We start from the raw sequence: 72,089 nt of genomic DNA, 5'->3' as shown, positions 1-72,089 counted from the left end.
TGAAACTAACATAACATTGTAAATCAACTATACTCCAATAAAAGTTTTTAAAAATAATTTAAAAATTTTAAAGTTTAAAAAATTTTTTAAGTACCATAGCATGTTAAAAGATTTTTCAGGGTGAGCGACACAGATGGAACGATTTATCATGGTCCTCATTCTAACGTCCATATACACAAATACATCTGTGCAACGGAGCCATTTGTGTATCAGCCCCACGTTGATAGATTCTGCTTCACCAGCTGTCCCTATTTCTAAGAAAATAGGTCAATTCGACTTGCAGACATCCCAGCCAGGCTCTATACCCACGCCTGCACACACAAGTGCTACACTTCTATTCACCAGATTGACAGATGATTAAGTGATCATTATCCGGTTATGAAAAATTAAACTAGAAAGATAAGAGGCAAAACTTGACTATTTTGTTCTACCTTTGAATTGTATTGCTTTGGGCCAACCATTGTTGCAACACAGACTTGGTTAGTATATTCCTTCCTTTCCCTTCCTTTCCCTGCTGTTTAACGGTGAAAAGGCAGGCCAAAGCAAGGAAGAAAGGAGGGAAGCTGCAGGAGAGGGAAAATCCAGAAGCTGAGTCCAAGCCCCTAATTAATTAACTTGGCTACAGAAGCTCCACTGTCTCTCTCTCGTCTTCTGCCTTCTAAGTGACAATCCTATTCTTTGTCACAAATTTCCTTCTGTCTTGACTTCGGGCTTTACAGATGACTGGCGCTTTTCAATTGTGAGAATGGTTTACCATTCTGGCTGAGCAGCCTCTCAAAAATCATTTTATTAGGGGAAAAATAAAGCAGGGCGAGCAGCTTAGTGAGTTCTCTCTTGGCAGCGCACCTTTTTATTTCTGAATTTCATTGTGACTTGCTTGCCTTGTCCCTCTGCCACTGTCTAGTCTAACATCCTAATAACAGCCTGTAACTTGTAATTTGGGTTTTCAAATCTGTATTTTTCAGGCATCTTCTTTCTGTCCAAATCAAAGACACCATTTCAATGTCAGACGGAGGGACAATGAGAGAAAACCTGTGCAGGCACATGTGCGTGTCCACACACACACGTGCACAGGCACGCACACGTGCACAGGCACGCACACACAGGCACGTTATCAGGTCAAAGTCTTGCCTGAATTCTAGCTCAAATATTTTCTGTTTTTCTCTTTCCTCTGTTTCGGAGCACCTAGCTTCCTGGGCTATAACGGAAGTTCGGAGTTTGGGTTATATTTTTACTATTATTCGGTGACCTTAAATAGAGTTCGAACTATTATATTTTCCAAACAATATTGAACAGTCTTCTGCAGATGTAGAGAATGGACTTGAGGACACGGGGAGAGGGAAGGGTAAGCTGGGACGAAGTGAGAGAGTGGCATGGACATATATACACTACCAAATGTAAAATAGCTAGCTGGAAGCAGCCGCATAGCACAGGGAGATCAGCTCGGTGCTTTGTGACCACCTAGAGGGGTGGGATAGGGAGGGTGGGAGGGAGATGCAAGAGGGAGGAGATATGGGGATATATATATATGTACAGCTGATTCACTTTGTTATAAAGCAGAAACTAACACACCATTGTAAAGCAATTATACTCCAATAAAGATGTTAAAAAATATATATTGAACAGTCTTCTACCAAAGATACAGAGATCTTTGCAAATAAAAGCATTCTGACCGTCAAGAGCACTTAATTTAGGCACACACGCATCTTGTATTATTGCTTGAGTCTTCATATTTTCAACTTTATTCATCTGTTCTATGCTCCATGCCAATAGTGATCAAATTAGTAACACTTACTGTGCTCGGAGTGTCTTCCAACATGAGGAAGAATTTTTTACATATCTCCACCCAGTTACTGCTTCCCACAAACCTTACCACCTCGTAAATAGAAATAGTTTACAAACACCTCCAAGGGAAAGTCAGTGTATCTTTTCAGCTGTTGAAATTCTAGAGCTGTGACTAAAAATAATGAGGCCAACGCTTCATTTTCAATACAAATAATAATTTGTAAAAACAATAAACTAGCATTATTAGCAAACACATGCCACAGTATAAATTATTTTATCCCTTAAGTTTGTGACTCTGCTCAAATTTAGATAATTAGAGGAGGCAATAGAACGACAAGATTCCTACCAAGCATGGAGTTGCACTATTTTTAATATATGAGGCTTATGTGCCAAGAAATGACCATTAGCAAATTAAACAATTGTGCTGTTATAAGAATTAAATTCCCTAATTTAGCTCTTCTATTAAGTTTTACCTTAATTTCCAACTGTTGCTAGTGATTAGAAAGTAAAATTATTTGGCTATCACAAATATGCTTAAATTTACATCCCACACGTTTCACACACCATAAATTATATTATATAGGTGAATATATGTACACATTTTTATCTTACCTTGATCCAGAAAGGACTTCAAGCCATTTACAAATGTTCCTGTAAAGTAACAATATAAAGGCCCATTAAAAGTAAAAAACATATGAGCCAAAAGGTAACTAATCACAGGAAACTAACAGGAAGCCATTAATAAGGTTGGAACACAATGGCATTCATGCCAGAGGTAGACCGATACTTTTGGCTCTGAGCTTGCCAACTGCCAATAGGAATATGGATGCAATTTCAAGTTTCATAGAATGTACAAGGAAAAAAAGAAAGCATTTGCTCACAAAAAGCACTACTGCTGAGACCAGAGGACTAAATATCCCTCAATTCTGTCTCAGAAAGATCAGAGATTAATTCTACTGATAAAAATATCCATATGGGCAGATGCAAACTATTATATACAGGATGGATGAACAACAAGGTCGTACTGCATAGCACAGGGAACTATATTCAATATCCTGTGATAAACCACAATGGAAAAGAATATGATAAAGAATATATATATGTATTACTGAATCACTTTGCTGTATAGCAGAAATTAACACATTGTAAATCAACTATACTTCAATAAAATTTAAAATATATATATCCAGTGAAAAGTTTTGTAGAGCTATGATGTTTTTTAAAAAAAATGAATACTAGCTAGGATTCTATTGAGTTGCCTGTATAATTGATTCGGGTACTCGGTTCTCTGGGTTGTCAATTAGTGTACTTTAGATTTTCTAGCAATGGTACCTAGCCAGGGGTGGTATGGCTTTGGAACCATGGGTGGGCAACTGTTAATTGTTAAAATGATGGGAGGTGGGCACCACTTGCTGAAGAAGGTCTGGGGATTTTAACATACTACAGTGCATAGGAAAGTCACACACAGTAAAGAATTCTTATGTCCCAAATGACGATTGCAGCCCCATTGAGAATTACTGAGAGAAATGAATGGATTCCATGTCTTTCAAATAATCCTTCTACAGAAACTGTTGCTCTTGGACAAGCTATTAAAAGGTACTGTACGGCACTGAACTCAAAATTATACTCCCTGGCAAGTACTCAAGACATTTTTAAAGCTAATACTTCTGACCATGGCATAAAGCCTTACTTAAATAACAATTTTCCTATGGATGGAAATTTATCCATAAAGACGCAAGACAATAAAATAGATTTGCTTATCTTTCCTCCTACTGTAGCCAGAAGTCAGTGACTGAGAAGAGCCATCATGTTGTCCATCTGTAGTATGTGCATACTGTATATATATCATTGCATTTGCACATGTGGTCCACGCATAAGTAACAGTTCTTTCTGATTCTTGGATCAACCCAGAATTTTCATACATGGCTTTCTCCCTTAGTCTAACACCAGGACCTGGTATAACGACTCTGGCCTTACCGTTCAACCCATCCAAAGTTTCATTCACAAAACGTCTCTTCATTTCAAAATCCTCAACACCAGGGCACTCTCATTTGTTCTATAGTTTTATTATTATTACTGGCTTTAAGAAATGTTATTACTACATTATGAAAATATTTCTTCTGTCTTCAATCTGCAGTCCATATCACAATAGGGTAATTTTTTCTTTTTTCTTCTTTTTTCTTTTTTTTGCGGTACGCGGGCCTCTCACTGTTGCGGCCTCTCCCGTTGTGGAGCACAGGCTCCGGACGCGCAGGCTCAGCAGCCACGGCCCACGGGCCCAGCCGCTCCGCGGCATGTGGGATCTTCCCGGACCGGGGCACAAACCCGTGTCCCCTGCGTCGGCAGGCGGACTCTCAACCACTGCGCCACCAGGGAAGCCCCCAATAGGGTAATATTTTGATGAAAAAACCAAACCAATAGGTCGTTCATTCTAAGAAATTGCTTTATTTATTTTTTTACTTAATCATCACTCCCTACCCCTCCACCCAATAAAAATATACCATGGCCACTGAGGCTTTGGGGAGATCGAACACAGTCAAATGCAGGGAATTCAGCCACATTTTTGGTTTTGAAACTCATGACAGAGACATTGTCTTGAAATTCAAAATGTTTGATAAGCAAGAGCTTGGAATTTTGGAATTCAGAAGGCTAACCTTGTGCCAAGGGAGATGGGGGGAGGGAAGGACTGGGAGTGTGGGCTTAGCGGATGTAAACTATTATATGCAGGATGGATAAAAAAACAAGGCCCTACTGTACAGCACAGGGAACTAAATTCAATATCCTGTGATAAACCATAATGGAAAAGAATATGAAAACAAATGCCTATATGTGTATAATTGAGTCACTGCTGTACAGAGATCGGTACAACATTGTAAATCAACTATACTACAATAAAAAAATTTAAAAGTCAAAAGGCAAACCTTGAAGAAACAAAACATCAAGTTTATGCCTTAGTCAATAGAGAATGCAGAAGAGGCCAGATTGTTCATTCTGAAGATAAGACAAGGGCTGCCCAGGCAAAGGAGAAAAAGAGGGAAACATTACCCAGGCTGGTTGGGAAAGGGGTGAGAGGACTGGACTCTTCAAGTCACTGCAAAGAAAGGAGCTGAGCCAGCACTGGAGAAATATCACGGCCTCTGGTCAAGCAAGAACCACCCATTGCCAGAACAAGGGAGCCATAAGGAAGCTAAGCCAGCCCCCAAAACTCTCCAACAAGGTACAGGAGAACCCCCCACTTCACCCCTACACCAAGGAGCTAATAATCATTATCCTGCTTTTTGCCAAGCAGCAAGGACCTCCCATGAGCAGCAGCCTGCACGTCATTCATTGATGACCTAGCCAGGAGTGCATAATGCCTGTATCCCAAGAATTTTTTTGGACCCATCCATGTGGACAATTGCCCTGTCAAGAGCTTAGTTTAATTATCAGACCCTCCCAGCAGAGAGCAGGGCTTTGGACAACTGGAGGGAAAACAGTGATGTGAAAATGAGAAACCGCAACGCTTCTGTTTGCTAGGACTTCAATCCAGCCTGAAATCTCTTTGTCGGGCCTCGCTTTACAATAGCCCCCAGCTCTTCTGCTACCGTCTGTCTTACACACAACTTGCCTGAGTGCATATTACCTTAATACTATTACGTACAAGATCAGAATAATTCAACATTTTTAAAAATACAGTTTAAGACATATAAAAATGGAATTGTTCTGTTGAAGCAAGGCCAGGGGCTTCAGAGCCCTTGCTGTTTGGCCTCTTACTATGCCCACCCTCACTGCTAGCAGCTCAGCTGACCCCTGTTATCTTTCTGTGAAAACACAATTTGCAAACTATTCTTCTAGAATTTTCTGGTAAGGATTTGGTTTTGTCTCTTAATGTGCAATGACAATTTCTAAATATAAGGCTGTATTCCCACTGCATCAGAATCACCTGGAAAGTATTTATGTCTTTATTGTCCCTACTCTGGAGGCTGTGACCCATTGATCTGAGATAGGGCCCAAAAATCTGTTTTTAACAAGCTTCCCAGGTGACACAGATGTTCAGGCAGGTTTCCAACCTGCTGAGATAAAGCTTACAGGTGGTGCTATTAAAATCCCTCAAAGACCCTCAAACAGCACCAAAGCTTCATTGACCTTCTCTGGAGACGCTGACTTAATGCTCCATCTCATCAACTCCCACGTGACTCTTCAGCCTTCTTGTGATTTATTTGGAAGCCAAGTTTTACCCTGAGGAGCAGACGTGATTCCACGTCATCCCCCACCTATATTTTCCAAGTGACTCTCAGGGTATGTTTTCTCTCTCCTTTTTCATTTTATTCTGCAGGCAGGATATATGTATCTTGAACTGAAATAAAAGGCTTTTTCCTATTTAAGTCCCTATATCATCAGTAGCCACTGACGTTTTAGAGTGAAGATTAGTACAAGAAAGTTTTGTAAATGAAATGCTGACGAGCTGCTCTGAAGCTTCTTTTCAATTTTTTTTTTTTCAAAGAGGTTATGGTCTGAAGCAGGCTTTGAAGTAAATGAACCCATTAATCAGGCACTAAAACGCTGCTACAGCAGTTTAAAACTATATCAATGAAAGTGTATTCTGGAAACCTTTTGCCAAAACTGTCCAGCTTGATTGATTGTTTTGTATATACATATATCTTTTGTTCCCCTAGTGCTGCTGTGTTCCTGACTACAGGCAATATTTATAGGGCACAAGAGGGAAAAATAACACAACCACAGATACCCAGTCAATGTGAATGGTCATATGGTAAACTAAGCATTCTACAATGAAAGGAGATGCATTTAGGCTGCACACACCTCAACCACAATAACAAAGCAAGTCAATATTGTCTTTGGCCACTACTTTAGGTTCTCCTATTACCCCATCAATCTTTTCCTGGCCAGTGGTTCAGAACTACCCCTCCCAACGAAGGCAATCTCCTGAGCTCAACATCCTCACCTTCTAGAAGCTTTCTCCAGCGTCAGCACGGTAGCACTGTCTATTCTGACAACCTGTTCTATTTTCTTCATAACAGTTATCATCTTTTGTTTATCATTGCTCTCCTCCACTAGAATGGAAAATTCGAGAGCAGGACCCTGTCTGTCCTGTCCTCACAGGATAACCAGAGCCAAGGTCAGCACATCATAGGCACTCGAGAAATATTTGTGGAGCTTAACAGAAGGAGCCCAATGCACTGAAAATCAATTGGCCAAATATCTGCTCTCCAAAAGTCCAAATACAACTTGATCTGCTACTTGAAAATTGGATGGAAAAAAAAAATCCTAAAAATGCTAGAAGAGGGTTGAAAGAGAAAATGGCATACCAGAGGATCCAAGGAATTCGATAGAAACTGAGAGAAAACGTCCCACTTGAACTTCTGAAATGCTGTATAATGAAAAGTACTTTTCTGATTATTAACTATATTTGTAAAAATATCAAACCATTGTATCAGTCTTAGTTTGCAACAAATTGACTATTCTTTAAAATGCTGCTACAAAGACAAAATGAGAACTAGTCAAGTAAAAAAACTCACAGAAATCTCCCAAAGCTGTTAGGACCATCCATTCAGTATTAAATGCAGTGAGCTTTATAAAGATTTAATACAGGGACATAAGTTTTAGGTAAGTGGATGAATTTAGTAGGTTAGGCTAATTGGTCACTTGAAAAACACTGTTATTTAACGTATCAGTTATTCAGCCTATAGATTTTAGCTATTTAGCTAGAATCTTATTTTGGACCTAGAACTTTACCATTCCCACCTGAGGTCCACTAGCTTGCCCACGGATACCTCGGCAGTAGGCGGGAAAGCTGGCCTTCAGCTTGGAGTCTTTCAAAATCTGGAGTCTGAGCCTTCAACACCAAGTGGTACTGCCTACCCAGAAGACCCTCTGCAGTCTAGGATTTAGTATCGAAGGTTTCGACACTTCTAGAATGCTTCTGCAGGACCGAGATAATACGTAGTAACATAATTTGTAGAAGGCAGGAATTTGAAATCAAGGCTACTTACTGAGCAAGTACCGGTAGGCTGCGGAGGTATGTGAATGCTTATGGAGCTGTTATTTTCTGCTCAAGATGGCTCAAGCAGTCACTCTCATGAGGAGTCCGAATTTTCCTAGGAAAAGTGCGTGCTATAGATGAGAGGTATTTACAAACCTGGGATGTGTGAAAATCTTACCAGGTTATGTCCAGCATCTAGTGAAAGTCAACTTCAAGGTCCTTGCAGATAGAAAGAGAATATAGCGTACAACGGCAGCCTTGGGTAACCATGAATTTTCTGCACTGGCCTCTTTATTTTTCTGAGCAATACAGTAAGCAGGGCCATTGGCTAAGATAAAGAGCTGGTGAGGACCGTGCCGCTGCAGGAGGTAAATCTGAGACAGTCAAAAGATTATTCCTCCACATTTGTCACAAACTAGACATGTCTTTGCACCAAACTTTTTAAACATTCAGCTATCTCCCGGGATTCTTAATCCTCACATAGGTTATTTTTGTTTGTTTTCTTGCTCTCTCAAAAAGATAGGAATTCAGTTTTCTCTTCATAGATTTAAACTAAAGCCCAAAAGTTTTAAATGATTTTCTCAGCGTCACTGAGCGCATCACTGGTGGAGTATGGATGTGAAACAGAGTCTTAATTTTCCCAGGCCAGAGTTCTCTCTGTTATCAATGGTTTTCAAGCATTTTTAAACAATGGAACCGTTTTTCCTCTGAACGAAATCTTATGTAACCTCAATATATGTAACTGATAAAGGCTGCATTAGTATAAGATTATTTATGGGTATTTTGTGCCACATTTACTTATAACATCAATCAAAGACAAAAATGAGATTTTTGAAAATTCTGAAACTGGGGATTATGGATGCCAACAAATCGGTCTCGGCATCCAATTTTTCTTTATTTTATTACACGGTATAGTACTGACAAAATCCTGACTCAGAAAAGTAATTGCAAGTGGTTAACAGTTTTTAATAACTTCCCCTGCAACCTCAGACCGCTCTTGAATCCAATTTTGCCCTCAAACCAAACTCTTGAAAAGGCCTTGGAAAACTATGCCTGGAACATAGTTCGGAAACCTCTGCAATTAAACTCTGTTCCTTTTCCATCTTTGACACATCCCTGCCAATTACTTTATTCAGTTCAATACCAGAAGTCATCAACAGACTAAATGTTGACTGAAGACGATTTAAAAAAAAAGGAGCCTGTTGGAAGATGGAAAAAGGAAAGGGGAAAGCAAAACGAAGAGTGCGGTTTTCACTCTAGCGCAATTCATTGAAAACTGGTTCAGCAAATGAGCAGTTTGCCAAATGACTGATTAATCAAATGTATTGATTTATACAAAATGTGTTTCTTATGACTATATATAGTTCAGGGCATTTTGTACTGAATGTGATGCTTTTAATAGCCTTTTGAAGGCTTCTGCTAAATTTCAGTGGAATGGTTTTCATTTTGCTTTCAGAGCAGCGTTCTAAGGAAAGTACAGTTGACTTCGCTCCATCAACCAGTAACTCTCAAGAGCACGGAGGGAGACCTCCAGCCTGCAAAAAGCACTCCTGGGCTGCCCACCCCAGAGAGGGGGTTACTAATGGGCAGAGAATGAAGAGACTAAGGGGCAGATGGAGAAAAGAGGGGCAGAGAACCTGAAGAGCATGAGGCCTACGTGGCAGAGTGAGGGAAGAGCTAACGTGAGAGGCGGGGAGAACTCAAGAGTGAGGGCTGGGATGGGCAGAAGCCAAAGGCCGCAGAGTGCAGCCAAGTTCTGGCTCTTGAGAGCCCTCCTTGCTAGTTCCTCGAGTGGGTGTAAACTTGGTAAGAAATCAGGTTTTGGAAATGGGTAAAATTGCTGACTATAAGACGTGCATTCCTAAAACACTTGGAGGAAAATTAGGGTATTATCAAATCCTCCTCCCCACCCAAATATATATAAATACACACAGAAAGCATACACCCCAGAAGTGCGGAGGTTAGGCCTGGAATGAGAAAGCAACTTTCCCACAAGTCCAACTAGAGGCAAACCTTGGATTAAAACCAGACCTGATCCTTAGACTAATGCCTTTCTTATTGCTTTTTACGGTGAATATGCCTGTCTAAACATTTGCCTTCAGTGCCTCTTAGAGATTTCTCCCCCAAATAATACCAAAGTAAAACAAAATTACATTATCCAAGCGAAGTGTCCTTTTTAAATGACTAAATAAATGGGCTAGAGCTTAAATCAGTCCAAAAGATATAACCCTCCTAAAAATGAAGTCCTTCTTAAACCTAAATTTAGTCATCAGGTTTTTAGACACTTCTGTTTAAACATGCCTAATTTTTAGAGGTTTAGAGGTGGTTATGCTTTTTCCCATTCTTTGAAGACTTCCTGCAAATGAGACATGCAGCCATTTTATAAAAATGATAAATTGGCCTGTTACAAGTAGCCCAGGATCCTATTCCTCATGTCTCTTTCTCCTCTCACACTGTATCACTTCCTGGAAGTATTAATAGTTGCATTTCATTTTCCTGTATAAATATTTAAGGACTGTAATTCTGCCCAGTTGACGCTCGCAGTGCCTATGCACGGTGATGTTTCATTATCTGCTCCTCGTATCAACATAATCTTGTCAAACTTTGTTTCCAATAAATAGGGCAGGCTGTATTTGGAATATTTTAATAACGGAGCCCAGTCATATCACTTTCAATCATGGCCTGCTTACAAATCCCCAGCCAAGAGGTGAAGTTACATGGAACAATAACCCGTGAGCAGCGTGCCAATATATTTTCATTAGTCAATGACACCCAGCTGCAGAGAGAAATTAGGCTGTGTCCTTTAAAACCCATCGTTCCCTTGTGGCAGGACCACAGCCGGCCGGATTGGCTCCACCAAACCTTCCTGCCATTGTTCAGTGAATGCTCCAGCTGGGTTGTGTTCATCATAAACCTTAAGTCTGCAATTTTTCAATTCCATATTAGGCTCGGATTCAAAGCCTATTGTTCTGACATTACTGGTGGGGCAGACAAGGAGAATGTCATTGAGTAGCTATTGTTTCAAGTACTTCTTCTCACCCTATCATCCTGGGTCCTTTGGAAAAATAATTTCTGTATGGGAACTCTGGAAACAATGATTGCTCTGGCATTACTTTGCACTTTTCCCCTAGTCTTCTAATTCTTTAACAATACTCAGAGAAAGAAGTCGTTTTTCAGACTTTCCAGATTCAAGTAGCCCAAATGGGGTCACTGGAAAGGAAACACTTCAAATGGAAGCACCTTTTTTTTTTTTTTTTTTTCTTGGCTGCATGGCAGGTGGGATTTTAGTTCCCCAACCAGGGGTCGAACCTGGGTCCCCAGCACTGGAAGCTCAGTCCTAACCACTGGACCCCCAGGGAATTCCCGGAAGCATCTTCTTAAGTTATGTTTTCATCTTTGCTTTACCACCAGGTTGTTTTTGCACTTTCATCAATCATCTTAAAAGCTAAGATACTGAAACCACATTTTTCCATAATAGGCAGATTGTCATTTAGATCAGTAAAACACAACAACCCCACCTCTCCCTTCCCTTATTCAGCTCACCACTCCATTTAGGCCTCTTCCCACCCTCATTCCACCCTACATACTTGCCTAAGCGAGGGAGACAGCAGTGGCTGAGTGACCCATGCTGGAAGCATCTAATGAATGCCACCAGGTGTGATGGAAACCCCAGACAGATGGGCAGCTTCTGAGGAGGGAGGCTGTTCTTACACATGGTTTTTAGTGACTCCATAGAGACTGAACAGCAGCCACAAATAACTCCCCAGACCTTCTGAGGATTTCTCTAGGCTGATGATGCCAGTCCTTGCGGCTGGATTCACAGCTTCTACGGCAGTGTTTCTCAACCCTGGATGCAAATTAGAACATCTGATTTTTAAAAAACTACTAATGCTTGGGCCTCTCCTCCAGAGATTCTGATCTAACTGCTCTGGGGTGAAACTTGGAAGGAGGTATTTTTTTTTCAATGCTCCCCAGATGACTCTAATGGGTAGCCAGGGTGGAGCGACACCGCTCAGAGGCATTTGTGTGAAAACCATCACTAAACACAGCAAAGTCCTGCTCCCTTAATCTGCCTGTCTAGTTTTAGGCAATACTTTGACCAAGTGTACCTGACTACCGAAGTCCCAGCAAAAAGAAATGAGAAACTGAGCTGCACACCCGTAAAGGGTTCACATCAAACTGAAGTTTCACCACTGCCATGTTTTCCAGCTTGTCATCCCAGGCCAATCGAACTCAAATAGCTACAAGGACTGGGAAAATCATGTGGGAAGTGTTCGGGGTATGAAGAACAGCCCAGAATGGTGAGGGGTCATGAACTAGAACGCGAACTGCCACTCTAACGGGGCAGATGCTGCTCAGATCCAGCTGAGGGCTGCCCTGTAAGAATGCCAGCCCAAAGTGGCCAAATAACTTGAGTTTGTTTGTTTTTTAAGAGAGACTAGAAATGTAAATTTTTACACGAGATCTTGCAATTTGAGAAAACTGGCGCACATTAAAAAATATTTTGGGGGGATACACCTCCTAGAGAAAGGGAAATAAAAACAAAAATAAACAAATGGGACCTAATGAAACTTCAAAGGAAACCATAAATAAGACAAAATGACAACCCTCAGAATGGGAGAAAATATTTGCAAATGAAGCAACTGACAAAGGATTAATCTCCAAAATTTACAGGCAGCTCATGCAGCTCAATATCAAAAAAACAAACAACCCAATCCAAAAATGGGCAGAAGACCTAAACAGACATTTCTCCAAAGAAGATATACAGATTGCCAACAAACACATGAAAGGATGCTCAACATCATTAATCACTAGAGAAATGCAAATCAAAACTACAATGAGCTATCACCTCACACCAGTCAGAATGGCCATCATCAAAAAGTCTACAAACAATAAATGCTGGACAGGGTGTGGAGAAAAGGGAACCCTCTTGCACTGTTGGTGGGAATGTAAATTGATACAGTCACTATGTAGAACAGTATGGAGGTTCCTTAAAAAACTAAAAATAGAACTCCCATACGACCCAGCAATCCCACTACTGGGCATATACCCTGAGAAAACCATAATTCAAAAAGAGTCATGTACCACAATGTTCATTGCATCTCTATTTACAATAGCCAGGACATGGAAGCAACCTAAGTGTCCATCAACAGATGAATGGATAAAGAAGATGTGGCACATATATACAACGGAATATTACTCAGCCATAAAAAGAAACGAAATTGAGTTATTTCTAGTGAGGTGGATGGACCTAGAGTCTGTCATACAGAGTGAAGTAAGTCAGAAAGAGAAAAACACATACCGTATGCTAACACATATATATGGAATCTACCAAAAAAAATGGTTCTGAAGAACTTAGGGGCAGGAGAGGAATAAAGATGCAGACGTAGAGAATGGACTTGAGGACATGGGGAGGGGGAAGGGTAAGCTGGGACGAAGTGAGAGAATGGCATGGACATATATACACTACCAAACGTAAAACAGATAGCTAGTGGGAAGCAGCCGCATAGCACAGGGAGATCAGCTTGGTGCTTTGTGACCACCTAGAGGGGTGGGATAGGGAGGGTGGGAGGGAGGGAGACACAAGAGGGAGGAGATACGGGGATATATGTATACGTATAGCTCATTCACTTCATTATACAGCAGAAACTAACACACCATTATAAAGCAATTATACTCCAATAAAGATGTTTAAAAATATATTTTTGGTGGGATAAACAAAGCATGTCAACACTGGCTTCAGGTCCTGGCCAGTGAGTAGCTACCTTACAACTTGCTAAGACAAAATACAAATATATGAACGGAACCGTCATATTCTAACTACTACATCATTAATAGAAGCATCAACTGTGAAAGCTAAAAGAAAACTAAAAGAAATCATTCAATCTAGTTATTTTAAAATAATGAAAATAGGGAGAAAAAGTAAAGAAACTTAAGCCTTCAGAGGTTTCATGAACTAGTTCATGATGCCGCAATAGATGCCAGGATTCCAAACTCCTCATTCTGGGTCTGTGTTGACATCAAAGTGAACCAGCCTTGACTCTGTAACTCAGGACATTTCTACACTGAGATGCCAAACGCCACCATTTGGATAACAAAAGCCATGACAGGTAAACCGAAAAGGCCATATCATTTGTATGGTGAGACTTCGACGCCCATAATATTTTAAAATATTAGGGGAAATACTTTCAGACTGAGATTTGTGCTGCATGTTCAGGAAGGAACCTCTCTGGGATATAAAAAGCAAACTCCTGCTACGACCCACTTGCTGGGCAAAGAGCTGTGGGGGAAAAGAGACATAGGTCCCCTAGTTTACAGGCCAAAGAAACAAAACCTCATCAGATCTGTCACTCCCTGCTTAAAATCCTTCAGTGGTTTCCCCCAGCTTTAGAATAAAAGCCAAGTACATACAAATTTACTGAGAGAAGTTAGGTAAACAAAGACAAGTTGGTGGTGGGGCGTGGGTTAGGATTGTGGTAACAGACATTCCTCACCTAATGGAAGAGATGTTCCCCTGAAATATATACCTTTCAAGCAAACTATGTATTACATTAAAGCATACAAAATTATCAATACTTGATCACTTTTTAACTACAAAAATAGCAATTTCACATGACTCAATCTAATACATAGCTTAACAGTATTATCATTTAGTCCTCTCTGGGGAATTCCATGCTGTTAGCCCCTTCTCCTCCTTCCTGAAATACTCTTGTTTACTTCCATGATGCCTTGTTTTTCTGATTTTGCCTCTTCATTCATTGGACTCTGCTCTTCTAGCTCCTTTGCTGGCCCTTCCTTTCTACCAGAACTCTAAAGGTCAATTTCCTAAGGCCTAGGTTCAGCTTCTTTTCTAACTATTTGCCTATAGTTTATTTAAAAGAACAAAATGTGGTACCTATATACAATGGAATATTATTCAGCTATAAAAAAAGAACGAAATAATGCCATTTGCAGCAACATGGATGGACCTAGAGATTGTCATACTGAGTAAGTCAAAGAAGGACAAAATAGTGTATGATATCACTTGTATGTGGAATCTAAAAATATGGTACAAATGAACTTATTTACAAAACAGAGTTACAGATGTAGAAATCGATCTTATGGTTACCAGGGGGAAAGGGATAAATTGGAAGATTGGGATTGACATATACACACTACTGTATATAAAGTAGATAACTAATAAGAACCTACTGTATAGCACAGGGAACTCTACTCAATACTCTGTAATGACCTATATGGGAAAAGAGTCTAAAAAACAATGAATATATGTATATGTATAACTGATTCACTGTGCTGTTCACCTGAAACACAACATTGTAAATCAACTATACTCCAATAAACATTTTAAAAAAATAGAATAAGGTAAAAAACTAAAATATCTACTTGCAGACAATGTCCAAATTTACATCTCTAGCCAAAATCTTCTTTCTAACCACCAGTCTAATACATCCAGTTGATAACCGTATACTTCAACTTGGATATCTTCTCCCTGGCATCCCAGATGTATGTATCATGTTCAAGATCAAGCCCTTGGTCCTTTCTGAAATCTACCCCACCTTTCTTCCCCATTTCAGTAAATGCTACTTCTGGCCACCCCCTTGCCTAAGCTAGAAAACTTGGACTCCTGCTCAGCACCTCCCGCACTCTGACCAAGTCCTGATGGTTCTAAGCACAGGATATCCAACGTATCTGCTTCTTTCCATCCCCAATGCATCCACCACAGACTGACACACCTCTGGCTGGAATACTACCAAACCACCGTAACAGCCCCTCCCGTGCTTCTGTCTCTTCTGCACATTACAAATACACTTATTATTCCATTCTTTTATTCATTCCTCCAAGTTTTGAGGGCCTACTATGTGCCAGACAGTGTTGTATGTACTAGAGATTAAATATTGGACCTAAAGCCCCGATGAAGCTTAGATGTAGCAAATCCCACATCGTGACACTTTCCTACGTGAAACCTTTCAATGGCTTCTCATCTCTTTTGAAAAAGACCCAAACAAATTAACATGACCAAACGGTCATGTCTGACGTGGCTCCTGGCCACCTCTCCGGCCCCATCTCTCAGTCTATCCTCCTCACTCTCCGTACTCACGTTGGTTTTCTGCTAGTTCTTCAAATAAGCCAATAAGTCTTTCCTAATTTCAGGCCTCTTTTCATGACAGTTTCTCTGCCTGGAAAGTTCTTCCCCATCAATCACCCCGTCACCTCTATCACCCCATTTAGATGAAATGGGTTAAATTCACTCAGTTTCTGTCAGAGTGAAGTATTAGAAATAAGCCCTGAAACCCTGGACCTCAAGTCAAGAAATCTGAGTACATGTCCTGGGTCTGTGGAAGGTTTGTCAACAGTTGTCTCATTGGTAAAGAAAGGGATGAACTGCATGCTCTACGAGGGCTCAGCTGTAAGACTATCTATTGCAGATTTCTGTCTTACTGATGAGGAAACCAAGGCCCAGAATAGTTAAATTAATTTACCGTAGTACAATAAACAGCTCTTTCGTTGGGCAAACCCTTTTTCTAACATTATGTGGATGCTACTGGCCTTTGGGACCGAACAGATTATTTTGTACTAAGGGAAGAAATAAAACAGGCATATTCAGCTAAGATAGTAATTCAAAATGTATGCATTAGTATGGAAATAGGAAGTAACAGTAAATGAAGAAACTGAGATGCTTAATTAAATGTACTTTTTTAAAAGATGGTTTATAACGATGTGAACATTCAGTACAGATGGGCACACTGTTTGTAAAATCATTTCCCTGATCTATAAATTCTAAACCTGATGTCACAGCACTTTCATTAGTAAACTAGTTCAATGACCAATAGAAGTTGGAACACAAATGTCTATCTTCCTAGGAGGCAGTGAAGCAGATGTTGCATGTAGGACGTAGACATTCTCCTGACACAAATACCTCTAATCAAAGAATCTCTTTTCTAATTCAAATCAAGTTTATTAAACTTAAATAAGGGAGGAAAACACATTAGGGGGAAAAACCCCAGCTGGCTGAAGCTGGTGGCTAAGATACAGACTAAATGAATCATTTCCCCAGAGACCTTAACAATTAAAAATTGGCAAGTCCGGGAACAGAGGGATAATATGACAAGTGGCTCAGTTGACATGTTCATTTAATTTCTGGGGCAAAAGTGTATTCCCCAGATGTCTCAAAAGGTAGTAGGGAAGAGAGCCAAATGTTTATTTTATCAACACACCCTGTGTGACACCTTCACCATAAGTACACAGAGAGCTAGTTAGTGAAAAAAAATTAAAAGAAATGAAGTCAACAACAGAAACCGCAGGAAACATTCATTTACATAGTTTAATTGGCACCAACTTACGAAAATTTAAATTTCATCCTCTTTCATAATTAAGCTATGTAGAACCCATCAGATGCCATAAATATGGGCCACCTTTTCAGAACACAAGGGATAAAATTGAACAGAAATATTTTACATAGACATCTGAGGGAGGTTGAAAAAGATTTAATTGTTATAAAGTCTTGTTTATGGTATATTTGAAATCTACATGAGACAGCATATAACAATTCTCCCATCTTTGAGAAAATCATGGAGAATACAAAATTATCTTTGAAGAAAAAGATTCATCTGGATACAAAAGAGTCACTTTTAAGAGTTTTTTAAAATGCAATTCTTCTCATCTGTAAGGTCCAATTGTCTATTCCCGGCCCACCTAAATCTCTCTTGTCTTTCAAGGTCCAATCCATCCCCCACCCATAAAAATATGGAAAACACTCAACTTTATTGAATTATAAGCTAAAGAAAGATTTTTAAAATTTTTCAAATTACCAAAAGTTTAAAAAAAATAATGCCGAAGCTTGTGAGGGTTCAATGAAGCAGAACTCTCATGCAGTGCTGGGAAGAATGGTGGGAATTTGGCAATATATCAAAAAGCTTAAAAGAACTCATGTTCTTTGACTTAATAGTTACATTTCTGGGAATCTATCAAAAAGACAGAATCAGATCAGGAGAGAACTTTTTGTGCATAAAGATGCTTGTTTCCATGTTATTTATATAGGAAAATTGGAAATATTGATGTGTCCAACAATAGGGAAGTTGAAATTATGGTATATCAATAATTGCCACTATGATAATTTTCTTCTCCCTGATTTTTATGCTTTAAATTTTTATATGATGTATTACATCTGTAATGCTGTTTATATTTCATACTGCTGTATTTCTTTTATATTGCTGAATTACTTTTTCTTTTAACTTGTCTCTCTACAGGGAAGTCTTGGTTCTAGTTGATATTTAAGAAAATTCTGTAAGGCTATATTCTCACAGTTGGAGGCAACAACGGGATTATGACAGTGGATACTGTCACCAAAGGAAAGTGAGGTGAGACTATTCTTGAGAAAAATTGACCAGTGTCCTTTGAAGACCAGGGGGTCTCAGAGATTGCTGAGCTCTTAACCGGAGCTGACAAGTGCTGCTTCTAATGTCAGAAGGGAAAGGTTCATGTATTTATTACATCCTACCAAAAAGAAATAGTAGAGAATTAGAGCAGATTTGAACTTCGTGGATTTCAAAAGAAAAGCGATTCAGGTCTAGCCAGTAGACTGAACAAATGGATGCTATAGACTCGGGAACACAGATATATTTGTGAATGCACCTTAAGAATGCTTGAGACTACCAGATAGGTCAGAGAGGGACATTCTAGGGCGGGGGAATCAACTTATTCAAAGGCAGAGAGATGTGAAAAGGCAGTGTTTAGTTTTACTAGAGTATAAAGAGAAACTGGAAAATGAGATGTGGCACAGAAGGTAAGGAAGGAGCCAATCATGGAAGGTCTTTCGTGCCATGTTGAGGAACTGGAGATAAGGAGCCACCAGTGATTTTTCCATCATGAGAGAAACATGATCAGATGTGTTGCTTGGAAGTATATCAGTTAGAAGAGGAGGGTAAAACTGGAGGCAGAGAAACCTGAAAGACACGATAAGAATTACTGTAGGTTGGATCCATCTTCAGGGCTTGAATATACATAAAGGTAGGTTCAGGGGCTTCCCTCGTGGCGCAGCGGTTAAGAATCCGCCTGCCAATGCAGGGAACACGGGTTCAAGCCCTGGTCCGGGAAGATCCCACATGCCGTGGAGCAACTAAGCCCGTGCACCACAACTACTGAGCCTGCGCTCTAGAGCCCACGAGCCACAACTACTGAGTGCACTTGCCACAACGACTGAAGCCCTCGCGCCTAGAGCCCGTGCTCTGCAACAAGAGAAGCCATGTCAACGAGAAGCCCGTGCACCACAACGAAGAGGAGCCCCCATTCACCACAACTAGAGAAAGCAGTGAAGACCCAATATAGCCAAATATAAAAACAAATAAATAAGTAACAGTAACCAGAAAAAGGTAGGTTCAGAAGAAGATTTAGTGAGTGAAACCCAGTGAGTTATAAAATCAAAGGAAAATGCCCATTTGTGTTTCCACCAAAAAGGATCAGGAATTGAAGAGCTATGACCATGGCAATAAAAAAAAAAAACTTGTTAGAATTTGAAAACATGAAACCTTCCTATGTTTGTCTGCTTAAGTCTACGGTAGTTATAACATATGTCCACAAGGTCTTTGATCCTCCTTCAAAAAGATGGAGGTTAGTTCCACACCCCATGAATTGGGCCAGTCTTGGTAACTCTCCTCTAACAAATAAAATGCAGCAGACTTACGACATGCAAGACTAGAACATAAAAGGTAATACAGCTTCTAACTCACTCTTTTCCTTGAGATCCAGACACCATGCTGTGAGGAAGCCCAGGTTACATGGAGAGACCACTTGTTCCAGCCATGTGCTCTAACATAGCTCAGCTGAGATCCCAGTGGACAGCCAGCCTCAACCTTAAAGCCCTTGAGTGAAGAAAACCTTTGAGTTGACTCTCACCCCACCCACTACGACTGCATGAGAAACCTTGAATGAGAACTGCCCAGTTGAACTCAGTCAACTCCTTGAACACTCCTCAAACTGTGAAAGATAATAATATCAAACAAAATCTAATAAAATATAAAATAAAATAACTTGGGGGTTGATTGGTTATACAGCAAAAGATAACCAGGACATATCCCATATGTTTCTTTTAAAATGACAAGAGTCTATGGACTTGTCTTCAGGAACAGGACAGAATGTAGGGAATTGGGTAGTACTGAACCCCAAGCTTAATGAGAAAAGAACTGTAATGAACAGAATGGCAACAGGGGCCTTCCAAGGGATCTTAACGCTAGAAATGCTAAGACCTTAACAATAGAAAGACACCAAGAACATGTTTATCAAACTTCAGGTAATGCAAAGGAGGTAGGAAAAACTAACTCTTTAAGGGTTAACTTAGAATTCAGCAGCAATTTGATCTTGGTTTAACAGAACAGATCATACTGTGGAAAATACTACTGCTACAGAGAGGTAACAAAATGCTAAGGCCAACAGCTGCCCTGAGGTTGCCTGCAGAGCCTTGGGCCCCAGCAAAAAGAAAAGCTGAATGGGTTCCTTTGTCATGCCTGGTCCCTCAAGAGCTGTACTCACTGTGAAAAGGGGGAAAATTTCAGCTGACAGTTACAATCAAGTCATTTGCCTTTCTTAGTCATTTCTTTGGTGGTAGGAGTGGCGGCGGGGTCTCTCCTGATAATCTACAACTGTAAGCCAGTACTCATGCCAAACTGGACCTGGAAATCACCCAACTTCCAAGAACTGAAAAAACACAGGCAGAGATTTACTTTAAGAGGTCCAGAAATCTCACAGAAGTAAACACAATTGCTTTCTGGAAGAAAGCACATTAAACGCAGGTTTCAAAGAATTCTCATAGATAACAGTTTCCACAAATATTACTCACCACAAAAGAGAGGGAGCAAGAAAGGCAGAGAAGAAGGAAGAATATAAGTCACAAAACACACAGTGAAATCGGCCACTCATTTCAAACCACTTCATATCCTCTTGGCTTTACCTGACTCTTGAACAAGCTGCCACTGTGATAACTAGCTCTGCACAGATTCCAGCCAATTGAAATCTATACTCCTGAAGAAAGGAACACGCGGACAGTGCCTCATTTTATACCTGGACATTGCACCTCTTGCCTCCCTCCTGCAGCCCCCTGCAAATATCACGCAGTCACCTCAATGGACGCAACCTGGTCGTGAGAGAAAGCTAACTCTTTGCAGGTCAAACGTCGACCAGTGGGAGCTAGAAGCTGGAGGATGAACTGTTCTCCTTTATCCCCACCAACAGAAACCCTGTGCTGCAGGTGATTTGGCTCATCGGAAACAGGACACTCAGGAAAGACAAACAGAATGCTAGCAAGAGACGTTCAATCAACAAATTCTAGGGACTTCCCTGGTGGTCCAGTGGGTAAGACTCTGCGCTCCCAATGCCGGGGGCCCAGGTTCGATCCCTGGTCAGGGAACTAGATCCCGCACGCCGCAACTAAAGATCCCGCAGGCTGCAACTAAGACCCGGCACGGCCAAATAAATAAATATTTTTAAAAAAAGAAATTCTAAAGGATGCCCTTCGTGATGAAGGAAGATGACCACAGAAGGCAGGTGTGAGATGCAGGAAGGAAAAGTGAGCCAGGACTATGGTAAACTGTGAGGAAATGGAAACGAATACTAGCTATAGAAGGCAAATCTAGTTTGTAATCTGTGATATCAAAAAATAAGATATAATTAAAACAGTGGACAAGAAGAGGAGAGTCAGAACTGGGTAAGGGAAGTTAAAGCTTTCTCAAGTCCTCATATTCTTCAAGAACAGGGTAATTATTGCTGCACTTCAGGCTTCATGAAGCTAAGTATAGAAGTGTCACTGGATGATCAGCTGGATTCTTCCTGACTCATTTTTGAGACCCCAGTAAGGAAACGTCAGACACCAAGGTGAGTGTGAGCTGAAGCTCTCAGGTACATAATTCACAAAGGGATATTTAAGAACCAGTCCCATGACCTTTGGTACCCCCAGCCAGAACAAGGATGTAAAAGGAACTCAGAATGCAAAAATGAGACAAGATTTCTCACTTCCCTTGTAGGGGAGGACTGAGGTGGTGCTACCTTCCCACCTCAAGTCTCATCTGAGGAATTTCCATGGTTCCACCCAAAGTGCTTATTTCTTGTAATTGGAAGACACGGAAGACTTGCGAGTGTCTCATGCCTGAAAAACTGAAAGCAACCTGTGATGGAAATGGCTACCTAGAGATTCCAGCAGCAAGAAGCTGCTAGCAAGTGCTGGATTCCTGAGTCGTAAAAGAAATCCTACCACAAACACTACACTGTGAAAGTTAAAAGAATCCCCTTTGAAAGTGGAAGAAAAAGAACGCTCCCTATCACCACTTCTGTTCAACGTTGTCCTGGATGCCCTAGTCAGGTGATTAGACAAGAAAAATAAGTAAAAGCTATAAGAACTCAAAAGGAAGAAATAAACCTGAAAGATGCTATGACTGTCTATGTAGAAAAACTAAGATAATCTACAAAGAATTAGTCTTATTAAGAGTTTAGCGAGAGTGCAACCACACTACAATGCACTAGTAACAAACAGCAAATGTAGGTTTTGAAAAGATACCATTTAAAACTGCAACAAAAGAACATGAGGCACATAAGAACAAATCAATCAAAAGTTGTGTTAGAGCCTTACTGAGAAAATTATAAAACTATTAGATGACATTAATAAAGAGTTAAATGGAGAAATACATTCATAGATAAGAATATGATTTCATAAGGCTCTCTCTTCTCACCAAGCTCATCCACAGATTCAGTGATATTCTGATAAAAATCCTAAGAGTTTTTTAGAAGATATTTAACAAGTTGATTCTAAGATTTATATTGAAGAACAACAGACTAAGACACATCTGAAGAAAAACAAGGTATGGGAACTCATATCAGATATGAAAATTTTTATAAATTATAGCAATTAAAATATTGTGGTTTGGGCATAGGAATAGGCCAATTGACCCCAGTAACAAAACAGGAAGCCTAGAAACAGACTCATGACTAAACAGAAACCTGGTACATTACCAAAGGGTGATTAAGAAATTGAGGGAAATGTTGGACTCTTGAACAAATATGTTGAAACAATTAGTTACACATTAGGAGGAAAATAAAACTGGATTTCTTCCTTGATAAAAAAAAATCAACTCTCCATAATAGGACTTAAATGTGAAAGGCAATACCTTCAAATATTTCAAAGAATATATGAGATTTGTCGTGGTCCAAATGCGGGTTGGAAAAGAATTTCCAGACACAAGGCAGAATGTAAAGGATAGAATTTATTAGAGGGAAGGGTCACTGCCAGAACAGCGGGCCGACTTCCTAGTAGTCTGGGAGACTCGAGCCCGAACATGTGCTACTGATCAGTTTTTATAGCCAGAAAACAAAGGAATGGTCCGAGGTGAAAATTTCGTTTACTGATTGGTCAAGGCACATACACCTTCCTTCTATAGGGTGGGAGTGGGACGGGGCATATGCCTTTCCTTATTTGGGACAGGTCCCATCGCCCAGGGGGACTCAGGAATTTCGTAACCATCGCAACAGGGTGGGAAGGGGAAAGGGAAACTTTTTCAGGCAGGGTCTCTTTGTCCTTGAAGCACCATTGTCCTTGGAGCACAAGACTATCTTTATGCCACTGGGGTAAGAAAAGATTTACTAACCAAGGTCACAAAGTACCAACCACTCAAAGCTGTCTAAAAAATAAAAGTCAAAAATAAATTAAAGGGCTTCCCTGGTGGCGCAGTGGTTAAGAATCCGCCTGCCAACGCAGGGGACACGGGTTCCAGCCCTGCTCCTGGAAGATCCCACATGCCGCGGAGCAACTAAGCCCGTGCACGACAACTACTGAGCCTGCGCTCTAGAGCCCGCGAGCCACAACTACTGAAGCCTGCGCGCCTAGAGCCCATGCTCTGCAACAAGAGAAGCCACCGCAATGAGAAGCCCGCACACCGCAACCAAGAGTAGCCCCCGCTGGCCGCAACTAGAGAAAGCCCGGGCACAGCAACGAAGACCCAACGGAGCCAAAAATAAATTAAATAAATTTAAAAAACACACACACACCCTCACTTCTGAACATCACATCTTGAGAAGAACAATATCACAGGGATCATAAAGGCTAATCAGCATGGTGCATGGTCAGGGGCCTGGAGATCTTCTTACATATAAAGTGGTTGGGTGGTATTTTTTTTTTTTTTTCTTTTGGCCACACCGCGCTGCTTGCGGGATCTCAGCTCCCCAACCAGGGATTGAACCCAGGCCACGGCAGTAAAAGTGCCGAATCCTAAGCACCTGACCATCCGGGAACTCCCAGGGGATTTTCAATTTTTTTTTAAAGAGAAAAAGTGCACATTTACATGGCAAATAATAACTACCTTCATCTATTTGAAGGACAGAAATGTTCAGAGGCTTGATGTATGTTGGGGGATAGTGTATGTGACGACCACACACCTCCAGTTTCCTCTCTTCTCTCAGAAGGGACTAGTATGGAAGGAACTCTTTGGGTTTCTCTCTTCAACCCACCCCTCTACAGTAGAGGAGATGAGGAAAAAGAGGCTCAGGCATGTGTGGACCCTGACCTTGCTGGCTTTTTCATTTGGAGCTCATGGGGAGCTCTGTTTGCCCTTATAGGATGTGGTCGATACACTCACAGAGATGACTTCTCTGCCCTGCAACAAAGTCAGTCCAATTCACAGGGAAGTGGTAGAAGTCAAATTATGTTTTCAGGTCAAAGCCCCAATTTTATCCACAATAATGTGGACCTCACAGTGATATCTGACTTCTATGCCTATTTCCACTTGGCTCAAAACCAACAGAGAAAATGTTTTGAGTAGTTATCCACATGACCACAACCCTCAAAACCCCCGTCAGGCTTTTGAGTGATGAGTATACATCCTTCCTTGACCTGGAAAGGATTTTAAGTAACCCGCTTCTCAGGAGCGGTTCTCCAAAGGAGAACTGAGATGAATGGGTATAACTTGTAAGAAGAAATATTTCAATTTGAACTTGTTAATATCAAAGAACTTTCTAATAATTGGTTGGTTCAAGTGTGATACAGTTAAGTTTCCCGGCAAATTTCCGTTGGAAGCGACCAACCCACAGAAACAGGAGGGAGTACTCCTGTAGCATCTGCGGCCTCTAATACCCCTTCTAACTGTAAGACTCAATGAAATAAAATAAACGCAAGCTTACAATGTAACTTGGTCATTTAAGGTCTCAAAAAACAAGAGCAATGCAGATGACTTTGGACCAATATTCTTGAGTTGCAAAGTAACATTTTCAAAATTGTTATGCTATTTCCCTATATTTTTTGCCATCAGAATCCCACAGGAATCTCTCTCTCTCTGACATAAATTTTGAAGTGTGTCAACCACAAAAGCAAGACTGTTTCTCACACAGAGAAGAATGTTCTTACCTGGAGAATTAATCATCACTTGAAAAGTTTCCGGAGACTGACTCAGATGCCTTTACACAGAGCAGAAAGCATTCTAGATGTATAACTCACTTTATCTGTCTCTCCCCAAACACCTGTTTGGCTTTGTTTTTCTGTCAATGCTGTGTCCTGCTTTTCTTCTTTGAAAACTGCCCCTTATAAGTGAGTAGGTTGATAGCACAGTGGGTGGATCCTCTGCTTCTCTGAATATCAGTATCACCTGGAGAGGTTTTGCAACATTCAATGATCAGGCCAAACCCCAGACCAATTAAATTACAATGCCCAGAGGTGGGGACAAGACATTGCATGTTTCTTTTTAAAGTTCTCCAGGTGATTCCACTGTTTGAAAAGGTTGAGACCCACTCTATTAGCAAACACCAGTAGTTCCCAAACTTAAGCCTGCATCAGAATCCCCTGGAGGGCTTGTTAAAACAGACTGCTGGGCTGCACCCTGCTGGGTTTCTGATTCAGTAGGTCTGGAGTAGGGCTGAAAATTTGCATCTCTAATAAGTTTCCAGGCGATTCTGATGACCACACTGCAAGAAGCAGGGGAATACACAGATGTGTGGACTTTAGTCCATTTGGTTCTAAATAGGGGGTCTTCAAGATAAAAGCTGGTTGGTGGGGTTTCCATGGTGAGGTGGATCCCTACACACACAAGAAATAGTTCCTTCCCTCCAGTTTTTTTTTTCCCCTGACTTTTAAATAGGGTTTGTGCTTCTTAATACCTTAGGCAGTCTCAGCCTAAAGCTCACTTTTAAGGGCTTTAACATAGTATCGTTACAGCCAAAGGAGGTCCAGAAGGCTTTCCAAACTTCCAACAACCCTGATAGGAAACAGGTTAAAAAAAACCCAAGTCAAATCCAAAGTCCACATCACCACCTCTTTAAGGGGGAGAAAAAACATACACATGCATATACATATATACGTGTGTGTGTATATATATATATATATATATATATACACACACACATATATTCACTTTCTTTTTTTATTAACAAAAATCGTGAAACCAAATTTCTTAAGTGCAATAGTTAATCTGGCCATTGCCAGGCAAGCCAGGTCCCTGCGGTTTGAGATGGACAAATCCACAATGCTCCCGGAAGCACATCCTTCTCTGCCCATCTCCCAGGGCATTCGGGAACTCTGTGTGAAAGAAAACTCAAGGTGCATCTGCTTTTCCCATCTGTTTCAAGCCTTGATAATCTTTTAGTGTTTTGGAGGTTTCGTTATTGAAGAACAGTGGGAACAAAAAAAATTAAGTTACTCATGCTAAATTTGTACAATCAATCTCGGCAACCTGGCCACATCCTTGAATCTATCTTTTCCAGCAGCTCTGGCCTCCAGTTGCAGATTCATGCAATTTCCCTGGTTTGGACAATCCTCAGGCTGTTTCAATATCAAACCCAATGATTAGAGTGCCAAGACCATTATTTTCTTTAAATTCAGAGGGAAGACTTCCATTTTTTCTATTTTATATTCAGCATTGCTGCCACATTCTCAATGTCTTCATTGCCTTTCACAGTCTTCTTTCAAGTTGGGAGTGAGAAGCTAATGAAATTCAGGAAGAACAACATAAATGCAATCTCATCCCGGAGGAAAAATGCAATCCTTCATTTTGCCTAAGATTGAAAACCTCAACTCATGTTCCTTGAAAATGTGCTTCCAGACCATCTTGATCATCACCCTCATTCTATTCTGGGTAAAATGAGAAAATACGTATGAAATACTTGAAAGACCTCAGAGCACTGTACAAATATAAGGGTTGGTTATTATTATTCCCAGACACAGGCTGCTACTCAGGCGTGTGGTCCCCGATGACTCAGTGGTTAATAACTCTTCTTGCAACTGGTCCAAGAGTAGTAATTAGTCATTTTATCTGTCCCTCGCTCTGGAGTTTGGTGGGACGGGGGCGGGGAGGATGTGAGTCACATGAAGACCCAAAACTAGGTACTGTTTCATGATCTTTAGAGACGGAAACAGAATTGGGGTCTTTTTCTGTTCACCTCATATTCACCTGGGCTGGGCTACAGGAATTTTTTTATTTAAGGCCTGAACCTAGCTGGCCTCACAGTCAAATTTCAAGGTGGGGGGAGAGGGGTTTAATTCAGCTCTCGTAATTTACACATGGGTCAAGGAAATGCAGAGAATTGACTAGCCCAGTGTTTCAGAACAACGCAGGACCAAGCAGGAACTCTATCACAGCCCTGATGCAGCTTCATATGCAGAAACATACTGTCTGTAGCTAAACCACACTGATCATAGGTCCATTGATTGGTTGAAAGGTACACACAGAAAGATCCTTTTAACACAACATTTATGGGTGCGCACAGGAAGCTGGTCTGAACGTTGAGGATTTTGTTGACATGCGTTTTGAAAAAACAGCCTGCAAAGCATTTCCATCTGTGGTAAAGTAGCCGTTGTACCCATTAATAATTCACAACTCAGCTCAGCAAATGGAGCAGAGAACAAACCTGATCATTAGTGCAAACTCCTATTGTCAGCACTAATGAGGTAATTAACATCCATGTTTAAGTTTTTTGCTTATGGAGTAACTGGCAAGGGATTTAAAAAATAACTTTATGAGGAAATTAACCAGCCATCCTCTAACTCTGTACTTCTGTTCCATTGTTTTAAACATCTTAATTGCCAGGAAAGCTTAACCACACAAAATGAAAAAAAAAAGCAAAGAAAAGAGGTTAGGAATCCAGGGAAGGTAGTTCATCATTTTCTACAGCTTACATTTTTCATTATAATACATTTTCCATTTGTAATTAAATGAATAAAATAGCTGTGTTGCCTGTGAGACTATATACAATTGCCAAATAAAGCTGCAGACCTCTCTCTCCGTAATGTTCTTAGAGAAGACTGCTCTGCTGTCTTTTAAATAGACACATTTTCTTCACTTAGCTTGTTTTGAATTTGTACAGGCTTATAAAATCATAACAGATGTTTCCTGCGGGTACCGGGTACCAAATAAATTATATATCAGTTTCCTGTAGGTTTTCTTTCTTACTAGTCATCAGATTCTTTTGAACTCAAAATTGGGTAAGACAAAAATCAACTCTACTTTCAATCTTCTCTACTCCTGCATGGAGAATGAAGGCCAAGCCAATGACAGTAACCTGGGCATTCAGAAATTAAAAAAAAAAAAATGTTTAAAAGGAAAAGTTGACTACCTGCCCATTTCCCATTGCATCAAAGTTTAAGCATTAGTACACCAATACACCAACAGGCATTTACTGTGTCCTGAACACTATAAAGGACAGACAATGAGACATGGTCCCTAAATTCAGGGGGCTATCATCAAAAGTAACCAAGTTAAACACAAGAGTAATACATTGAGGGTAACGGTGGAGTTCCTCTCTCTGGAGTTTGGAAAACATTTTCAGTGGGGAGGGAATTTGTTATAAACAAGATGGCCACCCAAGTTTCCTTAAGTCCAATGGATCAGACTTTATCCAGTTAAAAGTTGTGGGGATTTGAAATATTAGGCAAAAAAATACCAAATTTCAGCAGTGATACAAGAACTACAAGTGATGACTTTGAAATAGGCTCTGCCATGCCCAGGCATCATTAAAATCATCAGGCATAATGATCACACTTGGATAGAGAAGAAGAAAGCGAGAGGGAACCAAGGGTGAAATCCTCAAGGAGTCTCCAAGTGGACTGCAGGTGACAATGCAGAGAAAGTGGTCTCAGCAACAACTCGTTGGTGTGAGCCTTATAGAAAGAGTGGTTTCCAGTAAATGCTGGAGAGGGTGTGGAGAAAAGGGAACCATCTTAGCCTGTTGGTGGGAACGTAAGTTGGTACAGCCACTATGCAGAACAGTATGGAAGTTCCTTAAAAAGTTAAAAATACAGTTACCATGTGATCCAGCAATCCCACTCCTGGGCATATACCTGGACAAAACTATAATTCAAAAAGATACAGGCACCCTTATGTTCATAGCAGCACTATTCACAAGAACCAAAACATAGAAACAACCTAAATGTCCATCTACAGATAAATGGATAAAGAAGACGTGGTGCATATATTCAATGGAATGTTACTCAGCCATAAAAAAGAATGAAATAATGCCATTTGCAGCAACATGGATGCAACTAGAGATTATCACACTGAGTGAAGTAAGTCAGAAAGAGAAAGACAAATACCGTATGATATCACTTACATGTGGAATCTAAAATATGGCACAAATGAACTCATCTACAAAAGAGAAATAGATTCACAGACAGAGAGGTCAGACTTGTGATTGCCAAGGGGTGGGGGGAGGGAGAGGGAAGGATTGGGAGTTGGGATTAGCAGATGTAAACTATTATATATAGGATGGATGAACAACAAGGTCCTACTCTATAGCACACAGAACTATATCCAATCTCCTGGGATAAACCATAATGGAAAAGAATATTGAAAAAAGAATGTCTACATGTGTATAACTGAGTCACTTTGCTGTACAGCAGAGATTGGCACAGCACTGTAAATCAACTATACTTCAATTAAAAAATTTAAAAAAACAAAGAGTGGTTTCCCAGTAAGAGTGAAAGTGCAATGGCCAAGCCACCTCTAGGTCCTGGGTCCCAGAGCAGTAGTTATAATTAAGAGCACCTGCACGGGCGCAGTTTCAAGGAGGAGGACAAGGGGTGATTGTTTAACTAGATTAAGGGCACCCATTTACAATGAAACCGAGGGCAAGAGGGAAGACTGAGGACTATTAAATGGTGAACCAGCAGGGGAATGGTCAACTGCGGGCTGGGACGGTCCCAGCCTGGACGAGGTAATACCAGAGGATGGAGAAGTAGGTGTTGTACCTTTGGTGAGTGAGAAGCAAAGTTTCTGGAACTGTAACGGTGAGGCTACCCAATGGCCCCTCCTCTACTCTCATTAACTACCCAAGCCTGGAAAGTCTTGGTTCCCAATTTACAGAGAGACGAGCATATTCCACAAAGACTGACAAGCTAAGAACTGAAAGCTTGTCTCCAGCATGTCTTTATTATCCTAGAGGCCTCAGTCACTGTTTTACAATGTAGACCATATCTTCAAAACTGTTCACATCTTAGCCCGAGGAACACATACCCTTATTACTTTTCCACTTCACTCTCTGGGCAACTCCCCTCCCCAAATCTAAAGAGCCATCATCGTTGCCATTTATTACTATAAAGATGGTGATGATGTGAGAGCTTAGAAATTATCTCTGTGGGTCTGACCCAGGTTTTGCAAGCATGTCTGTGACCTGTCCCTGTCACTACTAAACTTGCTTATCGCTACTCAGTGCAATGTGTAAATTGTGGCAGCTGCAATTGAAGCAAAGAATCTTACTGCTTATCATGAAAATTGTTCTGAAGTATGTTCTGCAAGGCAGCTGTTTCCTAAAAGCGGCCCATTATTTCTTGAATTTTAACCATTTTGTTCTAACAAGTCAAAGGAGCAAGAGGCCAAGGACCAGGCACACAGCTGACAACAGCCTGGCCCCCTTCCCATGTCCTTCCTTGTGCTCCACGGCTTAGGAACTGAGCTAACAGCCCAGACCAAAGCCCCTCCTAGTTTCTGACACATACGCAGGTTTGGGGTCCACTGGCCCAGACGCAATAGCTGGGCTTCTGTGCTGCAACTGGGATTTCCTTGACCACCAACCATACTTGATATCTTATGTCTTCCTCACCAGCCCAGAGCCAGGAGGATCTCTCAGCACACCTGTACCCTGATCCACAGCTTCCCTGCCATCACTCTTATTTTCCTAGTGACCCAGTCTGCTTTAATCGCCTTCCTTAGCTCTCACTCTCAACACCTCCCAGTCTCAAAAAGAAGACCCAGGCCAGGAAAAATACAGGGTCTGCACCTCAGAGTTAATGCCTCCTTGAACTTGGCACCCTGGGCACCTCCCCTGCTTTACCTCAGCCCTGGTCCTGAGAAAACCCATCCTGGTCTACAGCCCACTCAGCAGGACCTCAATGCCCTATGTATTATTAGTTGTTGCTGTGTAATAAACCATCTCCAAAATTCAGTGGCTTAAAATAACAACCATTTGTTTATACCAAGATTCTGGAGATTGACAACTTTGGCTAGGCTCAGCTGCGCTCCCTCATGGAAGCTTGCTCAGCTGTGGGTGGGCTAGGCAGCTCTAGATTGCCTGAGATCGCCTCCACGAGGTCTCTCATCCTCCAGTCAGGGCTTGTTCTCATGGAAGCTAGGTAAGGCTCCCAGACAGAGAGGAGAAGTCCACAAAACATACTGATACCTAGGCTCCGTGATGACATACAGTCACGTCTGTTACATTCTGTTGGCCAAAAAGAATCAAGAGGCCAGCCCAGATTAAAGTGTGGGAAATTACCTCCATCTCTTGATGGAATGAGCCACGGAGTCACAATGCAAAAAGCCTAGATACAAGGAGGGCTGAAAAACTGCAGCTATTTTCGTCATCAATCTACCACACTTTGCCTAGTTTCAGCCTGGGTGAGCCTCTTCTCCAGGACTGGCCCCTGAGTGTGGTTCCACTGCATACCAGTAGATATCTAATAAATAGGGTAATATGTAACTGCCAAGTCTTCAACAGCCATCTGGATCCCTAACTACTAGGTCTCTGCATGTCTATGAATTCACTGATATTGACACTTCCAGAAGTTGGACTGAGATTATAACATTCCTTTGGCAGTGTTCCTAGAGTGATATAACATCTCCAAGAGGCCAACCTCCATGTCAATTTCAGCCCCACCCTCCCCACCCCAACTCTGGCCCTGCCTTCTCTTTTTCACCCTGGTACCAAGCAAGCCACAAAGCTTTATGCCCGAGTCTGCCTGAATGACCACAGCTGTGAAAATTTCTTATATGGATCTGTGGTTCTCAAAGAGTCTCTTCAGCAAATGATGCTGGGATAACTGGGTATCCACACACAAAAGAATGAAGTTGGACCCCTATTTCATACCATGTATAAAAACCCACTCAAAATAGACCAAAGACCTAAATGTAAGAGCTAAAACTATAAAACTCTTAGAAAAGCACAGGGATAAATCTTCATGACCTTGGACTTAGCAAAGGATTCTTAGATAAGACATGAAAAGCACAAGTAACAAAAGAAAAAGTAGATAAATTGCACTTGAAAATTTAAAACTTTTGTTCAAAGGAAACCATCAAGAAAGTGAAAAGACAACCCACAGAATGGTACAAAATATTTGCACATCATGTATCTGGTTAAGAGTCTAGTCTCCAGAATATATAAAGAACTTTTGCAACTCAACAGCAAAAAGACCAACAACCCAAGATGAAGTGGCAATGGATGTTAGTGAATGGCTCACAGCCCCTGCCACAGAAGGAGAGTCAAGACCTTGTGCCTTGCTTGGGCTGAGTCCCCCAGAATTTTCCTGGGAAGCCTAGATTAAACAGAAGATCAAAGAAGACAGGGCTAGTTTCTCCCTGTGGTAGATTGCCTATTTTGGCCCCATTTCATCACAACTTTCTGCATCAATACCCTTGCCACGGCCTCATCCTGGGCAGAATATACTTCTCTGTACCTTTCCTGTCATTTTGGCCACGTGACTTGCTTTGGCCAATAAAATGAGGCGGAAGTGATAGTGTGCCAGTTCCAAGCCTAAGCCTTAATATAACTTGTGTGTTTATACTTGCTCTTTTGTCTTTTTACCATCACGAGAACAACATGCTCAGGCCGGCTCACTGATCCCAGTAGGAAGATGAGAGAGACACAGAGCAAAACCAAATTGCCCCAGTTAAACCCAGCTTAGACCAGGCAATCTCAGTCAACCCCTAGATGTGTGAACCAAACACCCATTTTGGGTTTGCCGAGATTCTGTGGGTGTTTGTTGTGCAGCATCATTACTGTGGCCATAGTTAACTATGACACCATCCCCGGCCCCATCTCACCACAGTTCATTGTCACACGGCCAACAGTACGCTCAGATATGCTGGGTTGGGGACTGCAAGTTCAGTCGGCATCTTAAAACTAAACGTCCTGCTGATTTTCAGGTAAAGCCAAATGTGAGCTGCCTTCTAGAATCCACAGATGCACAAGAAAGAAGACAAACATTCCTCTTTGCCAGCTGATTAAGTACACGATGCTGCTAACTGCATCATATTCAAAACCTCATAACTCCTAACATGTTCTACGGAAGAAGCAGATGTCATCTTGACAGGATTTCTTTGTTTTCTCAATAGATGCTACAAGAGGTGCCTATGCTCTCTAGAGCAGGCAACTTATCAAGAGATCAAGATTATGCACTGTGTTTCATTAATACATTTTATGCAGTCATACTCATTTCAAACAAAGGTATCTTCTAATTGTTTTTGCCTCTGATCTGATGGGAGCATTATTTTAGAACAATTACATCAATCCAAAAGTTATCTTGAGTATAAAATGTAAAGAGACTAAACAAAGTGCTTCTACCTATAATGAAGTGTCAGAAACTTCCTGAGTCTGACAGCTTTACCTAGAAATTGAAAATAACATTTTACCTCTTCCCCCTTCTGTAATATCATTTTTCTTTTTAATCAGGAAGGCATTAGATGCCATGGAATTCACAGAAGAATATATAGTAAAACCAGCTGCAAATCTGCCTCATCTTTTTCAGCAGGCAGGTGGCATGTTCAGATGTACCCAACGGGACCATCTCTGACCTGCCCTCACCCTCCCGTTTCTACCAACAAAAGGCCCGCCCTCCCTTTTTTGTGAAACCGCTTTCACTCTGTGAAGCCCTCCCTCTGCAGCACGGAACGCAGTAAGCAAACAGAGGTTTGAATCTGCACATTATTGCAGCACTCCCCAGACTTACTGGGGGCCTGGGCGCCGCTGCTGTGCCCTGAAGGCCACTGGTGCATTTGTGTGGGGCTACGTCTCCCACAGGCTGCTCCAAGCCAATGACTGAGCGCCGCAAGGGCACTAACTAAGGGCAGCCCGCTGCTAGGAGACAGGGAATATCTCTGATGGCCAGTGCTGGCTGGAGGACACCCTGGCAACCTTGCCAAGCCTGTCTGTGACTGCACCAAGGCCTAGGATGCTTCCACCCACCCTCTCACCCCACCCCCTTCCGTCCTGGTCACCCCTGTTCTGTGGTGTGACAGCTCGCTAAGGCTTGCCCAGCTCCCTCTCCATTTTCTTTCATGGGCATTTCTCTTAATAAGAGCCTTGCACGTTTTGTTGTTGTTTCGGGGTTTTTTTGGCCGCGCCAGGTGGCTTGCAGGATCTTAGATCCCCGACCAGGGATTGAACCCGTGCCCTTAACAGTGGAAGCACCGAATCCTAACCACTGGCCACCAGGGAAGTCCCAACCAGATGCTCAGAGGAGAATGGTCTCTCCGCTCTTAAGAAAACCTACTCTCACGTAAACCTGATGAACTTTCTGGATAGCCTACTATTAAATTCCCTGCTTTTGCTTATTATAATTGTTCTTTATAATTGATTACAACAATAAAAACCTATCTCTTGGTTGCTATTTTTGTAATAATCAGAGAAAATACATACAGTCATCCTATTTACCTACCATGTTTAAACATGACCTAAGACACACTAAATAGGATTACACACCTCCTTTACTTCAGGGTCTCTCTGATGTAGACGGTTTCCCAGAGGAGAGGGGCCTTCAGTCGGCGGCAGTAAGAGGGTGGGAGCAATACAAGGGCTGGTAAACGCCTGAGTAGGTTGGTAACATTCAATCGTGGCACAACCCAACTTCAAAACTCTGCATTCTCATTTCCAGACAACACGGTCCAAACTCCTTGACATGATATATAACTCCATTATGACAGCCAAAGTCCTTTGTAACTGGTCCCACTTACCCTCCTCATCACCCCACCTCCTGCCACTTTTCAATGCTACCCTCCAGGCACCTCACTCTTACTAATTCAAATGACATTTGAGGAATAAGAGCTCCTGCCCTGCCTGATCACAATAGTGACGAGATGACTGTGGCGGCAGGGAGGACAGCATTGGTTGGCTAGGGGGAATAAGGGAAGGAAAATTAGCATCTGAACGTGGCCCAATAGCTATGCATTCTCACCCTGGCTTTTTTTTAAGGCAGCTGATCATCTTGACACAGTATTTTTTTTATCCTTACAAAAGTAACAGTTTCCCCTGGCTATCAGTCTCCATATTGACAAATACCTGTTTTCCAAATGGTTTTTAGTTAGCAACTCACAGGGCGGCATTTTTAATCACATCCCGTAGGAGAGTAACTAAAATATTCTAATAGTGATTTCCCTAACCGATGTGCAAGAGCTACCTGAACAAAAACTCTTGGTGGGACCTCGTCTTGGACCCTGCCCTAGCCCTGAAACCTGTTCTGGGACGCCACATGCCTACTTATCAAGATTCGGTCTACATAAGACTCTTCCTGTTCTGTTAGAATGTGATATTCCATGTTTCCCCGCTTCCTGACGTCACCACTGCCTCTACTATCTCTACCCTGAGAAGCCATGTCCTATTCTGTACCTCAGTGATAGACTACTCCTACTTCTTGTCCAATTGCTTCTTGATTTCTCCTTGGGTCTTGGTGACTGTTCATCCCCTCAGTGCCCAGCACACAGGGCACTGTGACACCATTCCAGGCAAATGGCCCCAGATCAGTGTGTGGAATAAGTAGAACCAGGCAGGAATTGCAAGAAGATTGGAGCAAAGGCTATGTTATTGTTCCCAGATCATTTTTCAGCACCATCCCATTCCTTCCATGGAGCCTTATCTAGCAACACTGAGAATATCTCCTGCATCTCTAAGGCTCAAACATCACCCAGGTCATCTGTGAATGAGGGCTCCACATAGGCTGTGGGCCTGGAAAGATAAAAGAATAAAAACATTTTAGAGAAGTATTTATTCACCAGAGCCTTTATCTAAGAAACCTATTTCCTCAAAATGTAATCCATTGAAAGACGGTTCCGTAAGTCTTTAAGAGGTGCTATTATAAAAGAAACTTTACTTCCACGGTCAAATAAATCTGGAAAACTGTGGCTTAAACAAAGTTAGTAATTTTCTTCACTACAGGACTTCTCGGAGCTCTTACTGCACTAATAGGAATTATGAATCAGCAAAAAGGAAATATAAGATGAAGCTGTTCTCAAACATATTTGACTATGGAAGCCATGTTTTGTTTTTTCAATGAAGACCTATTGATGTCTTGCATAGCCTAGTGTTCAGAAGATCATGGTTTGGGAAACACTAACCATTATAAAGATAATAGTCTTCAGTCACAGATTACAAAGGGGGATAAAAACGATGAAAGACAGTTGCTGAAAGGCCATGTTCCTTCTCTACCCCAAGCGACCCATAAAGTCCTTCCCCACCATGGGAAATTGATATTACTCTGCGTTTCCACACTTCTAGCAATTCAGTTTGGCTAGAGTGACCTTGAGAAAGTTACAAACCTATCTCAGGCATGGTTCCTTCATTTATGACAGCCGGTCATAAAGATGTATCTTCCCACTCTAGTTCCCAAAGCTATAAGAATTAATGGAGCCATTCCTAAGGAGTGATGTGAATTCCTTGGAGAAAGTCTCTATGTAAATACAAGGTCTTGTCATCTTAAATGCTATGGATTTATGCCCTGGACTACACAGTGACAGCCATGCACAAGGGAGCACTCCATTATTTTCAAAGCCACAGAAGTCTGATCAACACATCAGCCTTTCAGCCATTGTCATTTATAAACACCATCCTCCCAAATACTGCCTTTTCACATGACATCCATATTTCTTCCTCTGTGAACTGATAAAATGTGGCAGCAATGTACCCATGAAAGCCAAGACTCTTTAATATTGGGTTGGCCAAAAAGTTCCTTCAGGTTTTTCTGCAACATCTTATGAAAGAACCTGAACGAACTTTTTGGCCAACCCAATAGTTCAGTATTACTACTTCTAAGGGTAGAAAAGGTAAAGGACTTGCAATGTGGTATGCATATATATTACAACATTTACGTCCACGATAGAAGGAGGGGCCAACATAGATAGGGTGAATTAGGTCCTTCATTATTTATGTAAATTGGCCTTTGAGACCTAATGCTTAAGTATTTAATCACATGAAGGGAAAATTGAAGCAAAATTTCAAATTAACTTGGCATAAAAATATATTAATTACATCAATGAACAGAGAATGCTTTGGTGGTGTGGATGTGTGGTATTTGAAATACTGGTTCAAACTGGCTCAGATAATTTTTACTGCAGACCAGTTTTTTTTGTACGTTAAAAAGTGAGCCAGACAAAAGAAGTATAGATAGTAGGGTAATCATAAGCTTGAACAAGATGTCTTTTTTTTTTTTTAAGTAACAGCAAGAGCGGTGGAAAACACATGATGTTGACTGACTAATGTAAACTTGGCCAACGTCGTGTTGGTTGTAGGTGACCATGAGCTAAGTGGATATGGAACGTCTGACTCAGAGAAAACGACTGGTTACATTCATATTATAATCTTTCAGGGATTCTTGTGCTTTGTACCTAATTTATTCTTGTGTCTCACCTGCCCCAGGGAATCCTTTGTTAGAGTTGAGTTCTTTCTTCTGCATAAATGTATCCTTCCCACCTTGAGACCTGCCATCTCCATTATCACAATCTTTCCTGTGCCCAAAAGGCATTTTATCTCCTAACCTATAACTTTCCTTTTGCCCCCACTCTACCTCAAGAAAAGTTCCTCAATCCTTTGGAGACTAAATGACAACTGAGAAGTAAAACAAAAAACAAAAAAACCTCTCACTGTCCCTTCAGTTTTTCTTAAAAACACTCACTCAGTTTAGACTCCAGGGCAGTTCTTAGACTCTGCCTTGTCACTTCCACACGTACCTCATCATAGTATTGATCTTAATCTAAAATCCCAGAATGCCCCTCTAGAATGAATGTCAGATTAAAACATTCATTCTATTGCTTTCAATTCTCTGAAATATCCCCATTAAATATTTGCACAGCCTGAAAGAGTTGTCAGATGATACAGGTGGAGATGAGCGGTGCTTAGGGAATTTTTAATCTTTTTTTAAAGATTTCTCATTTTTTAAAATATTTATTTATTTGGTTGCACTGTGTCTTAGTTGCAGCAGGTGGGCTCCATAGTTGTGGCATGTGAACTCTTAATTGCCGCATGCATGGGGGATCTAGCTCCCTGACCAGGGATCGAACCTGGGCCCCCTGTGTTGGGAGCACGGAGTCTTATCCACTGTGCCACCAGGGAAGTCCCAGGAATTTTTCATCTTAAAGAAATTTCTTGCTGCCCAAAGTAGCTATTTTACATGGCAAAAATCAATAAATCAATCCTCCTATGTCATCATTTAATTCAGTAACTGGTGTAAAAATATCCCATGTGTTGCTATAGAAAACTGAGCCTAGTCCTTTCATTATTTTTAGTTCCTTATGACATGTAGACATAGAGATCTTGACAAAACTTGTGATGGGGCAAGAAGTTCTGTAAGATCTATAAAAACCATTGGCATTCTGAATGTACATGGAAAGAAATGTCTACTTCAATGTAATCAATAATGCTCTGGATTTCCTGCCACATTTTGTGATGATCAGTCATTCATTCAGTATCTGTTGAACACTTACTAGGTAGTGCTGCTGGCACCATGCCAACTGCTCCTTGCAGAATCTACAGCCAAACCACACAGAATGAATCAGGGACCATAAGCTGGTGCCCTGAGCAGTTTTATTTGTTAGGAGATAGATACACACAGAGGCACATATGAATTTTCACTTGAATTACCTTAAAGCACAGTATGCACTCCCAAGTTTAGCCCCTGATCTACTCTTTCTACTGTATCATATCCAGTAAGGTTAGCCTATTTATGTAATCTCTCTGACCCCATAATCATTCAGATATACAACCTGCAATCAATTAATAATGGCAAAGTAGTGTGATACCGGCAGAGAAGACGGAAGGCCAGAGAGGTCTCTGGCAACACCCAGAAGGGAGCCAGTCACTTGGCATGAAAAATTTGAAGGAGACCACTCGAAGAAAATAATGTGTCTATCCCCATGACCTCCCAGTACATAATGTTTCTATTCAGTGAAGCTCTATTTATTCCAAAATAATAGAAGTACAATGTTTTGACCTTAATTTCCCAGTTAAACTTATGTTACCTCTTTCAACTTTCAAATCAAAGCTCTTCTACTTCTGACTCCCACTTGTGATGTAGGGAGTGAAAAGGGGTATTGCTCTTATGCAGATAATGAAAAAATAACCAAAATAACTTCAATTTTATGACTTTTTCCAAACCTATCAGACATCTGAAGTCACAGAACAACCAAATGGCAGTGGCACGGATGCAGAGCAACCAGAACTCATACGTTGCTGGTGGGAATGCAAAACTGTAGAGCCAGTTTGGAAGATAGTCCGACAGTTTCTGACAAAGTTAAACATATACCAACCCTTTGTACCTGCAATCACAGTCCTACATATCTACCTGAAAGAAATGAAAATTTATGTTCACACAAAACCTATACGTAAACGTTTATAGCAGCTTTGTGCATAATCACCAAAACTTGAAAAGCCAGATGTCCTTCAACTGCTGAATGGAAAAACCGTGGTACGTTCATACAATGGAATACCACCCAACAATTAAAAGGAATGTGTATATGTAGGACACCCCAGTCGCAATGTTTACATCTAAACACCCAAATCTTGGTTTCTAAATACCATTCTCCAATAAAAGGAACTAGGGCTCTTTGAAGAACTTGATTCCAGGGCTTTGGCAAGGAAAATACAAGATGAACCTAGAGCATGTTTTTGTACCAGAAAGTAAAGAAGTGCTCCAAAAAATTAGGAAAAAAAAAAAAAAAAGGATGCAGTCATGTTGAAATGGCATAGGAGCCAACCTGAAAGAGCTCCCAATGGCCAAAGTTGGAACAACATGAACAAGAAAATAAATATAGTATTGGAATATAATCCTAAGAATAAATATTTATGAGTCCATGCTGATCAAAACAACTGAATAAAACACTAAACAGGAGAGAAGGGACAGCTCTCTCATAGAGAAGAATTCTAATTAAATAATACAGAAGGAATGAAGAAAATAAAAAATAAACATTACAACACCACATTAGTAATTGCTGCAGACAAGATCCACCAATGGATGCTAAAATTAGTTTCCAAAAGTTTTAAGTAGAAACAAGATATTTGCTTAGTCTCAAAGCATCTCTCCAAGGACTTCCCTGGTGGCACAGTGGTTAAGAATCCACCTGCCAATGCAGGGGGACACGGGTTTGAGCCCTGGTCTGGGAAGATCCCACATGCCACGGAGCAACTAAGCCCATGTGCCACGACTACTGAGCCTACACTCTAGAGCCCGTGAGCCACAACTACTGAGCCTGCGTGACACAACTAATGAAGCCCACGCGCCTAGAGCCCGTGCTCCACAAGAGAAGCCACCACAATGAGAAGCCCGCGCACCACGATGAAGAGTAGCCCCCACTCGACACTAGAGAAAGCCCGCACACAGCAACGAAGACCCAATGCAGCCAAAAATAAAATATAAATAAATTTATTTAATAAAAGTATCTCTCCAAAATATTTAATAATTACAAAAAGAAAAATAGTAAGTTTATAGTCAAGAATACAGGTAGATGCCACCTGACAGATTAGCCAAGTGATCAAGATTAACATCACCAGTAATACATGTGAGCATCACGTACCCTGTGACATGCTGTACTGAAAAGGGCACATCACCTCTGTGTCCTCCTTTCTGAGAACGCATAGCTTCAATCTAATGAGAAAACATCAAACAAACCCAAATTGAGGGACCTGCTACAAAATGACTCACCAGTACTCTTCAAAAGTGTCAAGTCATACAAGACAAGAAAACACTGTGGAAATGTCAGATTGAAGGAGACCAAGGACACACAACTAAATGCAATATGGAACCGTGTGTCACGTCCCAGAACAGCAAAAGGATGTTAGGGGGAAAACATGGTGAAATCCAAATAAATTCTTTAGTTTAGCTAATAGCACTGTAACAAGTTTAATTTCTCAGTTTTCATAGTTACTCTATAGTTTGACAAGATGTAATATGAGGGGAAATTGGGTGAAGGGTATATGGGAACTCTGTGCTATTTTTGCAACTTCTCTGTAAGCCTGAAATTATTTCAAAATAAAAAAGTTAAAAAGCAACAATAAAAAAATCAGAGGTGTAATTCTTAAGCTCCTGTGACTGTCTTTTCCAACAACGGCCCCACTCACTCTTCCAGAACCTTGACACTCCCTTATCAAGAGATGCATTCTATTTACCCTCCCCTTCAACTGGGGACTTTAAAGTCCTGGGCAGGACTTTATTACAACTAAAATAAATAGAAGAGACACTGCATGACTTCTGAATCTAGGTCATAAAAGGTGTTGCAGATTCTACGTGGCTCTCTCTCTAGATACTCACCCTTGGAACCCAGCCACCATTTGGTGAGGAAGACCAGGCCACATGAAGAAGTCACAAGTATACGTTTCAGATGAAAGCCCCAGCTTTGAGCTAAGCCAACAGCCAGACCTGTGAGAAATGCCTTCAGATTATTCCAGCCCAACGCCTTCAAGCTGTGCCATCAGTCACTGAGTGGAACAGAGAAACGCTGTCCCCACTGAGCCCTGCCCAAACTGCAGAGCTGTGAGCATAATTATTGGTGTTATTGTTGTTACTGTATTAAGCTACTAAGGCTTGGGGTGATTGGTTTGCAGCAAAAGAAAACTGGAACAGCTGCCCTAAATTGACATGATTAATTGCTATTGGAAGATACTGGGTTTTACATCCACTTCATCCCTTAAAAAAAAGCTTTACTCACGACGGTAAAAAGAGAACTCGTAACTGGTGATTTTGGTAGCACTTTTTGCCGTTTTGTTTTTGCAAATTGATCTCTTTCCAAAAGAGATCAATATGACATTAAGTTATTAAGACACAGCCTAAGGGTGTATTAGACTTGTGTTTTGCTAGGTCTCATTCTAAGCACATCCATATTAATGTCTACCTATTCACTTTCAGAAATAAGTCATCCCCTCTGTCAGTTACTAAGGAGCAATCTGTGCCCTAAACTCGCCCTTTGAGTTCAAATCTCTTGCCTTCTAAGTAGAGCTGGGACCACACAAATAACCGTCATTTACCTGCAAAGGTATGTTTTAATGGTCTTCAATTGGATTTTTTCTTATGTTTGTCAACTTGCACACTAAGAATTATGTTGAAAGTAGAAAAGCAAGACACATCATCTTACCAGTGAAACATGCTTATATCAAAGATACCAAATAATAGGTCAATAACCATCTTAGGACTATTTGAGAACCTCTTTTCCTTACAAAGTTCCTAAGTCTTAACTTTCACAATTAAGCTAAGTTACTCCCTTGATCTTAAAGAAATTACAAAATATATTATACCATCTTTGAGATAACGTGGAGAAAATAAAACAGGGAATTATCAATGCTTATTTTTCTTCCTGATATAATTAAGGAACAGACTTTCTAGGGATGTACATTACAAAATTATTTTGCTCTTATCTATTAGATTAAAGCGAACCATGTTTCAACTTACCTTCTTTGAAGTCGCTCTTCCGTCTGAGCTCACATCAATCTCTTGCTTTTTTCTACTTTGAGAGCGAGGAAAACAGCATCAAAAAAGAAAGATGGCGTTTTAAATCAGAAACGCCTGAGTTTGAATCCGGGTTCTCTGTCAAGTACTTGCTACGTCAGTGGTTCTCAAAATTTTAACTTGCATCAAAATCACCTGGAAGGCTTGTTAAAACACAGATTACTTGCGGCCCAGCCCAAAGGTTTTGATTCAGTATGTGTGGGATGGGGTGTGAAATCTGTATGTCTTACAAGTTTCCAGATGATGCTGAATTGTACACATGTGAACAAATTACTCCTTGGTTTGAATCTCAGATGCTGCGGCTGAAAAAAAAATTGGAAACTTTCTAACTACACCATAAATATTCACTTCCTTTCCCTATATTAGTCAATACCCATGATACAGGTTCAGCGTCCCTTTCCACAGTTCTGAAACCCAAACATTTCAGAAAACACAACTTTTTCTTTTAGGTTTGGTTTAAATTCGTTTGGCAACAAACCTGGTCTATTAACAGTCTTCATTTATTATTTATTGTTTTTACTTTATATCTCTTTATTATATGTATAGTTTGGTTATTGGGTGCTGTGGCCCTACCCCACTAGAATTGTTATGTATTATATAGGCTACAAACTATACTACCTTTCTAGAATGAGGGAAAATGTATGAATCCTGAAGTCCTGGCTCTAAATGTTTTGGATAAGAAACTGGCGACCTGTCTTTAGCACTTTAACATATTTACATATTTTCTTTGATTTATTTAGCTATTTTCAGCTTTCTCAACTTGATTATAAATCCCTCAAGAGCAGAATCATGTCTTGTGTGGCAACCCTCACACCACCTACTACACACTGAACATGAAGTATGTGCTAAATAAATAACCACTGGTTTGAATTTATTGACCCTAATAAGATTTGAGTAGAAGACTGACATGATTCCATAGTATGAGATTCAAAAAGGAAAGATGAATCAAAAACATTGCAGGGTTCTCAAAACTGCAGTTCTGACTATAATCCCCATAATCCCAAATGATTCTGACAAGAAGAAAATGTGACAGTGACATTTCTGCTCTTCTTTGCACTTGTCACACATCGTATCTAAAGTATTGAAATCGGGCCATGTTTCTGCTCACCTTCTTAAGGACCTGTGCCCTATTAACTCCCATACTTCTATGTGACGTCGCTGTTCTAATGGCTCCTTTCCACAAGCCTTTGCCTTTGCTCAAAACTGTTGCATCTTTAAAAATGAAAGAGAAAGAAAGCATGTTATGCACAGAGGAACAAAGGTGTTGTTACTTGAGGTGTATTATCCATGAGAAGGTGACAAATTCCATTTGTGATCCAGGAAACAAAAGTGAGGTTGGCAAGCAGGGTAAGGACAGTCAACAGGATCCACTTAAAGCAGCTTGCAAAGATGCTGCAAGGGCCAGAGAGCTCATTCAGAAGGCAAACTTTGATGGGAAACTAGATACCAGGCACCTGGATCATCAGTGGGACCATACGGCAAAGCCTGTCCAGCCCGGTTTGCTTTATTTGTCAGTACATACGTAGAGATTTTTGGTCTTAAGGTCACGACTCTTTTAGCAATCCCTCTAACACTATATCCCCATATCCAGAAAAGCCCTCTTGAATCTAAAAGCCCAAATAATGAAAAAAGCAGCACTATTCACACGCCAAAATGGTGACACAGAGTGGCCGGAGGGCACGGAAGCGGGATCGTGGGGCCGGGCCGGGGCCGGACCGGAGATGGCGCCGCCGGTGAGCGACGCAGCCGCGGCCTCGGACCCCGGCTGGGCCGCGGTGCTCCTGGCCGTGCTTGCCGCGGTGAGGCCGTTGGGCGCGGGGTGGGACGAGCGACCAGGGCGCTTCCAGCTGGAGCTGCTTGGTGCGGGGCCCGGGGCGGTCAGTTTGGAGCGGCCCTGGGAGTCAGTCTCCTACACCGTCCGAGGCCCCATCCAGCATGAGCTGCAGCCTCCACCAGGAGGGCCTGGGACTCTCAGCCTGCACTTCGCCAACCCTCAGGAAGCTTAGCGGTGGGCAGCCCTGGTCCGAGGTGCCACCGTGGAAGGACAGAATGAGGAACTAGCAGGGCACCTGACCCGGACCAGAGAGGGTGGGGATGAGAAGCGGGCAGCCCAAGCGGCAGCCATCCTGGCCCAGCATCATGTGGCCCTCAGCATCCAGCTGCAGGAGGCCTGCTTCCCTCCCGGCCCCATCAGACTACACGGCACAGCTGAAGATGCTGCATCCTCTGCCCATGTCTCGCTGCCGGTCCACCCCCACTGCACCACTGGGGCCCTCCAGGAGCAGATATTCTCGGAGTTCGGCTTCCCACCGGCTGTGCAGCGCTGGGTCATCGGGAGGTGCCTGTGTGTCCCTGGATACAGCCTTGCTTTCTATGGGGGCGAGCGGGACCGGGACTCTCAGCCCCCCCGAGAAGCCCCAGGACACAATCCTCAGCGCCCGCAGAAGATGGATGAGGAACTAGGCCGCCTTTTTCCTTAGTCACTGGGGCTGCCCCAAGCCCCTCAGCCAGCTGGCTCCAGCCTCCCCAACGCCCTTCAGCACAGCTGGCCCTGCCCTTCCTGCACCTTCACTAGTGCCCCAAAGCTGACCCGGCTGTGAGATGTGCAGCACCCAGAGGCCCTGGGCTTGGGAACCCCGTCCCACAGCCTCCACCCAGCAGCTACCAAAGGCCACAAGGAGAGACGATGGCCCTTCCCTTCCAAGCCCAAGGTCCCTAGAGCCCCTGCTGAACCTCTCAGGGAACCTCTGCTGACCACTCACGGGAGACAAAGCCGGAGTTGCAGGGGAGGGGCGGCGAGCTGGAGTCATTAAATGAACTTCTGAGCAAAAAAAAAAAGGTGACACAAACAAATTCACATTCTCATCAGGACTGGTCCATTCTGCAGGATCAAGAATTTCACAGGCCATTGCTTCGGCTGGACCACACAGAACCTCCCCTCCAGATATACGAAGTGCATCAGTGGGTTTTCAAATTAACACTTACTGAAATTTGAAACCTCTTCTTTTTCTTAATTTTTCCTGGTACTATCTATTGACCTTCAGAGCTGGTATTCTGGGTAATACACATGTGATTGCAAAGGCAAGAAAATAAGAGAATAGAGCCATGGAAAGAGATTGAGACAGAGAGAGAAGGGGGCGGGGAGAAAGAGAAGATACAGAAAAGATTAGGAAATCACCAATACTCTCTCCTTTTTTAATGTATGAAAATGGAGATTTCGTATAGTTCAACTTAAACATAAATACCTACTCCCACATTTTTATAAGAAAATAAAAAAGAGAGAGAAAGAAACGAGAGGCAATATACATAAGGATGATCTAGACGTATACGGGCCCTGCATCTCCACACTGCTGACTCTTCATCCACTTTCGGAGACGAAAACCCAGTTGCCATTGTGTGCCGGGTCATGATTTAGAGAATCACAAAGAAGGAACGTAGGCTTAAAAAGAGCCACATCGGCTTCCCTGGTGGCGCAGTGGTTGAGAGTCCGCCTGCCGATGCAGGGCACACGGGTTCGTGCCCCGGACCGGGAAGATCCCACATGCCGCGGAGCGGCTGGGCCCGTGAGCCATGGCCGCTGAGCCTGCGCGTCCGGAGCCTGTGCTCCGCAACGGGAGAGGCCACAGCGGTGCAGGGCCTGCGTACCGCAAAAAAAAAAAAAAAAAAAAAAAAAAAAAGAGCCACATCGAAATGAATGGCTGAAGGGCCACAGGTTAGACCCATGTCTTCAGAGTTGCTACTCTCCTTTTAGATACTTAACTCAGACTGCTGATGGCCCCCTTTCTTGGAGACTGTGCTAAAATCCACCACTGCGATCCGGAGCATTTGCTCTTAGTGCCGTCTTCCCTGCAAAAGGCCCGGGCCTCCCCTGCGATATCAGTCTGAGTGGCCAGGTGCCCACGGACTGATACAAGCACACACTTCCCTTCCTATTTCTTTCTTTGTTTCCTGGGTGAGGCTAGACTGCTTCCAATTTTGCCACTTGACAATTTGGCTTCTGTCAGAGTCAGTGTCTCTCACCTCAGGGAGAGGGAAACGAGGAAAGGAAATGGCAGTAACTTCTTTCTTCTATTTTTCCTCCAAAAGCGTCTTTTTCTGACACTCCACTTTGAGTTAGTTGAAAACTGGATCCTCGCCAGGGCTCAGTATGAGGAATGTGTTGTCATCGCCTGGGAGAATAAATCGGGCAGGACTCCTCAACTCTAGCAGACTGTGGCACTTACCTGGGGTAGCTGTTTTCAAGCACACGTTCCCAGGCCCCTACTCAATCAGAATCCCCCAGCATCTGTCTTTTTAAAAACATCTTTATTGCAGTATAATTGCTTTACAATGGTGTGTCAGTTTCTGCTTTATAACAAAGTGAATCAGCTATACATATACATATATCTCCGTATCTCCTCCCTCTTGCGTCTCCCTCCCACCCTCCCTATCCCACCCCTCTAGGTGGTCACAAAGCACCAAGCTGATCTCCCTGTGCTATGTGGCTGCTTCCCACTAGCTATCTATTTTACATTTGGTAGTGTATATATGTCCATGCCATTCTCTCACTTTGTCCCAGCTTACCCTTCTCCCTCCCCGTGTCCTCAAGTCCGTTCTCTACATCTGCATCTTTATTCCTGTCCTGCCCCTAGGTTCTTCAGAAGCATTTTTTTATAAGATTCAATATATATGTGTTAGCATACAGTATCTGTTTTTCTCTTTGACTTACTTCACTCTATGACAGACTGGGTCCAACCACCTCACTACAAATAACTCAATTTCATTTCTTTTTATGGCTGAGTAATATTCCATTGTATATATGTGCCACATCTTCTTTATCCATATTCATCTGTTGATGGACACTTACGTTGCTTCCATGTCCTGGCTATTGTAAAAAGAGCTGCAATGAACATTGTGGTACATGACTCTTTTTGAATTATGGCCTTCTCAGGGTATATGCCCAGTAGTGGAACTGCTGGGTCGTATGCTAGTTCTATTCTTAGTTTTTTAAAGGACCTCCATACTGTTCTCCACAGTGGCTGTATCAATTTACCTTCCCACCAACAGTGCAAGAGGGTTCCCGTTTCTCCACACCCTCTCCAGCATTTATTGTTTATAGATTTTTTGATGATGGCCATTCTGACTGGTGTGAGGTGATCTCTCACTGTAGTTTTGATTTGCATTTCTCTAATAATTAGTGATGTTGAGCATCCTTTCATGTGTTTGTTGGCAATCTGTATATCTTCTTTGGAGAAATGTCTATTTAGGTCTTCTGTCCATTTTTGGATTGGGTGGTTTTTTTGATATTGAGCTGCATGAGCTGCTTGTAAATTTTGGAGATTAATCCTTTGTCAGTTGCTTCATTTGCAAATATTTTCTCCCATTCTGAGGCTTGTCTTTCAGTCTTGTTTATGGTTTCCTTTGCTGTGCAAAAGATTTTAAGTTGCATTAGGTCCCATTTGTTTATTTTTGTTTTTATTTCCCTTTCCCTAGGAGGTGGGTCACAAAGGATCTTGCTGTGATTTATGTCATAGAGTGTTCTGCCTATATTTTCCTCTAAGAGTTTTATAGTGTCTGGCCTTACATTTAGGTCTTTAATCCATTTGGAGTTTATTTTTGTGTATGGTGTTAGGGAGTGTTCTAATTTCATTCTTTTACACGTAGCTGTCCAGTTTTCCCAGCACCACTTATTGAAGAGGCTGTCTTTGCTCCTTTGTATATTCTGGCCTCCTTTATCATAGATTAGGTGACCATAAGTGTGTGAGTTTATCTCTGGGCTCTCTATCCTGTTCCATTGATCTATATTTGTGTTTTTGTGCCAGTACCATACACTCTTGATTACTGTAGCCCTGTAGTGTAGTCTAAAGTAAGGGAGCCTGATTCCTCAAGCCCCATTTTTTTTTTTTCAAGACTGCTTTTGCTATTTGAGGTCATTCATGTTTCCATACAGATTGTAAAATTTTTTGTTCTAGTTCTGTGAAAAATGCCACTGGTAATTTGATAGGGATTGCATTGAATCTGTAGATTGCTTTGGGTAGTAGAGTCATTTTCACAATGTTGATTCTTCCAATCCAAGAACATGGTATATCTCTCCATCTGTTAGTATCATCTTTAATTTCGTTCATCAGTGTCTTACAGTTTTTTGCATACAGGTCTTTTGATTCCTTAGGTAGGTTTATTCCTAGGTATTTTATTCTTTTTGTTGCGATGGTAAATGGGACTGTTTCCTTAATTTCTCCTTCAGATTTTTCATCATTAGTGTATAGGAATGCAAGAGACTTCTGTGCATTAATTTTGTATCCTGCAACTTTACCAAATTCATTGATTAGCTCTAGTAGTTTTCTGGTGGCATCTTTAGGATTCTCTATGTATAGTATCATGTCATCTGCAGTGACAGTTTTACTTCTTCTTTTCCAATTTGTATTCCTTTTTTGTCTTTTTCTTCTCTGATAGCTGTGGCTAGGACTTCCAAAACTATGTTGAATAATGGTGGTGAGAGTGGATATCCTTGTCATGTTCCTGATCTTAGAGGAAATGCTTTCAGTTTTCCACCATTGAGAATGCCGTTTGCTGTGGGTTTGTCATATATGGCCTTTATTATGCTGACATAGATTCCCTCTATGCCCACTTTCTGGAGAGTTTTTGTCATAAATGGGTGTTGAATTTTGTCAAAAGCTTTTCCTTCATCTATTGAGATGACCATACGGTTTTTCTCCTTCAGTTTGTTAATATGGTGTATCACATTGATTGATTTGCGTATACTGAAGAATCCTTGCCTTCCTGGGATAAACCCCAGTTAATCATAGTGTATGATGCTTTTAATGTGCTGTTGGATTCTGTTTGCTAGTATTTTGTTGAGGATTTTTGCATCTATGTTCATCAGTGATATTGGCCTGTAGTTTTCTTTCTTTGTGACATCCTTGTCTAGTTTTGGTATCAGGGTGATGGTGGCCTCGTAGAATGAGTTTGGGAGCGTTTCTCCCTCTGCTATACTTTGGAAGAGTTTGAGAAGGATAGGTTTTAGCTCTTCTCTAAATGTTTGATAGAATTCGCCTGTGAAGACATGTGGTCCTGGGCTTTTGTTTGTTGGATGATTTTTAATCACAGTCTCAATTTCAGTGCTTGTGATTGGTCTGTTTGTATCTTCTATTTCTTCCTGGTTCAGTCTTGGACAGTTGTGCCTTTCTAAGAATTTGTCCAGTTTTTCCAGGTTGTCCAGTTTATTGGCATATAGTTGCTTGCACTAATGTCTCATTATCCCTTGTATTTCTACAGTGTCAGTTGTTACTTCTCCTTTTTCATTTCTAATTCTGTTGATTTGAGTCTTCTCCCTTTTTTTCTTGATGAGTCTGGCTAACGGTTAATCAATTTTGTTTATCTTCTCAAAGAACCAGCTTTTAGTTTTATTGATCTTTCCTATCGTTTTCTTTGCTTCTATTTCATTTATTTCTGCTCTGATCTTTATGATTTCTTTCCTTCTGCTAACTTTGGGTTTTTTTGTTCTTCCTTCTCTAATTGCTTTAGGTGTAAGGTTAGGTTGTTTATTTGAGATTTTTCTTGTTTCTTGAGATAGGATTGTATTGCTATAAAATTCCCTCTTAGAACTGCTTTTGCTGCATCCCATAGGTTTTGGATCATCGTGTTTTCATTGTCATTTGATTCTAGGTATTTTTTGATTTCTTCAGTGATCTCTTGGTTATTTAGTAGTGTATTGTTTAGCCTCCATGTGTTTGTATTTTTTACAGGTTTTTTCCTGTAATTGATATCTAGTCTCATAGTGTTGTGGTCAGATAAGGTACTTCATACGATTTCAATTTTGTTAAATTCACCAAGGCTTATTTGTGACCCAGGATATGACGTATCCTGGAGAATGTTCCATGAGCACTTGAGAAGAAAGTGTATTCTGCTGTTTTTGCATGGAATGTCCTATAAATATCAATTAAATCCATCTTGTTTAATGTATCATTTAAAGCTTGTGTTTCCTTATTTATTTTCATTTTGGATGATCTGTCCATTGATGAAAGTGGGGTGTTAAAGTCCCCTACTATGATTGGGTTACTGTCAATTTCCCATTTCATGGCTGTTAGCATTTGCCTTATGCATTGAGGTGCTCCTATGTTGGGTGCATAAATATTTACAATTGTCATATCTTCTTCTTGGGTTGATCCCTTAATCATTATATAGTGTCCTTCTTTGTCTCTTTTAACAGTCTTTATTTTAAAGTCTATTTTTTCTGATACGAGAATTGCTACTCCAGCTTTCTTGGATTTCCATTTGCATGGAATATCTTTTTCCATCCCTCACTTTCAATCTATATGTGTTCCTAGGTCTGAAGTGGGTCTCTTGTAGACAATATGGGTCTTGTTTTTGTATCCATTCATCTAGTCTGTGTCTTTTGTTTGCAGCATTTAATCCATTTACACTTAAGGTAGTTATCGATATGTATGTTTCTATTACCATTTTCTTAATTATTTGGGGTTTGTTATTGTAGGTCTTTTCCTTCTCTTGTGTTTCCTGCCTAGAGAAGTTCCTTTAGCATTTGTTGTAAAGCTGGTTTGGTGGTGCTGAATTCTCTTAGCTATTTTTTTTTTTTTTTTTTTTTGCGGTACGCGGGCCTCTCACTGTTGTGGCCTCTCCCATTGTGGAGCACAGGCTCCGGACGCGCAGGCTCAGCGGCCATGGCTCACAGATCCAGCCGCTCCATGGCATGTGGGATCTTCCCGGACCAGGGCACGAACCCATGTCCCCTGCATCGGCAGGTGGACTCTCAACCACTGTGCCACCAGGGAAGACCTCTCTTACCTTTTGCTTGTCTGTACAGGTTTTAATTTCTCCATCAAATCTGAATGAGATACTTGCTGGGTAGAGTAATCTTGGTTGCAGGTTTTTCTCCTTCATCACTTTAACTATGTCCTGCCAGTCCCTTCTGGCTTGCAGAGTTTCTGCTGAAAGATCAGCTGTTAACCTTATGGGGATTCCCTTGTGTGTTATTTGTTGTTTTTCCCTTGCCGCTTTTAATATGTTTTCTTTGTATTTAATTTTTGACAGTTTTGATTAATATGTGTCTTGGGTGTTTCTCCTGGGATTTATCCTGTATGGGACTCTCTGTGCTTCCTGGACTTGATTATTTCCTTTCCCATACTGGGAAGTTTTCAACTATAATCTCTTCAAATATTTTGTCAGGCCTTTTCTTTTGGTCTTCTTCTCCTGGGACCCCTATAATGTGAATGTTGGTGCGTTTTTTAATGTTGTCCCAGAGGTCTCTGAGCCTGTCCTTAATTCTTTTCATCCTTTTTTCTTTATTCTGCTCTGTGGTGGTTATTTCCACTATTTTATCTTCCAGGTCACTTATCCGTTCTTCTGCCTCAGTTATTCTGCTATTGATTCCTTCTAGAGAATTTTTATTTCATTTATTGTTCTGTTCATCATTGTTTGTTTGCTCTTTAGTTCTTCTAGGTCCTTGTTAAACGTTTCTTGTATTTTCTCCATTCTGTTTCCAAGATTTTGGATCATCTTTACTGTTATTACTCTGAATTCTTTTCAGGTAGACTGCCTATTTCCTCTTCATTTGTTTGGTCTGGTGGGTTTTTACCTTGCTCCTTCATCTGCTGGGTGTTTCTCTGTCTTCTCATTTTGCTTCTTACTGTGTTTGGGGTCTCCTTTTTGCAGGCTGCAGGTTCGTAGCTCCCTTTGTTTTTGGTGTCTGCCCCCAGTGGCTAAGGTAGGTTCAGTGGGTTGTGTAGGCTTCCTGGTGGAGGGGACTAGTGCCTGTGTTCTGGTGGATGAGGCTGAATCTTGTCTTTGTGATGGGCACGTCCACGTCTGGTGGTGTGTTTTGGGGTGTCTGTGGCCTTATTATGATTTTTGGCAGCCTCTCTGCTAATGGGCGGGGTTGTGTTCCTGTCTTGCTAGTTGTTTGGCATAGGGTGTCCAGCACTGTAGCTTGCTGTTCGTTGAGTGGAGCTGGGTCTTCGTGTTGAGATGGAGATCTCTGAGATAGCTTTCGCCATTTGATATTATGTGGAGCTGGGAGGTCTCTGGTGGACCAATGTCCTGAACTCGGCTCTCCCACCTCAGAGGCTCAGGCCTGACGCCCGGCTGGAGCACCAAGACCCTGTCAGCCACAGGGCTCACAAGAAAAGGGAGAAAAAAAAAGAAAGGAAGGAAGGAAGGGTGGGAGGGAGGGAGAGAGGAAGGAAAGAAGGAAGGAAGGAAGGAAGGAAGGAAGGTTGGATAAAATAAAGTTCTTAAAATAAATTAAAAATAAATTTAAAAGTAACAAAAAGAAGAAAGAAAGAAGAGAGCAACCAAATCGAAATCCACCAATTATAACAAGCACTAAAAACTATACTAAAAATAGAAACGGACAGACAGAACCCTAGGACAAATGGTAAAAACAAAGCTATACAGACAAAATCACACCATACAAAGAAGCATACACATACACACTCACAAAAAGAGAAAAAGGAAATATATATATATATATATATATATATATATATATAAAAGAAGGAAGAGAGCAATGAAATCAAGAAACAAATGTACCAATGATAATAAACTCTAAATACTAAACTAAGATAAAACCAGAAACAAATTAGATGCAGAAAGCAAACCCCAAGTCTACAGTTGCTCCCAAAGTCCACCAACTCAATGGTGGGATGATTCGTTGTCTATTCAGGTATTCCACAGATGCAGGGTACATTAAGTTGATTGTGGAAATTTAATCCGCTGCTCCTGAGGCTGCTGGGAGAGATTTCCCTTTCTCTTCTTTGTTCTCACAGCTCCTGGGGTTCAGCTTTGGATTTGGGCCCGCCTCTGCATGTAGGTCGCCTGAGGGCGTCTGTTCTTTGCTCAGACAGGACGGGGTTAAAGGAGCAGCTGCTTCGGGGGCTCTGGCTCACTCAGGCCGTGGGGAGGGAGGGGTACGGATGAGGGGCGAGCCTGCGGCGGCAGAGGCCGGCGTGACGTTGCACCAGCCTGAGGCGCGCCGTGCGTTCTCCCAGGGAAGTTGTCCCTGGATCACGGGACCCTGGCAGTGGCGGGCTGCACAGGCTTCCGGGAGGGGAGGTGTGGAGAGTGACCTGTGCTTGCACACAGGATTGTTGGTGGCGGCAGCAGCGTTAGCGTCTCATGCCCGTCTCTGGGGTCTGTGCTGATAGTCGCGGCTCATGCCCGTCTCTGGAGCTCGTTTAGGCAGTGCTCTGAATCCCCTCTCCTTGCACACCCCGAAATAATGGTCTCTTGCCTCTTAGGCAGCTCCAGACCTTTTCCTGGACTCCCTCCCACCATTAATTTTTAAGGCCAGTGGATTTCTGCTCTAAAAGAGTTTTTACTGCCTGATCCTCGCAGAGGTTCTCCAGGATTGCCACAGACCGAGGTCCCAAAATCTGTCTGTGCTGTACTAAAGTTACTTATACCTGTCAAGTCAAAGCGCTGAGACAGCGAGGTGTGCAGTGAAGAGAGGGTTTACTCACGAGGCAGTCCAGCGAGGAGCAGGAGAACGAATCCCAAATCCGCCTTCCCTGAAGGCAAGGGGCTCAGGGTACTCCAGCATCTGTCTTGTTGCTTTAACTCAGTGGTTCTCAACTGGGGGATGATTTTGCCCCCAGGGGTCATGTAGCAACATCTGGAGACAGTTGGGTTGTCATAACTAGGGGGTGGGGGCTACTAGTAACTAGTGGGTCAAGGCCAGGGAGGCTGCTAAACATCCTACAGTGCACAGGACAGTCCCCCATCGGAGAATGATCTGGTCTCAGTTGTTAGTAGTGCCAAGGTGGAGAAACTCAGGCTTAACACCTCAAGCAGTTCTGATGATCCAACAGGTTTCAGAACTAGTAGCTTTAGATAGTCCAAGAAGATGGTAAGACTGGAAAAGATTATAAATGAGCCATTATAACTTACTGGCAAGAATAGTCACTAATTACTGAATCTAGCTTACATTTCAATTATCCGAAGTCTTGAGAAAGAGAGTGGGTTGACCGTAACAAACATCGTACAAATTTTGCCCCTCCTGTTTCTTGCATTTGTGTGTGGTAGGGATGGTGGGAATAGGTATAGATATAGATATATAGATATAAAAACACATACATATATTCTTATTCTCTAGTCTATGTACGTGAAAAAGTGGTATTACTGAAAACAAGATGTGTACACGGGTTAACACAATATTGTAAATCAACTATACTTGAATTAAAAAATGTGTACACGTGGCTTGCAGCATATTCAGGGGGAAGTAATATTAATAACGGAGGCGAGAAATGCTTGGATATAGGTTTGTTCCTTGCCCAATCTTCTTTGCAAACGTCTGGAGTCTCCTGGTGAATACTGAGATTCAAATATTGATTCAGGGACTTCCCTGGTGGTCCAGTGGGTAAGACTCTGCACTCCCAATGCAGGGGGCCCGGGTTCGATCCCTGGCCAAGGAACTAGATCCCACATGCCGCAACTAAGAGTCCGTGTGCCGCAACTAAAGATCCCACATGCCGCAATGAAGATCTTGCATGCCGTACTAAGACCCAGCGCAGCCAAGATAAATAAATAAAATAAATAATAAATAAATAAATTTAAAATAAAAAACAAATATTGATTCAGTAGGCAGAAATAGAGAGTTTCTCCTGTACCTACTTGATACAAAGGTTTCCACTAATGAAAGTGAAAGGATTTTTATTAGTTTTTTTTTTTCTTTTTCAAACATTTCCTAAGGTTTCTGGGAACGGCAGTTGGTAGTGAAGAGAAACCATCACCACAGGTTTAGAGGTAGGTCAGAGGTCCATCTTTTTTCAGACCCCTATAGCTCCATGACTTCTCTCCTTACATGCATGTCCACTCTGGAGAAAACTTATATAAAAATAAGATAGTATTCGGGGCCTTATTTCTACATCCATTCACTCATTCACACATCCAGTATTGCTTGAGAGTCTGCTATGCCAGGCACTGTTGTAGGTGCTGAGGCTACAGCAGTGAACAAAAAAACAAGACCCTACCCTCATGGAATTTCCCTTTTGCTGGGGCAGATGCACACACAAAAACCAAACAGCTACTCTGTGTAGAATTCATCAGGGACAGATGGGTGGTGTAGGGGGAAGTGAAGCAAGGAAAGGAGAAGAGGGAGCATCAAGGGTGGAAGTGAGTGTACATTTTATAGTGGATGGTCAGGGAAGGCCTCCATGAACAGGAGACATTTAGGCAGACAGCAGAAGGAAGCAAGGGAACCAGGCTAGCCAAGTGGTTATCCGGATGAAGAGCATAGATGGCAGTGGGAACAGCAAGTGCAAAGGCCCTGGGGTATATAAGAAACAGAACAAGTGACTATCTTATGGGTATGATTGGTTTCAAAACTTTGACATTTGTTTTAGGGGCTGCCGGGGAGTTTGTAAAACTAACTTGGGTACTGTGACTCCTTTTCTCCCCACTTGAAAATAAAAAAGTGACCATCAATTAAGGTCAGATAATTATGCAGATTTTTTTTGGCACAAAACAGAAGGTTGTGTGCTCTTCATCTCTTTCTGAAAGAAAACATAATAGGGTCCATGCTCAGGGAACCATTGTGCTTCTGGGACATCGGAGCAGCAAGACAGCACAGCAGCATCCCCTCCGCAAAGGACTACGGGTTTTGGAAAGAGAGAAAGGAGAGCTGAGTCCAAAGCTCGGTCCTGCAAAATGCAAAAGAATAAACAGAGACACCAACCCAGGACTTTTGCTAGTTGCACAGACGGAGTGTCACCACCCCTGGAAAATCCTTCATGCTTGGGCAGGAGCCAAAAACCAGTGAGCATTACTGTGAAAATGAGGACTGTGTCCACGGCCTGTATACTCTTTTTTTTTCTTCTTTTAAAAAGATTTTTATTAAATGTCTTTATAGAGCAACATCCAGACTCCAGATCCAGCGGCCAAGGAGACCCTATTATGCTGTGGGTACCGGTTGGGGCATGGCAGGCGGCTCTGGCTTCCCACCCTTCTGCTCGGAGATGGAGGTGGTGGGCAGTATTTCTTTCATCCTTGGGTTCCACGATGCTCACATGATCAGGCAGGGGCTTCTTAGGGCCAGTCTTACCAGTTGGGTCCCAAGGCAGCATGATCTTTACCTTGTGCCCAGCACACGTCATGGCGCACGGCAGTATCGACATAGTAGTTAACAGGGTCCCCACTGTGGATCACCAGGCCATCCACAAACTTCATGGATTTAGCCCTCTGTCCTGGGAGTTTCCCAGACACCACGACCTCGCAGCCTTTAGCCCCACTCTCCATGATGAACCGCAGCACACCACAGCAGGCCCTCCACACAGCAAGGCCTCCTAGGAATTTGTAACGCAGAGGCTCTGCCTGGGCAATGGCGCACAGACTTCTTGTGGCCACCGTTTCAGCATAAAGCTCTACACTGCCCTCAGGGAAGCCAAATCTCTTCTGAACCACAACAGTCAATTCCCGGATCCGCCGGCCCTTCTCACCAAGAACATTGTGTGTCCTGGTGGCCAAGATAATGATTTCTGTCCTGGTTGGTGTAACTCGGACCTCAACTCCAGAGTACCCATCTTCAGCCAGCTCCCAAATGAGAAACTCGTTCAGTTCAGCTTTGAATATGCCGTCAGCAACAAACTTCCTCTTCTTGGAAATCTGCACCGCCTTCTTGCCACCACGCGCCGCCAAAAGGAGAAACCTGTACACTCTCTTAATTAGAATATATTGGTGCCTGTTCAAGGTGGATCGATAAGCAGGCACCTTGAGCACCCTTGGGGAGCTGGGTAAAAAGCAGTTCTCAAAGAAAGGGCTCTTGAAGAGGCCTTAAGAGGGAACGCAAGAGGTGCCAGGAGAGCAGAAGAAGGCCAGTGCCAGCCCTTTCAAAACTCGCAACAGGAGCAAAGCCTGATCCCTCCCTGGTATGTTGTACACATTCCCAGATGTGGCCCTTACATCTTCAAAGCTCCGCTCAAACTCAGTCACCTTACGGCCATGAGATGTCACCAAGAAGAGACATGGTTTTGTTTGTTTTTCTTTGTCTTTTTTTAGCAGCAGATCTTCTCTCTGACATTCAGACATTGTCTACAAGTGCCTGACTTTCTGAGATTGTTTGGGGGGGAAAAAAAGCCTAATTATTCAAATGTCTGGGTCAGTGGTTCTTAAACTTCTGACTAGAGAAGGATACCCTGGGAACTTGTTAAAAACTTCAGTGTGAGGCCCCATACCCCGGAGATGAAAAATGTAGGTCTAGGAATATGCATTTTTACACTTCCCCAAAGCCATTCTGAGGCTTGTAGGTCAAAGGACCTTACTTGGAAAAACACTGTCCCATCCCCTCTCCCTCCCACCAAAAGGTCCTTTTCCTCACTGATAAAACGTGGTTGTTTGGGGAGAGGTGAGGGAGCGAAGGAAGACACGGAAGTTGCCCAGATTGCCTTGTAATTCTCTCTAACTGTGGTTCCTGACTGCAGAAAGTCTGTGTCTACACTATTCTGTTCCCAGATTCAGGCACTACTTGACTCAGTACATAGTTGGCTACATGGCGCAGCATGAAGACAGCCTGCCCAAAGCTGTTGTTCCTAATGCCCTGCCCAGCATGGCACTGGACGTCGAGGCGTCCCCCCTACGAGGACAGGAAGGTGCATCAGCCATACCACGTGGCCGGCAGGGACCCTTGCCCGAGCACTAGAGCGTGCAACCCAGAAAAGCAAATTGGGAAATGCATTAGTGTGTCCCTATTTCAATGAGCCCCATCCATCTGATTCCTGTCCTAGCCCAGGCAGTCAGTTTGTAATTTCTTCTATTTGACCCAAAGCAGTGAGTGAGTAGAAAGAGAAGGGCGCTGGAAGTGCGGAACCCTGCTAGAGCCCCCAGAGTAGACCCTGAGTAGCTCTGTGACCTTAGCAAAGTCACTTCTTTTCCTCTGAAGAATCAGAAGGTGGGTGAAAGAAAAACTTTGGAAGGCCCTTCCTCTCCCACCAACCAGGATTCCAAGAGCAAAGGAGTGTTCATGGTGAGCTTGCACCGTGGAGATTCAAACCAAGCATGGCGTGCTCTCCAGGCAGTGGGCAAACCCAGCAATTGGGGCCGTGGGACACAAGTGACAAGCTTAGGTTGTGAGGACCCAGAATATCAGGAGACAGGGCAGAGGAGGGCCTGGGGAAGAAGGGAGAAGAATGTATAAGCCAGGGTTTCTCCAGCTTGGCACTGTGGCTATTTTGGCCCCAATGATTCTTTGCTGTGGAGCAGTCCTGTGCATCGTAGGTTATTTAGCAGCATCCCAGGCCTCTACCCACTAGATGCCAGGAACATCCCTCCTCCCCCACCTCCAGTTGTGACAACTAAAAATGTCTCCAGACATTGCCAAATGTCCCCTTGGCAACAAAACTGCCTCTGGTTGAGAATCACTGGTTTAAATGAAACAACACAGTATGGCTTTATCCAGCTTTATCCTCTTAATAATTCCCCCACACGCTCAGAAGGAATATATGTAATTTCTACTAGTGTACCCTAAAACTATCACTGCTCAGCTATTTCACTTGTTCACAGATCGGTCTGAAAGGTAAAGACCACCGCTTCCAATACCAACCTCCAGCAAATTAAGATATACGGGAGGTTAGATTAAATTAAGATTAAATAAAGGGGAGTGCCAGGGGGTGAAGGGGTGAAACCCACCAAAGGAGCAGAAATGTAGGGTAAGGAAAGTCGGAAGTCAGGGCAGAAGCTGGGATTACAGATGGTCAGTCTGGGCTAAAAGAATGAGGAGACCCTTGAGGGTGAAGGGAGAGATGTGAGGGTGAGAGAGAAGGAAAGTGGAACCTACAAAAGACTGAGGAAATGTGGAGAGCGGGAGACTGGGCCATAAGGATGTGTGTCTCTGTGTGTGTGTCTGTTGGTATCTGTGTGTCCATGTGTGTGTCTATGTGTCTGTTTTTGCCTGTGTGTCTGTGTGTCTCTGTATGTGTGTCTGTGTGTGTCTATCTGTGTGTGTGTGTGTGTGTATCTGTCTGTGCCTGTGTGTATCTGTGTGTGTCTACCTGTGTGTCTGTCTGTGTCTGTGTGTGTCTGTCTGTGTGTACGTCTGTGTCTGTGTGTCTATCATCTGTGCATCTGTCCGTGTGTGTCTGTCTGTGTGCCTGTGTCTTTGTGTTTCTGTGTGTCTATGTGTGTCTGTCTGTGTGTCTGTGTGTGTCTATCTGTGTGTCTGTGTGTCTTCGTGTGTGTCTTTGTGTCTGTGTGTGTCTGTGTGTCTGTGTCTGTGTGTGTGTCTGTGTGCATGTCTGTGTCTGTCTTTGTGTGTGTGTCTGTGTGTATGTCTCTGTGTGTCTGTGTCTGTGTGTGGCTCTGTGTCTGTGTATCTATCTGTGCGTCTGTCTGTGTGTGTCTGTATGTCTGGGTGTGTGTCTGGGTGTGTGTCTGTGGGTGTGTGTCTGGGTGTGTGTCTGTGGGTGTGTCTGGGTGTGTCTTTGTGTGTGTCTGCGTATCTGTGTGTGTGTGTGTCTGGGTGTGTGTGTCTTTGTGTGTGTCTCTGTGTGTGTCTTTGTGTGTGTGTCTGTGTGTCTATCTGTGCATGTGTCTGTATCTTTGTGTGTCTGTGTATCTGTGTGTGTCTTTGTGTGTGTCTGGGTGTGTGTGTGTGTTTTCAGCGAGTTTCTCACGGTGGAGGCAGAGAAGTCTCTACAGATGGAGGATCACCATGTTCTGAGGAGAAAGAGACTGGATGGAAAGGAGGACTAACAGCTGAACACAGGAGACGAGAGCCGCAGGCCGGAGCCGGCAGGAAAGGCTGCCCCCGCGAGGTAACTGACACCCGGAACCCCCGCAAGGGGATGGCGCCGATGACGGCTCGGGAAATGGAAGCGGGCGGCCACTGCCAGCCCCACTGCCACTCACTGAACACCCACCGAGTAGACGTCGAGGGGCCACTAAGTGCCAGGTGCCGCGTTAGCTCCTGAAGGTCTAAAGAGAAAAAGCCCGGGCCCTACCCTCAGGAGATCTCCAAGGCCAAGCTTGGGCAGAGTCACGGCTTTCGTGACTGCCTCTCCGGAGGAAGCGCTCTGAGACTCCGGGTTCCTGCTGCTTAGAGGATGAAACGGCATAATCAGGAAAGAAAAGCTGCTCCCAGCACACTCCCTACCATCTTCAGTTGGCTTGAAAACAGCGATGGGGATAAAAGACTTATATAAGGTTCCAGAAAACCTCTGGCCACCCCTCCCCTTTCAAGGCCACCCCTCCCCTTTCTTCAGAACGAAGCTCTCTGATGTACAGCCCCGAATTTTCAGTGAGACCCTCTTACTGTCAAGTCAGCTGAATTTCTGTGAATTTTAGATGCCCCAGGGTTGGGTTGCTGTTTTGAATTAGTTCCTCTTGCCAAGGGATATAAGCAAAGGCTCCCGAAGGAAGCCTGCAAAAACAGCTCATTACTGTGCAATCCATTTCCCCGCCACCTCGCAGAAGATTCGAGCAGAAAAGCTTTGTTGCCACCGTCTGATAACAGAGGTGATGGCCTGAATACTAACCAGAAAGCCGCAGAGAAAGAAATGTTTTCTGAGAAAATGTGTCTCTTCTGCACGTAGGAAAACAACAAGACACACACACACACACACACACACACACAGAGGTCTCTGTTCACAAATCTCAAGTGGGGAAAGCTGTGTCTTGGGAAGGACTGGGAAGGTGAGGTCTGGGGGTCTGGCTTGTAAAAGCCGATTTCAGTGCCTCCCTTTTGCTGCTCACATACAGGGCATTCAGTTTGCTCAAGTGAATGCAAACAAAGGAATAAATTTGTTTGAAAGGGCAGGCTTCATTTTACTCTAATTAATGTAAATCTCACCCACAGAGAGGAACCAAAATAAATAGCTATAGTAATTAAAGTTTAGGGGTTTGGTTTGGTTTAGAGGGGGGTTACTTTGGGGTGTGTCTGAAAAGGATTCAGATTTGATGGAGTTTTAGGAATGGATTCTTGTATAATAATCTTTCAAAAGAACGAGCTACCTAAATCAGTCGGGTGGTTGTCCCTATTCCGGGTCAGTAGAATCCTTCCTCTCTCAGAAGGAAAACACTATGTTCCCACAAGGGGTTTTGGAAAACAAAGAGACCAACGTTAAGTACCAGAGTTCCTAAAATATGAGAGAAAAAAAGGCCTAAAACAATGCAGGGGAAGAAAATTAAATCATTAAAGCACTGTCACGGGCTTCCCTGGTGGCGCAGTGGTTGAGAGTCCGCCTGCCGATGCAGGGAATGCGGGTTCGTGCCCCGGTCCGGGAAGATCCCACATGCCGCGGAGCGGCTGGGCCCGTGAGCCATGGCCGCTGGGCCTGCACGTTCGGAGCCTGTGCTCCACAACAGTGAGAGGCCCGCATACCACAAAAAAAAAAAAAAAAAAAAAAAAGCACTGTCACATTAAAATGACCAGACCAGCAGAGCTGAATGATCAAAGCTGAGTTTGTTACTCACCAGGCAAGGGGAAACAGTGTCATATCAAAGCGAGTTCAGTGACTCTCTGCAAATTTCCCCAAGCAGAAGGGATGAATAGGGTCAAAGGAGGAATTTTTCTCAAATAAGGCAGGATTCTGAAAGGCATTATTTGATTGGTTAAGACTGCAATTATAAATTCTCTTTGGGGATTGATCATTGCTTGATTTAGGTCACAAAAGCACAGGCAAAGTTCTCAAAGCGGTCCAAGATCTGATGCATTGGGGTTCTGTCAGGTTCAGGATCAGGTAGTAGCCCCTGAATAATAAAATCCCCCCCAAATAAAAATAAAATCCTAAGCAATGACTAGCAATTTCCGAGTTGTATGTTTCAAGTCGCCCTAATGATCTAACACAGGGTATCAGGGTATCAGCAAGGCAAGTCTAATGAACACCCACATTTCTTTGACTTGCATGGCAATTAATGCCATGCTCGCTTCCATCTGTGACATATCCACACTGCCTGGTGAGGGAACCAAACATACAAAGACCTCTGATGAGGAGGAATCAGCAAGTACAAAGCCCTAGGAACTGAAATGAGCCTAGTGTTTTTGATAAACAGCAAGAAGGCCAGTGTGGCCAGATCAAAGTGAGGGAGGAGGAGAGTGATAAATAAATTAGGTAGGGTCCAGATCTACCCAGGACATGGACTTTTATTCCAAATGTGATGGAAATCCACTGAAGAATTCTGAGCAGGGAAGTGTCATAATCTGATTTACAACTTTTAAAAGGTTACCTTGTCCGATGTGTGAAGGAGATTCTCTAGGCAAGTAAAAGTAGAAGCAGAGAAAGCCATTCAGAGGCTTACTGTGCTAGTCCAGGAGCTGATGGGGGCTGAGGCGGGGAATAATGGGGAATAATGGATAGAGGTCAGATTTGTGGTCTATTTTGAAAATAGAGCTGACAAGAATGCGTGAGGAAGGTGGGATGGGAGGAAAAGAAGGAAATTAACACGATTTCTGGATTTTCAGCCAGAGCACCTTTTAGGAAGGGTGAACACTGGAAAAGTAAAGGCTTTAGGGGATCATTGGAAGTTCATATTTGAACATGGTAAGTTGGAGATGCGGGTGAGACATCCAAGTAAATATGTATACCAGCAGCTGGATATATTAATTTGAAGCTCCAGTGAAAGGTAGAGATATAAATTGGAATCCTTAGCATATAGGTGTCATATAAAGTCATGGGAGTGGTTGAGGCCATTCAGAGAGTAAATATTGAGAGAGAAGGCAAAGAGAGGAAAGGAGGGGAGAGGACAGAGGAGGGGAAAAAAGGAGAGGAGAGGAAATAGCAGAGGACTGAGCCATGACAATATGTAGAGGTCATGCTGTGGTCGTTTGTTTAGATGGCAAATATCACAGCATGTTCCTATGCTGGTGGTAGAGAGGGGAGAATTCATGGTGCACAAGAAAAGGGAAGTGAAGTGAATGCACAAAGTCCTCAGGTAGCTGTAAAGGGGTGGAAGGGATGCACAGGGGACAGGCTGACCCTAGAGAGGAGCAGTGACAGACTAGATGCGGCAGGAGGGAAGGGAAAACACAAGCTTATAGATGCCTACAAGCAAGCGAGTCGACTTAATGGCAGTAGGATGAGGCAGTCCTTTTCCAAGTGCTTCCACTCGATCAGTGAATTAAGAAACAAGATCATTAAGAAGAGGGGGATTTGACAGCAGGCAGTAGAAGGAGTTTTTGAGGAGAGAGGAGAAGGTCTGAAATAGTTGTCTCTGAGGATGGGAGAGCAGACAGGGCAGGGGAATATTCCACAATGGTCAAGGAAGTTGAAATTTACAGTCATCGACTTGAAGTGAGGCCAGTAAGCAGGGTTGTGTGTTTTTCTCCAGTGACACGCATCTCCTCAGAAGTAAAATGGGCAGAGTTTTGGGTTTAACCTGGGTCTGGAGGATCAAGTAACTTAGAGGCCAGAGGTTCGAGTAGAAGATCTCCTTGGATGGCAAAGCTGCAGGAGAGTCATCCCCAGACTCGTAGTGGAGAGGCAGGGGAGGAAAGAGCCACGAGCTAAAATCTCCATCAGAAGTGAGGAGGTGACCAGGACGTCAGCAGATGTAATACAAGGTCAGTACTAATACACAAGGCTAGTAATATGGTGGCGTGTATGTCAAAGGAGCTTAGTGTTTGAGGAGGAGGGGTGCAGGGAGAGCCGGGGCAATGTCCTCCCCCCACCTCCGGGGACATCTGGCAATGCCCAGAGACATTTTTAGTTGTCACAACTGCAGGGCAGAGAGAGTACTCGTGGCTTTTAGGGGAAAAGGCAGGGAGGCTGCTAAACATCCCACAGGGCACAGGACAGCCCCCAACAGCAAAGAATGATCCTGCCTAAAGTGTCAATGGTGCCCAGGTTGAGAAACCCTGAGTTAGATCTGGAAGGTAAAGGGAACGTTCCCATCAGGGGTTTCCCAGCGGGCAGAGTGGAAGGGCTTGAAGACAGAAGAGGCTGCGGGAAGCTGAGCTGGTGGATGAGATGAACAAAGCCCTGTGGAGAAAAGGCGTGGGCAGTCACAGGGACTTGGCAGACCGGCTGCTGGTGGTGACTGGGGGATGTCAGACATCATGGGCTTGGTCCTGAGGAGAAGGTGGAAGAGCGGTTCTGGTCACAGCCTTCTTCTTTGCAAAGTTGCGGGTGGAAGTGAGGAGGGCAGGATGGGAGGTGGAGGACAGACCCCTGGTCCTGCCCACAGCCCCTGGGCAGCCAGGGGAGAGGTGGTCTTAACCTGAGCTTCACCTAAGTTTCAAATCTAGTCCATGAGAAGAACAGTTATAGTGTAGAGTATCAAGACAGATGTCTATAAATGGGCAAAAAACTCAAAGTCATAAAATTCATTTTAATTGTCACATTTTGAAAATGATGGAAACCGAATATCTCTGCTGTGATTAAAAAAAAAAAACTATAAAGTGTTACTGTGCCAGATGAGTGTACCTTAAATGTGTCATTTACATTTTGACAGTTTCAAATGTTCCCTTTTTATTCCCTCCTTTGTGCTAGAACACTGCAAATTCAGGAGAATTTGTGGCTCTTGGTGTTAAAAGACATTCTCCTCTATTTTCACAGAGTTATCAAGTTGAAGAAAAAGCTACAGATTTCTTAGAAATATTTTTCGCCCAGAAACAGATGAATAATCTCACTGAGATTTTTTTAATGAACATAATGTTAATGAATACCCACTCTGTGTCAAGAATTGTGCCCCAAAGGAATATAGTAGTTTAATTATAGCATTTCTAGTTATTTCATTAAAACTAATTTTTAATTCTCTCAGGCCAAATCAAGAGGCTCAAAAAGTTTAAGATGATTATTCAAATTAAATGGTAATGTTTTAAACTTTATGAGGATTTTAAAATTTGCCCATGAAGTAAATTTCACATTTTAAAAAGTGCTGCTTCAAATTAAAAATATATCTGTCGTTTGGGCTTCCCTGGTGGCGCAGTGGTTGAGAGTCCGCGTGCCGATGCAGGGGACGCAGGTTTGTGCCCCGGTCCGGGAGGATCCCACATGCCGCAGAGCAGCTGGGCCCGTGAGCCATGGCCGCTGAGCCTGCGCATCCGGAGCCTGTGCTCCGCAACGGGAGAGGCCACGACAGTGAGAGGCCCGCGTACCGCAAAAAAAAAAAAAAAAAAAAAAAAAAAAAAATATATATATATATATATATATATATATATATATATATCTGTCGTTTAAACCACTGAGTAAGATTTCAGTAGCAGATATATTAAAATTTAGTCAATAGTCAAAACACTCTTTACAACCATGGATTATCTTATTTCAAGTACCAATTTATTAAACCATGCATTGTAAATCCAGATTATTCACAGAGCTTTTCATGATGAGCAAATGACCAAATGCTATCAATATAGCTGTTTGAGTGACTGAGTTAAAACTCCACACTAATATGTATAAAATAGATAACTAATAGGAACCTGCTGTATAAAAAGAATAAAATTAAAAAAAATAAAACAGTTGAGCAAGAAAAAAAAAAAAACTCCACACTAGTGATTTTTAAGCTGTCCTCTTAGCTTACTTCTTTGCCACCTTGTCAAGATAACATTGGTCTCAAGGGGACCTGAGTTGCACGGTGTGGAGAGATCAACACAAATTCAGCAATACTACTGGGAAAACATCCTAACATTGGTAATGAGTGTAAGGAAAACAGGTGACATCTTGCTGTAAAAGAGTGTTTAAATGTCAGTAAGGTGTTTTGCTCTGTGTGAATGATAGCATATCTGTAAAAAACAACAACAACAACAACCAGTTTCTGAATAACTCTGTTAGTGAGGATGTTCATAAATTTTGGTGTAGGGGACCTCTTGCTAGGACTACCAGGCAAAGTACTCTCTGTAAGTGAAGCTGTATCCAGCCCCACTGCTTCTACCCCACAAGTAAATCAGGATGGAAAGGGACTGAGGTAGGCAAGTGAAAAGGAATAAAGTCATTTATTCCTTTAGAGAGGGGAAAAGAAAAGGGTGTGGGAGGGAATGAGAAAATGATTCCATCCAGCTAAAACACCTTGTGTAAGGCTTTCTGCCTCTTCTTTTTATTTTTCTGCCTAGTGGAAAAGTAAACAAGAAAGAAGAAAGAGAGGGGAAAGAGGGGAGGGAGGAAGGGGGTAGAAAGAGAGAGGAGGAGGGAAGGTGGGAGGGGAGAGAGAGGGAGGCAGGAGGAATAGATGCTGGGAAAGGAGAGGAGAAGAGAGAAGATGCTGTGTCATCCCACCCCCACCCCCCCCCATCGCCCCACGGGACTCGTCCTCTGGCAGCTGATGGAGACTGAAGCTGAGAGAAAAGCTGCAGTCCTGCTGTGAATGAAGAAGCTATGAGGACTTTAAATCAAAGCCAAGTCGCAGAGCAGTAAAGCCAGGAGGAGCTCAGGGAGTTCAGCACCACAGCAAGCAGATGAGAAAAAGGAGCCAAAGGTCTCCCTTTCTAAAGATGTACAAGTTAAGAGCGAGAGGAAGGCCAGGCATTATCTTAGTTATCAAATGGTGAACAAAGGAAGTGTTTTAACTTAGGCCGGCTAACTTTACAAGCTGCAATTAAGTAGCCTTTTTCAATGTTATGTCTTTTATAGTACGAGTTGACTAAAGAGATAGATGCACGTTTGATAATTATACCTAGAAAATGCACAGTTACTCATCTTTCAGCAGGAATTTAGGCAGAAAATACTATCCAAGCTTCAGGAATACTGGCATCACAGCCACACTGAAACATGAGTGAGGCACTGGCACTCAGTCAGCGTTCAATAAATGTTTGTTGAAAGAATGGGTAAAAGAATTGTTAAAAGATAAACTGAGGCGTATTAAAAATTTTAAGAGTTTATCGGAGCAAAAATCAATTCGAATCAGACAGCATCCAATCTAGTGAAACCAAGCAGAACCCTGTGGGGCCCTCCCTGGTACAAATCCTTTCCGAGTCCCCTTTTCTTGTTTGTAGGAAAAGGGCTGCAGCCCCTACACCTTCTCTGAGTTCCAAAGGGCAGATTCAAACAGTTGCTAATCAGGGAAGTGAGAGAATGCAGAAACAGGGAAGAAGCAGTCAAGAAACAGTAGTACATCGATAAAGCAGAATCCTAGCTCCTCCTCAAGGAATATACACAACAGTATATCTCTGAGTTCTTCTGCAGGAACTAAGGCCCCCACCCAGGGGGAGGATGGTAACTTCAGGCTGAGCACAAGATTCCTGGAGCACCGCCCTGTTACCTCACCACCAACCAATCAGAAGAAAATCACACACCCTGGAGGCCTCACCCCCAAATTTTGCCTTTAAAACTCTTCCCCCAAAACCACTGTAAGCAGATAGGGTAGGGGGTCCCAGAGAAGAGAAACCATGTTTGGCCTAAGCATTTTGTGATCTAAGCCTGGCCACAGTGCTTGCCCTTGAACAGGTCTCAGTAATTAATGATCATAAGGGAAGTAAGGGAATGCAGGAACAAAGGAAAATCAGTCAAGAAACAATGGTTCGGCCATAAACAGAGTCCTAATTCCCTCTCAAGGGATATACATAACAATCTGATACATATCTTTGAGTTCTGCGGGAACTAAGGCCCCCACCCAGATGGAGGATGGAATGAAGATGTTGACCTTTTCTGACCCTCAAAACTTCAATCAACTAAAGCTCGGACTCTGTTGACCTTTGCCCCGATTCTATGCTGAATTCTCCTTTGCCCAAACCCCTCCACGAGTATGCATGTGCCCTTAGCTTAAAGCTTCCCCACTTTTGCTGTTCCAGGAGACTCTGCTTTGGGAAAGATCCCCAGTGTTCTCCTTACTTGCTAAGTAATAAATCCTTCCTTCTCCTGCTCTTTGGCTTGGTTGTGTCTTTTGGCTCAACACCCACCAAGAGGTCAACCCAGTTTTTCAGGTAACACCATTGGGGAGTTCAGGTTTTTTTAAGTATGAGCCACCCGTTCTCCTTGCTTGGCCCTGCAATAAACCATTCTCTGCTCCAAACTCCAATGTTTCAGTTTGGCCTCATTTTGCCTAGGGCATACAAACTTGCATTCAGCAACAATTTCATTTCTGGGAGAGGCCAACCTGTAATTAAGTTAAGTCTCAGTTTGGGGACAGGGGGCTTAGCATAAGCCACTCCACTTTGTGCCTGTTGTCTTGTTTTTAAAAGAATGAACGGATGCATGAATAAATGAGTGAACGAATGCAAGCAGGCTGGTCACAGAATCCTTAAAATTTCAGAAAATGTGTGTTAAGATTGAAAAAGCAGGGACTTCCTGGTGGTCCAGTGGTTAAGACTCCACATTCCCACTGCGGGGGGCCTGGGTTTCAATCCCTGGTCAGGGAACTAGATCCCACATGCCACAACTAAGAGTCCGCAGGCCGCAACTAAGATCCCACATGGCACAATGAAGATCCCGCATGTCGCAACTAAAGATCCCACATGCTGCAACTAAGAGTCCGCATGCCGCAACTAAAAGATCCTGCATGCTGCAACGAAGATCCCATGTGCCACAACTAAAAAAAAAAGACTGAAAAAGCAAACTCTGGAAAAGAGAAAACCAAGGTTACAAACTAACAGAAAATGCCTCCTCCTTCTGTTGAGAGCATCACTCAGCTTTTAATGACAGAGTATATGCATATTTACATCGAACTAAACCCATGGACTTGACAGCTTAATTTACAGTGTTTTCTCCTCACCACTGTGTTTCTTCTGAAATCTGCTAAACAAGAACTAAATGCCCAAATGTATGCACTGTGGCATTTCCGATGTTGAATGACAATGAACAACCTCTGTGGCATAGCATGATAGGCATTTCCTCGCAGGAAGGCTTTCCAGGATGTAAAACTTGCATCCCATTTGTGGTGCTTGAGACAGAGTGATTTGCCCTCCATTAAACATGCTTTGCAGTTAATCCTCTCAAAAGTGCATTCGTAAGCCAACCGAAGAGCTCTGTGCATTAAGAGATTTGGTCAATGACCATGTTTTAATGACCATCAGCTCACCAAGTAGTGGAGTTCTTTTACCTGCAAATTTCCCCTGATAGGCCTTGCTTTAAATATGCAGGCCTGGGGAGATGAGCTGGGGAGCCAAGCCAAGAAAAGAGAGTGTGAATTATCAGCACATCAGAGCCTTGCAAATTGGCAAGCCTGCTTCATAAGTAGAAATATCCCTTAGCAGAGGCCATCTGTCTCATATTCCATGTTGAGTCTTTTACCTGTTCTTTTTAAGTAACAAAATACAGCACAGCAGGAACTTACCACCCAAAGGACACGTCTTGAAGAATAAATTAATGGCTCCATCTAAAAGCACTCCAAGTACTGGGTAAAAGTCAGGAACAAGCAAGGCTGGCCTTACCACACCCTTCCAACCTGACTTAGCATTTCCCTCACCACATGTGCCCCCACCACTACAAAATACCCAGGCTCAACTTGGTCTCCTCCGGCATTATTTCTGTAATCTCTATTTAGTGTTGGTCAAATAGTCAAATAGTCAAGATAGGTGACTTCTGGATTTGAACCCAGCACCTTCACTTTCTAGCAATGTAATCCTGGAAGAAACAACTTGAACCTCTCTCTGTTTCTTCACCTGCAAAATGGGATAAGAATAGTACATCTTTCATGGGGTTGCTGTGAGACATGTTATAGTGCAAATAAAATGTTTAGCAGAGTGGCATATAATACACACTCAATTTCACCAATAATAATAACAGCTATCTATTATTATATAGTTATCCTATGGAATTGTCAAACCTTAAAGGTATTAGAGGTTTTAAGAGCATTAAAAATAATGGCTCCAGGGACTTCCCTGGTGGCGCAGTGGTTAAGAATCCACCTGTCAATGCAGGGAACATGTGTTCGAGCCCTGCTCTGGGGAGATCCTACATGCCGCGGAACAACTAAGCCCATGCACCACAACTACTGAGCCTGCACTCTAGAGCCCATGAGCCACAACTACTGAGCCCACGTGCCACAACTACTGAAGCCAGCGTGCCTAGAGCCCGTGCTCTGCAACAAGAGAAGCCACCACAATGAGAAGCCCTCGCACCACAACAAAGAGTAGCTCCCGCTCGCCACAACTAGAGAAAGCCCACGTACAGCAACAAAGACCCAACGCAGCCAAATAAATAATTAATTTTTTTAAAAAAAATAATGGCTCCCCATTAAAACTCCACTGTTGTTACTGTTTTATTTTGTTTTTAGTACTGATCCTCCAGGCCCCACCCCCCGGAGATTGTGACTGAATTGATCTGGGTGGGGTCTGGGCATTGGGATGTTTATTCATCTCTCCCAGTGATCCCAATATATAGCCAGAGTTGAAAACTACTGACACAGCACAATCACCCTCGTTTTACAGATGATGAGACTGAATCCCGAAAAGCTGAACTGACATCCTCAGGGTCACATGGCTATCTGGTATTGTCAAAGAAGAAACAAGCTGGAGAGTACTTAAATCAATAAAAACAGAGTTGTTCGGGACTATTGCAATAGGGGAAAAAGAGACCTCAGTATAGAACCAGGCTTGATTCTGAATACAGCATGGGCAGGGGGGAATTTATAGCCAAGGAACAGGGAGGGAGTCAGTGGATGGAAAATTACTAAGAGAAACGCTGGGGTAAGGGGGGGGAGGGTTCTAGCTAAACCCACCTAAAAGGATACTTGCTGAAGACAGGGCCGGGTGGTCAGGCATCACCTCGGGGATGATCAAAGATGAGGAACCTGATCAGATGCGGAGGGTGATCAGGTGTTGAGGGTGGGAGGAGATGGTTCTGGTTAAAATGACTTGGCAGGGTTCTTCCCCAAACTGGATTTCATAAGTAAGTGCAAGCTGGGCCTATGAGAAGGTTCAGGAGCCTGACTAAAGTTTGGTCAAGCAAAGAATCTTCATGAGTGTGCGCAAGCTTCAAGTCCAATATTGGTACCCTGTCCCCTGATTACAACCCTAACGTGTCCCCTCAGTAAGGTTCTGACAACACATTACTTATCTTCAAAGTATGTATTTTTCACCTACAAGAAGGCTTTGGAAAAGAAGAAAGATGGCCAGTCCTTGGGTGGTAGGTAGCCCCCGAAGGGCAGCACAGTCCTTGGTCTAGGGAACCTAAGAGGAGTCTAGGACCCAAAGATGATTTTTTGGTCCTGGCCAGTGAAGCACAAGTGGCTTGGATGTTATCACCGGAAGCATGTGTGACGGAGGCTTGTCCTCGTGCAGGCTTCCCTGCCTAGGTGTCAACACAATGGCAGTGAGAAAATGGACAAGAAAGTCATGTTTACTAGAGCCTGTTCAGCACCCAGGTCACGTCTTTGCCAACTTCTATTTCTCTTCATTCTGGATTATGGATGTTGAAGTCTGAAAGCTGAAACCTTAAACAACATAAATTCGGTGATGCAGCCTCCAGGTCCCTGATTACACTGCTCTGCTTTCCAATAGCTCCCTGCCACCTCCTCCTCCTTTCTCTCTATGCAAAATTCTACCCATTCATCAAGGTCCTCCTTTGTCTTAAGTAGCTCTACCTTGAAAAATTTCTCTTGTCTGTGATCACA

The 72,089-nt window shown here is 42.6% G+C and overlaps 1 protein-coding gene, 1 non-coding gene and 1 pseudogene across 2 annotated transcripts; 2 read left to right on the top strand and 1 right to left on the bottom strand.

The window, feature by feature from the left end:
• The first annotated feature begins 44,410 nt into the window (after positions 1 to 44,410).
• Positions 44,411 to 45,443, top strand: LOC101279184 (sharpin-like; annotated as a pseudogene).
• Positions 45,444 to 55,020: 9,577 nt separating this feature from the next.
• Positions 55,021 to 55,093, top strand: TRNAG-CCC (transfer RNA glycine (anticodon CCC)). Its single transcript has one exon. It is a non-coding gene; the product is annotated as a tRNA-Gly (tRNA).
• A 1,390-nt stretch (positions 55,094 to 56,483) lies between these two features.
• LOC101278939 (40S ribosomal protein S3-like) lies at positions 56,484 to 71,238 on the bottom strand. Its single transcript, XM_049704946.1, is given in 6 exon segments — positions 56,484 to 56,655; positions 56,657 to 56,765; positions 56,767 to 57,448; positions 58,666 to 58,781; positions 60,284 to 60,584; positions 71,196 to 71,238. Coding segments are annotated over 6 exon segments (1,335 nt in total). The 3' UTR covers positions 56,484 to 56,571.
• Between the last annotated feature and the right edge of the window lie 851 nt (positions 71,239 to 72,089).

Source organism: Orcinus orca, chromosome X (genome assembly GCF_937001465.1).
Source record: "Orcinus orca chromosome X, mOrcOrc1.1, whole genome shotgun sequence".
NCBI classification, from domain to species: Eukaryota; Metazoa; Chordata; class Mammalia; order Artiodactyla; family Delphinidae; genus Orcinus; species Orcinus orca.
Note: the sequence above shows the minus strand (reverse complement) of the source record. Positions and strands in the feature narration are given on the sequence as shown.